At 36.4% G+C, this 72,089-nt stretch overlaps 6 protein-coding genes across 8 annotated transcripts in view; 5 read left to right on the forward strand and 1 right to left on the reverse strand.

The window, feature by feature from the left end:
- Nucleotides 1–119: 119 nt before the first annotated feature.
- Nucleotides 120–7,506, forward strand: LOC113072099 (transmembrane protein 189-like). Its single transcript, XM_026245245.1, has 6 exons — nt 120–492; nt 2,798–2,917; nt 3,177–3,268; nt 4,577–4,721; nt 4,816–5,028; nt 5,286–7,506. The coding sequence occupies exons 1-6, from the start codon at nt 357–359 to the stop codon at nt 5,405–5,407; spliced, it is 828 nt and encodes a 275-aa protein (XP_026101030.1). The 5' UTR covers nt 120–356; the 3' UTR covers nt 5,408–7,506.
- Nucleotides 7,507–9,617: 2,111 nt separating this feature from the next.
- LOC113072100 (solute carrier family 52, riboflavin transporter, member 3-A) lies at nt 9,618–13,545 on the forward strand. Its single transcript, XM_026245246.1, has 4 exons — nt 9,618–9,825; nt 10,429–11,580; nt 12,049–12,172; nt 12,689–13,545. Exons 2-4 carry the CDS (start codon nt 10,565–10,567, stop codon nt 12,899–12,901), a joined length of 1,353 nt encoding a protein of 450 aa, XP_026101031.1. The 5' UTR covers nt 9,618–9,825; nt 10,429–10,564; the 3' UTR covers nt 12,902–13,545.
- A 12,571-nt stretch (nt 13,546–26,116) lies between these two features.
- LOC113072101 (transcriptional repressor scratch 1-like) lies at nt 26,117–32,390 on the forward strand. Its single transcript, XM_026245247.1, has 2 exons — nt 26,117–27,082; nt 30,287–32,390. The coding sequence occupies exons 1-2, from the start codon at nt 26,935–26,937 to the stop codon at nt 31,069–31,071; spliced, it is 933 nt and encodes a 310-aa protein (XP_026101032.1). The 5' UTR covers nt 26,117–26,934; the 3' UTR covers nt 31,072–32,390.
- Nucleotides 32,391–48,958: 16,568 nt separating this feature from the next.
- LOC113072102 (transcription factor 15-like) lies at nt 48,959–50,738 on the forward strand. The gene is made up of 2 exons (XM_026245248.1): nt 48,959–49,701; nt 50,385–50,738. Exons 1-2 carry the CDS (start codon nt 49,210–49,212, stop codon nt 50,448–50,450), a joined length of 558 nt encoding a protein of 185 aa, XP_026101033.1. The 5' UTR covers nt 48,959–49,209; the 3' UTR covers nt 50,451–50,738.
- Nucleotides 50,739–60,120: 9,382 nt separating this feature from the next.
- On the forward strand, nt 60,121–64,397 carry LOC113072103 (uncharacterized). 2 transcript variants are annotated; one of them, XM_026245250.1, is made up of 5 exons: nt 60,133–60,278; nt 61,497–61,642; nt 61,917–62,106; nt 62,254–62,405; nt 63,560–64,397. In XM_026245250.1, exons 1-5 carry the CDS (start codon nt 60,257–60,259, stop codon nt 63,653–63,655), a joined length of 606 nt encoding a protein of 201 aa, XP_026101035.1. In that variant the 5' UTR covers nt 60,133–60,256; the 3' UTR covers nt 63,656–64,397. The 2 variants fall into 2 exon arrangements, with proteins under 2 accessions (XP_026101034.1, XP_026101035.1); XM_026245249.1 differs by lacking the exon at nt 63,560–64,397 and having other exon boundaries at nt 60,121–60,278; nt 62,254–62,597.
- Nucleotides 64,398–70,086: 5,689 nt separating this feature from the next.
- The window catches only part of LOC113072104 (uncharacterized), a 3,869-nt gene continuing 1,866 nt past the window's right edge, over nt 70,087–72,089 (reverse strand). The window contains exons 3-5 of one of the 2 annotated variants that reach the window (XM_026245252.1): nt 71,537–71,756; nt 71,121–71,299; nt 70,087–70,882 (exon numbers count right to left, since the gene is read on the reverse strand). In XM_026245252.1, the coding sequence (XP_026101037.1) occupies nt 70,841–70,882; nt 71,121–71,299; nt 71,537–71,756 (441 nt within the window). In that variant the 3' untranslated portion in view covers nt 70,087–70,840. Of the gene's footprint in view, nt 71,300–71,536; nt 71,757–72,089 lie in introns of both variants that reach the window. The other variant, XM_026245251.1, reaches the window with a different exon arrangement.

A 72,089-nucleotide genomic window follows, 5' to 3' on the forward strand; every position in this document is an offset into this window, starting at 1 on the left:
TTTTAAGACATATTTTCATTTGAATTTTGATTTGAAAATACATGTTATTTGTTCCGTAGATATTGTATTTCGCATCTATAAGGTATAAGTGACATGAGAAAAAAAAATAGAAAAATGCCACAATCAATACAAACCAGAGTCTTACGTCGATTTGTTGCATCCGGGTGGGGCCAACACATTCTTGCTTTCTGATTGATCGGCATGTTTGTTATGGAAATGTGTTCTAATTGCTGATTGGATGAATGCTGCAAAAGGACGAACGCAATTGGTGGAGGGAAGAACGCGGAAAAGGTCTGACAGGCGTGGAGTTCAGGATGCGGAATTAAAACATCCGCTGTGCTCGAACCGGACTGAATATGGCGAGCACCGAGAGCAAAAGTGGGTCCTCAGAAAACTTTCACACATCCGAACCAAGAGGATCGGACCAGCCCGGCGCGAGATGGGGTCCACAGCATGCAGGTGCTCGAGAGCTTGCGGAGTTATATTCGCCAGGTGAGATTTTATACCGGTTTTTTTACGTTTCCCGTCGGCGCCGGTATCCACCCGCCTCTGCCCACACCGGGGACTGAACGGACTGCCAGCCACTGCCAGCCCCGACCAGCACGGTCACGGAGCCGTAACATTCACCCTGTAATCTAGAGCAGTCTTTTGAAAGTATAACGATACATATTCAGTCTGAGGTCTCTGCGGGGGTAAACACGACGCAGTTATTACTGTAGCATGTAAGGAAGGATGGATAGTTATGTTTATGTGGCAACGAGTTTGAAAGCGCTCTCCCCATTAGTTATGCCAATTATCTGATAAGTCGAACATTATTGTCTTGGCAGATTTGACCAAAACAGGTTATTAATCATGCCTTTCATCTATCTCTTATAGTCCCAAGGGACGCAATTTTGTGCCATAAATAGTTCTGGTACATGCAGCTGTCTCATACTGACATGAGATATGAAAGGCATTTCAAAATATAACATTAAAATGACTTACAAACTAGAAGAAATAGTCTTTTTCTACATGCTGCTGTACTTAAAATAATACTGTTTACTGCATATAGCTGGTTTGTCAAGTGTTTTGTCTGATTTGCAAAGCATGAATATTACAGTCAAAGGGATAATTCACCCAAAAATAAAAATAAAATCTATAGTTTACTCACCCTCCACTTGTTCCGAACCTGTGTGAGTTTCTTCTTCTTTTTCGCTCAACAGAAGAAAGAAACCCATACAGGTTTGAAACAACTTATTTACTACAATTTTTGGGTGAACCATTCCTTTAATGTAAACAAAACAAGTAAAGTTAATTTTAAAGGCGCATTCAAATTAGCAAACTGTATATTGTTTGTTGTCAATACTACAGTAATATATGAACCACAGCTAACACAGAAGTCACTTTTAAACAAATTAGCTTTCTGTTGGTCAGTGCAGTGAATTTGTGACCAGCTTGAACCCATTGCGAAATATGCATGGGGACATCTCTCATCTTCACACACACATCCAGTCATGTGGATTCCTTTTGAAACCAAAATGTGATGTTTAATGTGACTGCACTATAAAAGTATTGTCATACCACACACAAACACACAACACAAAGATAACAAACATCCTCTATGTGAAGCAGCAGCAGTTAGTAAACAAACTTAATGCATCCAAGCCAATAGGAATCAGTATAAAGTACAAAACTGGCAAAATTGAATACTGTATAAGATAAATTTATATGTAAACAAAACTATCTGAGAGCACCTATAAGGACATCTCGGGGTGACTCTGTTTTTATCTTAATAGGAATGGCTGATGACACTGGTAAAAGAACAATAATAACAACAAATAATGTATTTTATAGTATTAGCACAACAGGTTCACACAAAACCAATCTGATTTACTGCGGGAGAAGGAACTCCATCAGTACCAGCAGGGAACAGTGGACAAATGATTTCTGTGAACACAAGGACAGAACAGGAGCGGAAACAAAATGTCACAGTGAGAGCAGTGTGAGGGTGTGGTAACTGTGACGAGTTTGAGTTTGTTGGAATTGGTGTGGGTGGGGTGTTGCTGTTCAGTATCAAATGAAGCAGGAACGATGTGGGTTTGTGGGTAGAATTAAATTCAGTGCTTCTCTAACTTCACATCAGCGTCCTCTTTTAGTCTTGTCCTGTTTACAGTCACTATGGTGATTCAGGGGTCAGGGTGTTTTCTGACTCTCAGTATTTCGGTATCAGATTAACTCTGAATGAATCAGACACCTTGGAACAAAGATTGTGTCAGCTGTGGTAAATATTGTTCTTTGGTCACTTCAGATATTTTCTGCAAAGTGGTTCTGCACTGAATTGAGGGCAAAGGTGAATGTGCCCTCGGCACATAATTGTAGCTGTGAAATGAAACAATGTGACATTGAGAGCATTGTTTTCAAATAAGCTCATAGCATGTATCCGTCTCATCCTGTCAAAAACATTTAATCAAATAATAGATGCTTCTATACAGTATGATGATAATGCTAGATTGGAATATTAACTGCCAGTATAGTTACTCACTTTATGCAGCTGTATTGTTGATTTATATTTAGCCACTTGTTTTCTTTGAGGACCATGGGAGATTTAGTTTTCTATAAGAAAATTGGGTTTATTTGGTTGGTCGGCAGAAGCGTAATGGTTAAGGGTTGAGGTTGCTAACACACTTCAGTAAAGAATTTATAATAAATTATATAATAAACCATTTTTTATTCAAATTTAGTGCATTTCTTTTACTTTTGTACCCTGTTGACGCAAGGCTGCCATTTACAAGGTCTTGACTCTACCTCTTTCTCACAGGAAAAAGATGTCAGGAATGGATCAGTGTGCTTCTTTGCTTTACCCTGATGGCCTTCAACTTCTGTTACCTGGTAACATACTTCCACCTGGGACATACCTGGTACATCCTCCTGGGCATCGGTTGGTACAACAAACAAACCCACATACATCAGTGTTTATTAAGTCATGGTTAGATGCAATAAAGAAGTTACAAAGTACAACTTGTAAATTCTTAAGATTCAGGAATGCTAAAAGCTGCTAGAATATTTCTCTGTGTTACAAGCAACTACCAAAAATGACTTTTTTTATGGGAACTGAAAGACCTTTTGGTTTATAATAGGATTTAGAGATTGATGTAATGCTCAGATTGCTGTTTGTGTGTGTGTGTGTGTTTGTGTAGTGTCTGGGATCCTGACAGCAGACTTTGCCTCTGGTTTGGTCCACTGGGGTGCTGACACATGGGGTTCAGTGGATCTGCCCATTGTTGGGAAGGTACAGGAGTGAAACTCTTTTACATGTTATTAAGCAGATTAAGAGTAATTTAAGGTAAAAAAAAAAATAATGTTAGCTTGAAATGGAAGTTGCAATAGTCTTTTCTTCCCTATCATGAGGTATATACAAGTGGAACAGCTTCTGTAATGAGAAAAATGTAGGGTGGGTCATGATTTTAACCTCACCCTTTTCCGGGAGTTTGATTGACAGGAGATCTGACCAATCCCAAGCCAAACAGGAGTGTTAGATTAATGTCAGTCGACTATGGTGTATTGACTTCTTTCCGCGGTTGACACAACATAACTCTGATGTTCATTCATATTTATTTCATGCTATAACAAGTAGTAAAGTGGAAGAGATTATCGGTTCACGTGACAATTTAGGCGATTGCCTTCTCATGCCACACATCATCGCACTGGCGAGTGTCTTATCATTACGGTTGGATTCACACACATAATATGTGGACATTAATCTTGAGGAAAAGAAATACAGGGTAGAACAGGATTCTTTAATATCTCATTAGCGCACATAAGGTTACACATTTCACTTTTGCCATAACTTGATTAATAGTCGAACAAGAAATCATGTAATAATATAATTAATATCAGTATGAAGGATATGGCAACTTGGCATCCACTCCTTCACTATGAAGTCTGTCAGCTCAAATTCTCCAGACTGTAAATCTGCCGAAAATCAGGGCACAAATCATATAGCGGTGTTGGCGCAGTGGATAAGACGCATGCCTTTGGTGTGAGAGACCCGGGTTCGAATCCACTGTGTGCCCTGAGCAAGACACTTAACCTCTAGTTGTTCCAGAGGCGTGCAACCTCTGACATATATAGCAATTGTAAGTCGCCTTGGATAAAAGCGTAAGCTAAACGAATAAATGTAAATGTAGTGCATTTCAGGCTTAACCATCCTGTATGGTTTGTTTGTTTGGATACAGCATTATGATTGGTTAGATCGCATGTCAGTCAAACTCCTTCAAAATGTTTTATGTCATGATGAGATTAGATGTCATTGAGATGAGGAGGAGAGGTTGATGTTGTTGATTACAGATTACAAGTGCAAATTAATAAAAAAAAAATAGTGCATGCATAAATCATTTATAATAAATTCTACAACACTGTGTAAAAAAAAAATTGAATTGTAATTTTCATTGGTGGGTTAAAGATTTTTGTTTGTGCATTAAACGACTACACATAAAAGATCTTTTAAAGAAAATATGAATCTCAGAAAAATATTCTCAACTATTAAATTGTACACACATAGTTATTTCTCTTTAAATGAGCTGTTCCTCCATCCCAGGCCTTCATTCGTCCGTTTCGAGAACACCACATCGATCCAACAGCTATAACGCGGCATGATTTCATTGAGACAAATGGTGATAACTGTATGTTGACTATCATCCCTCTGGCTAACATGACCGCAAACTTCTTGATACTCTCACCAGGTAAATTCTCAGATATATTATCTGTCCACCGGAGAGACAAATGATGAACCACATTAACTTCTCATATCATGCTGTTCTCTTTCTTTGTCTTCAGCTGAGATCTATCGGAACTACCCATGGTACTGTTACGTCTTTGCTTTAGCCATTTTTGTTACATTGACAAATCAGATTCACAAGTGGTCGCACACATATTTTGGGCTTCCACGCTGGGTGACGTTTCTTCAGACCTGTCACATCATTTTACCACGGAAACACCACAGAGTTCACCATGTTTCACCTCATGAAACCTACTTCTGCATTACCACAGGTACATGCATACACACACACACACACACAATATGCACGTTTGTGCTCGTATCCTCCTTTTTTCTTGAATGTTACACCCCACAAAATTTTCAGATCCATTACATTTTACAAATGTTTTTGAACATAGTTAATCTAGATATGACATTTTCTTCATTATGGTAACTCAATTATATTTTTATTTTCAATTATATATTTATTGTCAATTTATGTCAATTAAACTGTTATATGTAATTGATCCAGATGTCTCTGTATGTGCAGGCTGGTTGAACTATCCTCTAGAAAAATTGGGATTCTGGAGAAACCTGGAAGATCTGATCCAGAGCCTGACAGGAGAGAAACCCAGATCAGATGACCTCAGATGGGCCCAGAAATCCAAGTAATCTTCCTCTGCCAGAAACCCATCTCCCCTACCTCAGACCTGCTTTTAGGAGAACGGTCTTTCTCTAACAACAAGAGGAATGGCGTGATATCAAAGCCCAAATTAGAAAGCTATCAATTTTCCAAAACATTTAAGAGGAAGGGGGTTGACCGAGTGATTGAAAGCAATATCCAACCTGTTCACTCTAAAGATCCAAACATCTAAATCCTGACTGACAACTTAAGAAACACTTTTTAAAGTGCAAAAAAAAAAAACAAGCAAATTAAAATGCCAATACTTGAACAAAGTGGGCTCTTTTCTGGACACCTCATCCTCCAACTGCTCAAAGCTTTGCTGATTAGCTTGTTTCTGAGGGACTGGCCTGTGCTCTTGGGTTTGGCCTTTGGGACTGATATCTCTTGCTCTCACCTTTCTCTTGTTTGGGGATAAAGTGCAGTAAACAAATGACTTTTGGCTCTTTGATACAGAGGGCTGAAAAAGTGTCTTCATCTGGTTTGCTTGAGTCTGAACGGACAGAGCAGCATCATATGCAGTCTAACTTCAGCACGCCTTAAAAGACGAATCACAGGAAACCTGCTTTGCTTGGCCTCATCCTTACACCTCTTTCATTTTTTCATAATAAATACTTTCCTTTGAAACACATTTGCACATTCAGCGATCAGCTGTTGGCCAAGTATATTAGAAGTATTTCCACACATAGGTTAATATTTAGGTGTAGGTGTTTCAGTCTGAATAAGCCATGAGATCTACATTGGTGTCCTCACTGCTCAACACTGAGATAACAAAACCCATTAGACACTCAGAAAAGGCCTCATATGTATCCATTTTTATTTTGTGTTAACTTCATCAAGCTTGACCAGCTGACTGACACAAACTAACACTTTCACTCCATGGCTTGAGTTTGGGTTTGCGTACATTTGTTACTTAACAGTTTATTTTTTAACGCTAGCATGTTACATCACACAGCTCGTAGTTCTTATTTAATAATAATATGAGATGCTAAAGGCAATTACAGCATGATGAAAATGACCGAATCGACATCTAGCTGTGACTTACAACTGCTTATTTAATGAGCGTTATACACATTTTCTTTTATAAAGCTGCAATGACAACGCATTAGGAAAAAAAATATTTACTTGAATTTATATTTTAATACAGCACTAGTCAAATTATTAATTATTAGAAATCTTAGAAGATCTTTGCTTTAAAAAGTGTTGCTATTCAAGCAGTGTAGTTTAGGCAGTGTTTATCACGTGTGTGTGGTTAACATAGTAACAGTCGTTTTATAAGATTAAAGAACTGGAAGAAGAAATCTAAATATTTTATATGAAATGTTACGTAATTGTGATCGTTTTTGTTGTTGCCATTAATTTTCCTGAATCGGTTGAATTATTTTTCTAGCAGAATAATAACTTTTACACCCCGTTTGATTATCAGTGAAAATATTTCAGATCTTCAGCACTTTAAATACTCAGAAACGGTAAATGTCAACCTAATCAAGTCATAGCTTATAGGTTTTATGCTTGTGTTAATATTCATGCCAAAACCTTGTTAGCGTCAGCAGCAATGTGTCAGTTGTTGTGTTTCAATAGGCCAGTATGGTGATCGAGTACATGTTTAGATACCTCCGCTCTACAGAAGATCAGAGAATGTGTTTTAGGGTGAAAACTCATTTGTCCAGAATTGTAAAACTGTTACAATGGAGTCAGTCAGAACTGTAAAAAAGCATATATGAGGCGTTTTAAGCTGATTCATGTGTTACATCTTATTTTCCTCCTTTTCCGAATTCAGGAAGATTTGTGTAGTGGAATATTGTGGTATTTTGATTATTCTGATACTAGATGCCAAACTTATTTTTTTGCTCAGCTAATAGATCTATTGTGGTGTGTTCGATCCGTGTTTATTTGAAGAGGACACTCCAGTGGCGATTTCTACTGTACAGGGAACTGGAGCTTGAACCAATTTGATTTAGTAAAATGTTACATTTGTCATTGGACTCCACTTGTATTGTTGGTTTCCATTCAGTTTTTATAATGACATTTTTCTTTGCACAAACAGTGTGGACTATCATATCATATTACATAGCTCTATTTTTTTATTTTATATTTTAATATTCTGATCGTGAAGGACCCCACCAGCTGTAACATTTCGTATCTTATTTTCTGATGCAGTCAAGATTCTGTTTTTGTCTGGTTAAGCTTGTTGTTTTGCAGCGCTAATTATCATATAAACCCACAGAAATGTAGGATTTCGCTTAAGAAATGATACTAATTTGGTTTGAAAAGGAGATTGATATTGTGCTAACCAAGTGATTGTATTATCAAACTCGCAAAATCAGAGAGTTAAAAACATTTTTAAGGCTCCTTGCTTTCCATGTACAGTGCAGGAGTATGTGGAACCAATCACATTGTACTTGCACAAAAAATTGTATTTTCCTTTAGATAACATGGCAAAGCCAGTCCCATATTCACAGGGCTCATTTGATTGATGACCTTTGAAATTCACACTTGTTACTGAATGTTTGTTCTTACTGATTTATCAGGAGAAGCCTTTAAAACGCCATCTCGACTGATTTTGCAATTCACCTCAAAGTCTCACACTCAGTACATTTTTGTAGGTCAGCTACTTGCTGAAAACTGAAAATAACGCCTTAATGCCTTTTTGTTGTTTTGTGTTTTGAAAAACCTTTGTCATTACATTCATATTTATAATGAAATTAATAAAGAACTGGAAATATGTGTTGCCTGATTTGTGTTTTTTTATTCTGTTCATGTTAATTCTGGAGTGAGCTACTCATCAAACACAGGGCTGGGGAGAGAACAAGTTCAAGGGATTTTAGCAAATATTATACTAGGACATTTCCATCAAACTTTGACTTGACCCTCAAAGCTAAATGTTTGAATCCAACAACTCACTCATATTTTGGGTAATAATCATTGTAAGGTGATTTATTAGAATGATGCCATTTATTTGGAAAACTGTGAACTCGTGAGGCATTCCTTTTGTTCTTTTTCTTTTACCTTTCACCTTCATTCCAAAGTTCAATCTCTCTCTCTCTCTCTCTCTCTCTCTCTCTCTCTCTCTCTCTCTCTCTCTCTCTCTCTCTCTCTCTCTCTCTCTCTCTCTCTCTCTCTCTCTCTCTCTCTCTCTCTCTCTCACTCACACACACACACACACACACACACATACATACACACACCTGTTATAATCCTTGTTATGACTTCCCATTGTTACTGAACCAAAAGAGAAATAAATAGAGGTGGTTAACACAAGAACAGACTGCAACACTTCACAGTGATACATCAGATTACAGATTTAGATTTATATACAAATAATAAATAATAAATATAAATAATTTATAGAATAAATATAAATAATTTATAGAAATGGAACCACTTTGTGTAAGATTTTTTTGTGCGAGTTCAATAACAAATCCAATGGCTGTATGTGGGCACTGTTAAGATTTTCAGTATTGAAAAATGAAGGAAAATATCTAAAAATCCTTATCCTTAAAATATCTAAAAATTATATTAGATTATACACAATTTCCAATTCCTCAAATGTTTTTTAATGGTTTTATTAATGTTTTTAAAATAAGTTTCTTATGCTCACTACCGCTGCATTTATTTGATTCAAATATTTAATGAAACCAGTAATACAGGGAAAATTCAAATAACATTTTATTCCTGTGATGGTGATTTGTGCTCAAGAAACTTTTCTTATCATTTTTAATGCTGAAAACACTTGCTGCTTAATATTTTAATGGAATAGCCTTCTCTCTGTCAGAGATTTTCCAATCTGGCATCACATCATTGACCTTTGATATCTGATAAAGTGATTTATATTCAGATTCAGAATCATACTTATGCTCTCATGGGTTCTGTCTACACTGACTGATGCCTTTATTTAATGTGTTAATAGTTAGAACAAATCTTAAGCATTTAAGGTCAAAGTACACGCAGCAAAAGAGTTGAGAATATTCTGTTCACAATTAAATTATCATTATACATCTCAGAGGCACAAAGGGCCTACAAGTCAAAAGTTTACTGTTCACCGAACACTGTGGATGGACACTTTACATATGGATGTCAATGCTATCGTTTGACAAGAGTTTCACAGAAAAACTGGAGAAGCTAAAATGGCTTTTTTTTCAGCCTGTCATGTGACCAGAGAGTAATGTACCTTATTAGAGCAGAATGACCTTTATGAGAGAGGCAGACCCACCCACACTCATACGCTGAGGTTAAAAATCACATATCACTGTGCACATCTTTAGACGGAGTTAAGAAGTTAACCGGTAACAAGGGGACACCGGAGCAGTGAATGACAGTCTTTTCAATGACTTAACTGTGTGTTAGTACCCACTCTCTGTGGAGGAGGAAGAGTGTGTTCAGTCCGGCTCATTGCCTCAGCAGTAATGTGAGTATCAGATATGTTTATTGCTGCTTCAGCGAGGAAGTACATAAATCAATCTTTTGTCTTGAGTTACTGGCGTCCGGTTTTTGCTGAATAATGCTGACTGAATATTCTATTGCTATGTTGGATGTTAGTTATAATGTTACATATGTGCAAATCCTGTTGCCTTTGACTAAAGGCTATTCTTTTTAAATTGTAGTCTTTGATTTTATAGAAACAAGATCACACTTGGATCCACCAAACAGAATAAACAAGAATTACAATTTTATAATTTAAATTTAAAATGTTTACGGATTGTAAAAAAATATTATAAAATGACATACAAACACACAATTATTAAAATATTTTAATAAAGCAGTTTACATTTTATTGTTGTAATGACTGTTTGTGATCTTTTTATTGCTATGTTGCACTTGTACTTTGTATTGTGTGAAACGTTATATAATTTGATTGATTTAATACAATTTATATATAAATTGTCTTGATATGTCACACTTCTATCTATCTATCTATCTATCTATCTATCTATCTATCTATCTAAAATATATTCTAGACCTTGAAGAATTCTTTTTCATCTACATGTTTCTTTTCTGTTTCTCACTGAAGGTAATCTGATGTCTTCACAAATTCAAGAAGAGAAGACATCAAAACACCATATACAACACCGAAGTGCCACACAGTGGAAAGGAGTTGTCTGACATCAGATATTTCCTCAACTATCCAATCCAACATCTTGTTCAGTATGCCTCTGTACATCCATGCCTTGGCATGTGCTTTCGGTCTGGGCTCCTGGGTGTCCATCAATGGCTTGTGGGTGGAGCTTCCTCTGATCGTCAATGTTCTGCCGGAGGCCTGGGATTTACCCTCGTACCTCACAGTCATCATTCAGTTTGCTAACTTAGGTCCTCTGCTGGTGACCCTGGCACACAAATTCTGTCCCGGGCGACTACGTGAACATCTGGTCATCTATGTGGTCTTGTCAATTGGTGTTGTAGCTTGTGTCCTGCTTGCTGTGTTTTGGAAGAACACCACCGTGATCCTCGGGCAACCGCATAGCACAGCATTTTTCATTCTCACGTTTTTTCTCGCTCTAGTTGACTGCACCTCATCCGTCACCTTCCTGCCGTTCATGATGCAACTTCCAGCCAAATACATCACCACATACTTCATTGGAGAAGGTCTGAGCGGTCTGGTCCCAGGGCTGGTGGCGCTGGCGCAAGGAGTCGGGATGGCGAAATGTGTCAATGTGTCGCACGTTTTGGATAACCTCACTGAGCCCGAACCTTCAACCTTCATCATGGAGACACAGTACCTCCCTCCTAATTTCTCAACTGAGATCTTCTTCTCCTTCTTGGCCATAATGACAGCAATAAGCTTGGGTTCCTTCATCATATTAAACCGCATGCCTCGTACATTTGAACTTTCCACTGAAAATCTCGTCCCGGACTCAGATGCTGTCGCAACAGTCTGCAGGGGTTTGGAAGGCCCTATGGACCCCAATCCAAAGACAAACAATCCAGAAGAAGAGGAAAAACTGAGAAACGGAGTTCTGCTTCCTAAACCGCTGCACTCCGGTTATCAGCTAGCATTTATCTATTTAATGGTTCTGTGGGTGAACGGTGCAACAAACGGACTGCTGCCCTCAGTGCAGACGTTCTCCTGCATGCCTTATGGAAATATGGCCTATCACCTGTCAGCTGCTCTCTCGGCGGTAGCCAATCCAGTGGCCTGCATCATTGCCATGTTTTTCCCTAAACGGTATCTCTGTTTTAATTACTATCTAACAATCTAACATTTATTTACCATTTTATTACAATTTTGCATTTAATTTGTGTTCTATTAAGTAGATAAACTGTGTTTTATAGATATATTCCAGGTTAAATACAACTATATATGACATCTGAGGCCTGCCGTCAATTGCCATAAAAATTGAATCACTCAGTGTTTCAAAATACAAGCTAGATCATACTACTTTGAAAGTATAAACATAGCTACTTTTAATAATATAAATATGAATACTGTTGGTTAAATACAAAAAATAATGTAAACTCGCCTAATGTAAATGAAACACATTCGAACTGCACTCAGAGTTTCATTTCATTTTTGTTTCAACTGTGGGGCGAGTCTACATTATTTTCTGTATCAATATTTACTTTAAAGCACATTTCAATGGTCATAATTGCCGTTGCATAATTGACTAACAGTGAGAATATAATTCTCTTTCAGTTCATTAGTATTTCTGGGCATCCTGTGTCTGCTGGGCTCTGTTTTTGGAGGCTACAATATGGCCATGGCTGCCATGAGTCCCTGCCCCTTACTCCAAGATACACCCTTAGGGGACGCTATTATAGTGAGTTACTTTTATGTGTAATCAGCCCATTTCTACAATATTCTGTTTAAATGTTTGCTTTGGATGACACTACTCTTGATTATATTCAGCACTCTCAGAAAAACTAAAAAGGAACAAAAGTCGTCACTGGAGCGGTACCTTTTCAAAAGGGACACTTTTGTACCTTTTAGGTACTAATATGTACACTTTAGGAATGTATCTTCAAGGTAACAATCCGGACTCTTTAGGTACAAAGGTGAGCCTTTTGAAAAGATACCACTCCAGTGACAGGTTTTGTAGCTTTTTTCTGAGAGTAAGAAATAAAACTTAAAAGATTAATGTAAATGGTTCAGAAAAGGTTTTGTTTTTTTCAGGTTACACATAAAACAAATGTAAAACAGTCGTAGCTAATGCAGGGTAAATGAAGGGAACATTATGATCCTTTGTTTTCCATAACTTTAAATATTTGATTCTAATCTGACAAGCACTGACCACCCATTAATCTCTGTTTTTGTGTGTGTTTTGAACTGATTTCAGGTTTTGTCCTGGGTGTTCTTCACTGGTCTGCTGTCCTATGTGAAGGTGATGGTGGGTGTGATTCTGAGGGACCGGAGTCACAGTGCCCTCGTTTGGTGTGGAGCAGCAGTTCAGGCAGGCTCTTTGTTAGGCTCCATCATTATGTTTCCCCTGATTAACATCTATCACCTCTTCCAATCGGGAGACGTTTGCAACACCGTATGCCCATTATAATACGTGTCTAAGAAGACTATTTGGGGAATGAACTTTTACACTCTGAGCTAATGATGGTGACCTAACGTTTAACGAACATTTGGCACTTCCTTAGATCTGCTTTCATGCTCTTCTCTTTTATTTTCACATTAACTTAACTTTTGTGCATTTATTTTTTATTTTTATAATTGTGGATTATTATTTATGATGTTGTGAGTTCCTGATATCTGGAAACATCCACAAGTGGTTTGTGGATTACCAGTATATTTCCTTCCAATATTAAAGCAAAATCTGATGGTTAAATCATTCAATAATTTTTCATTGTAAATGCTATTATAGAGTTAAATGAATGTTCTCTGTTGAATGAATGTTCAAGTGAAGCACTATCAGTTCTGTGGTGTGTTGTCAGTTACCACAGATAATAATTTTGGCTCGCCTCTCAATCTGTATCTCAATCAGTCTACAGACTTGTGTGGGTGTATTGTTCTCTTTGTAAACAGTCGTCTTCTGTTCCTTGCTTATATTATGTGAAAGCTTCATGGTTTAATGGCTTTGTATGGTCATTATAGGAGTTTTTTGATAAAACGTGTTAAACATTTTTTTTTTACTTTTTTTTTTTTTACTTGAAAGGCTTGTTGCCATACTTTCAACACTTTTTTTTTTTTTTTTTTTTTTTTTACATGTATTATAATGCATTCTTGATCCATAGACTACTACTGTAAATGCATTGCTGTACACGATATGTTTGTTTTATTGAGGTGAGAGATTTTTGTGATAATCAGAACATGTCAGTCACGACACTCTGTCATCACTAGATGGGGCTGATTTGCTGCATATTTTATGAAGACAGAAAGCCTGGGGTTTTAGGGGGAACTACTGCAGTATGGTGTTACTGACAGCATCTCCACAACTTCAATTTAAAATGAATAAATACATAAATAAATCAAGCCATGTGCTGGTGACGTTGTGTTTGACACCAAAGCTCTGAAGCTTCACACATTTTATATTACAATATTGAATCAGAGCTCCATTCATTTTGCCAAAAGCATGTGATCTATGACATTGAAAGAGTTGGTTTTCCACACTGTTTGGTAAGTGCTTTTCATTATTTTGACCACCAGATGGCTACAACATTCACAATGTTAAAAAAACTTTTGAGTTATCAATCTTTTTACTACAGCTGAGAGAAAAGAATCAGGTGTCAGTTAAAAAAAAAAAAAAAAAAAAAAATTATTCGCTACTACCAAATACTTGCCATTTAGTGGAAACTTTAATTGAGTTTCATGCTGAGCAACTTGCAGAGACGTAACCTTGGATTCAATGTCTTGCTCAAGGGTACAAATTGTGATGGTGATTTCAATAAATCCCCAGTTCTTTTGCTGCACATTCTGGAATCAATCTGGCAACACTTGATCTAACAGCTTAGGTTTTGAATCCTTAGACTTCCTCCACCCACATACATTCTTGAGTCAACCGACTGCTATCAATAAGGAGAAATACACAAAGCATTGTGTGTTAGAGAATTAGACAACCTCTAATCTCGCCTCTTACATGTTCACTGCAAACAAGTATTTTATTTTTGTCTTGTTTTTCTAGTACAAATATCTAAACATTCTTAAATCAAGATTCATTTACAAAATGAGAAGCAAAATGACATAAGCTATGAAGTTATCTTGTGAAAAATGTTGAGAAAAAGATCTTTCAATGGGGAAAAAATAAACAATGCAAAGGAGAAACAAGATTTTTTTTTTCTTACCCTTGGCAGATCTTTTTCTTAATTTTGACAATTTTGTTTCATTTTTCAGAAAAAAATACCTAATATTATTTTTTGTCATTTTATTTCTCAAGTAAATGTAACTTGATTTAAGAATGTTTATGTGTGCTGAAAATAATTTTTTGCACTGTTTGAGTATTTTGGCTAATTTAGTCAAGCTTTCAAATGCCACAATGTGTGCGGTGCTATTTATGCCAACCTAAAACCACTTTTGCCATTGACAATTTTAATACTTAACGTCCTCACAGAGACAAAGTACACAATTCAACAATGCAAATCAGCCCAAGATTACACACGCACCATGAGAAATCAACCAAAACCTGACTTTTGGCTGTGGTAGGTTATAGTCAAATCTCACACTCTGCCGGAGTCCCAAACCTGTGATCAGACTGCCAGAAATGGTTAACTAATGAAGAGAAACAAAAAATGAGCAGTATAACACTCGTCTTGAGGGATTCAAAAGACAGACAAAGAAAGAGACATGGAAAGTAAACGAGTGAGTGGTGTCAGCTGCTGACCCTGATTCTTGGGCACTCGGGAATGCTTGACTGATCCTAACGGGGCGTAAAAAGCCTAAATTACCCCTACGCAAAGCCTAAGGGTCAGAGATCAGGAGATCATGCAGATGCCTCCTCCTCACTGTAGTCAGCACCCTGATTTCCACAAAGAAACATCTGAGGATCATATGGGTGACAGCCTAAATACTGTTTAATATATATATATATATATATATATATATATATATATATATATATATATATATATATATATATATATATATATATATATATATATATATATATAGAGAGAGAGAGAGAGAGAGAGAGAGAGAGAGAGAGAGAGAGAGAGAGAGTATAAAATCTGTGAATCTTTGAATTTCTAAAAAAATAATAAGAAGAAGAATAAATTCTTGATTGTTTTTGATCTAGGTTCTGTGCATATGAAGGAAAACCACTGATTCATACTGTTCAAACACTCACTGTGAGTCACTTTATGAGCTGAAGACGATCATAAACCACTTTCTGTGCTGGTTTATCCACTTAAGGGCCCAATTGTTCAGCTGTAATATATGGGGTAGAAATAGCCGAGTACCAGGATAATTAGCTCAATTTCTTGGATCTATGTCTTTCTGTCTCTCTCTCTCTGTCCCTTTGTGCTACTATGGTATTGACATGCAAAGTGTTTGCTGAGGAGAGTGTATAATTCTCTGGCTGAGTGTCAGATGGTCTTTCACTCTCCCAGCTGGTCCAAGAGCGCAAAGCCACCTGGTTTCCTTCTTTTTGGTCACGTGAGACCTGCAGAGGGTTGAGGGCTCTTTAAAAATCACTGCTGCGAGTTCCATCTGCTCTGGACCGAACTTCAACAACATCAACATGCCCTTAAGTCTCTTAGCCCATTAGGAGAGACTCTGCTCGTGTCTGAACAAAAAAGTGCCACACTGATGTGCTCCAGCTCAGTGAACGAGAGAACATGGATTGGAAGTAATTCACTTTATAGTGGCAGTAAACAGTGGTAGTGGGTTTGCTATTGGTAGTTTAATGATCTGCTTCAGGATTTACATTTTACTTTAAATACTAAGTGAAGTGCAAACATTAATTGTACTCAAATGTTGCTGTCTCTCACAGAGAGAGCATTTATGTGATAAGAAAATACAGTAAGAACAGTTAAATAACTAATTTCTATTTTAATATATTTTAACATGTAATTTATTCCTGATGACGGAACTGAATTTTCAGCAGACGTTACTCACACGGTCATTCAGAAATCAATCTTATATGCTAATTCTTCAGATTCTTCAGAAACATTATTATTAATGTTGACAGTGTTGCTTAACACTGAGAGTGATACATTTTATTCTTTGATGAATAGACTGTTAGACAGAACAGAAAGAACATCACTTATATAGAACCTCAAACTTTTGCTTGCTAGTGTATAGAAAAACAGCAGAAGTGTGATTTCCCAGCTTAACACATGGGACAGACACTGGACCAAATTTTATTTTAGTATTACGCATGTTATTATATACTAAGATTTGGGTGGCGACACAAGTTTCTTTTTCTCTTCCTGTCAGAAGAGAAGTCATTGTAATGATGCAAGACAATACTTTCCCTGCCATCCAATAATTTAAGATAAGTTACAAAATGCATTATTATGAAGAACTGGAACTGTGGCATAAAGGCTTTTTAGTGGTTCTGCATCTGAATCAGCTGTTTGGTCTTCTGCGCTCAGCTGTTTAAGCGTCATGCTATTGTGATCACTGATGGTGTTTTAATAAACTGTGCTCGGTGTCATTCAAACTGTCTGGCAGATGTAAATGTTTTCTCCCCTTTATTGTACCGGAGGGGTTCAGCGAGGGTCAACTAAGACCCCTGGGAACCTTTAGTTGCTGAGGATGTGTGTTGGGACATATGGGGACCGTTTAGGATGTGAAACACAGTGAGGAAGTGAGAGACTGTTAGTCAGTTGTAGTGACTTCATTATTGCTCACTTATGGTTGAAAGTATCTGAGGTCTGTGGCGGTCAGTACATTTTTGAGGTCAGAAAATCTTTGTGTGATGTGCATTGTTTGAGGATGTCCTCAACAGACTTTTCTGGGGGGTTTCAAGATCATCCATTGTAGAAAAAAAGGAGATTTAAAAAATCGGAAGAACTAAATACTGCTTGCAGTTCTGTCAGTTCACCTGTTATGTTCTTCACCACTAGCTGTATTTGTCTCTAAGGAGGATTATAATTAAGAAATTCCCCTCCAGGCTGCCTGAATACTAATTAAAACTGTGTTAGTGGGTGTGGATGACCTTGACGACAGGCACATCTGGAGAAAAACGCACGAACAAAATATTAGCATGAGCATTGCACATTAATGCAACAGAACTTCAGTCACTATAGCTGCATTTAGCCATCATCTCTTGTGAATGTGTTATGAATCCATTCTAGGTTATACAACACATTTGTGAACAACAGATGGTTAATATATTTGGGTAATACAAAAAGCTTGATACTTCTCTCTCTTTTGACCATATTCAATACATATCTTGATGTTTATGTACTTTAATTTAGGGAAATATTTATATAAAAGGTTGTACAGACATTCACTCACATTAACACACATTCAGTATAAAACAACATAGCCACTGATAGTTCGCTTACATGAGGGTATCAGCTTTTTTTTTTTTTTTTTGCAAATTCTCATAATATCTAACCAATTTATAATTTTTTAAAGTGAAACAAATCAACTAATATGACAAAACATCTCACAGTTTCTCAGATCCATTGCTTCTGTTTGTGCTGTTGTTATTCATTAAAGAAAATGTTAGGGTTTCAGTAATGTATAAATAATAATAATAATAATGAATTAATGCTCTTTTCCAAGGATCTATTTAAAACAAATGCTGTTCTGAACTTTCTGTTCATCAAAGTATACTGGAAAAAGTAAAAAGCATTAGCTTCCACAACAATATTAAGCAGCACAACTGTTTTCAACATTGATAATTATGAATGTTACTTAAGCAGCAAATCAGCATATTAGAATGATTTCTGAAGGATCACGTCACACTAAAGACTGCTGAACATTCAGCTTTGGCATTTCAAGAAGCAATTATATTTTAAATGATATTCCAAATATTAAACTGTAACAGTATTTCACAGTATTACGTTTTTTACTACATTTTCGATCAAATAAATTAAATAAGCCTCTGTGAGCACAAGATACTTTTTTCAAAAGGGTGGTGTACTGTGAAATAGTACTGGTTCTGTTGCTGATGTTTACAGCAAACTGATGTGGAAACTTGATGGGATGTGGAAACTTAATAGCACTAAATAGAGAGTTTCACTGATACTTTTGCAACCTAGCTATCTCTGTTGTCCCTGTGAAGGAAACCATTACTAGTAAGCACTTCTGTGTTAATACAGCTAATGCATTTTTGCAGGGCACATAAACAGCCAAATACAGGACTGTGAACGAAGGGAGAAGAATGAACAACTACGGCCACAGACCCTCAGACCCTGAAAAACTCGTACAGACACTTACATTCACAGGATCATCTCTGGCATCAATAAAACTGTAACTTCTCAGTCTTCGCCTATTCTTTCAACCCTGTATATATACATCTCTGTCTTCCTTTATCTTTTTTCCTCTAACCCTTCATCTCTCGTTGCATTCCTTCATCTCTTCCTTCATTCTTCTTCTCCTTCCATTTCATCCCGCTGATTTATGATTTTTACCCATGTCTGGAAAGGACACTAGCAGCTTTCACATAATGAAAGGATGGAGAGAGTGTCCATTTGGACCAGAGCCAGCAGAACACTATGAGCTCATCACCATGGTAACCTTCAAAGAGATCCTCACCTTTCACGAGTCACTTCTGCTGTCAATGAGTTTTATGATGTTCATCTCTCTCTCTCTCACACACACTTTATCTGCACTGTCACGGTACAAGGTAATTTGCACGAAATCAACAAGCTGCCATGAAAGCCCTGACCCCTGAACCATAACATGTGACTGTAGACCAGACTGGTGTAGAAACGTTAGTTCCCTTCATTAAAGGTGAAGTGTATCGTTTCTGTTTTTCTAAAATTACCATTGTAAACAGGTGTCCAGGGCATACAGAGCCGTCTTCTTTTCAGGTTTAAGCCACACTTAAAAATAAATGAATGCCACTGCATTAGATAACAAAAATTAAATTAAGGGACATTTATTTGAAATTAAAAATAAATAAATAAAATATATGCTGTTCATTTTTTTATAACAAAATTATCTATAGAACACAAAAGCTCCCAAATCAATTAAGCAATAAATAAACAAGCAAATAAAAAATATATTGCTCAAAATAAAGTCACAAGGTACAGTATTATAAAACCATAAGGATCCTGATACATCTCTAATGAACTGAACTCTTAATAAATTGAGAGTTATATTATGGATTTTAAGAGTTGAAAAATAAAATAAGTACTCAATTAAAGATTTAATTGAAGTTTGAGTTTGATTTGTCATCAATGAATCAAGTCAAGTCTGCTTTATTGTCAATTTTTCCACAAGTACAGTACATATAGAACATTTAAATTGTGTTACTTTCAGACCCTTGGTGCATACAGGTAATACTAACAGTAGAATAATAAATACAGATAAAATTTAAAGCACAACTATACAAATATACAAATAGGTCATATAAAAAGAAAGATTAGTAAAGCAGCACAAGGCACATCATGATGATCGATGCATACCAACTTGCATTAAAAAGTGATCAAATGTAAATTTCTGTCAATATCACACACTTCCAGTCATAGGTGAATAAGATGTAAAACAAGGACAATTTAGTTCTTCCAAATACATATTGTTATGATCAACTGCACACATTCTTAAATATCTTTTGTGCCCAGCAGGAGAAAGAAATTCATACTGGTTTGGAACTTGAGGGTGAACTATCCCTTTAATACTTTCTCACTTTTCTTATATTGTATTGCAAGGTCAATAAAGAAAAAGAAGAGAATGCATACACCTCACTACTCTGACAACAGAGAGATTTTCACATTCAGGCCAACATGTGCCTCTCGGCTCGATCTCTACATCTCTTCCGGACTGAACTACTGCTGTTTATTCTACCTCACTGCTCTTTTGTCATGCCATAACACCCAAACTCCTCACCTGGAGCTGAAGGGTGACAGCACATCATGCTCTCCCACAGGCTTGTGGCCCTTGGGCCTAAACTTTGCATCAGTCATGTTTCTGCTGCTCTGGCTGCAGCTTTCACATGTTGCACAAGTCCAGCAGTGTTGTGCAACACAGTCAGATCTGACAAAAGCTGTCATACTCTGCAAGGTCACCCTGAGCCCAAACAGCCGATATTTCAGCTTATGCGCTGAAAAACAATCCAAGTTGTGCAGAAAGACAAACCTTTGAATAAACATGATTAAAGATGCTAAATATTTTTACTCTGAGTGCTGGAAGGCAATCATGTTCATACATATTTATAAAGCTACATTTCCATTTTCATTTCAGAAAAAGAAACGGAGTGACCTTAACTAGATAAGGAGGGAAACTGAGCAGAATACACTAAATGAGAATGTGTTTCTTTGTGTGTGTGTGAGAGAGAGAGAGAGACCGATCTGTGTTTTATGTGGTAATGATTTCATTGTAGCATGCGATAGTTACAGTGCTTCCAAGGACAAAACCACAAATCATAAATGTCATTCCAACTTCATTTACCGATATTTTCATTTTTGGATGTGCTATGTTTTTTTTATTTAAGTATTGAGTATTTGATATATATTTAATATATTATATATAAATGGTCAGGGCTTTCTGGATTAAGGTTACGGGCCAGCTGCGATTGGTCTACTTTTCACAATCACTTCAGCTTTAATGTAACTGCCTAAGGCCTAAATGCCTCCTTATACAAAGAAATCACACATATGAAAACATTTACAAAGGTTGACCTTAATGTTTCAACAGAGAAAGAGAAAAAGTGGTTTTGAAACTGTATGGAGCAGAAACGAGGCACTGACCTTTCTCTTTCGCTTTTGAATACTTTTTGACAAATTTGAATTAATGGCTCCGCACAGGTTGTTATTCTTTCTCTGTCAATGACAACACATGGAACATGGACATATGACTATGTGCTCCTGGGTGGTGCGTTAATTTATCCCATGACTGACCAAATCAGTGATGTTTCCAGGGTCATAAACGGGGTTCATTTGAGCATCCACACATGTTCCATTCCCTCAGTCACAAATGTCCAAATTCGGTGAGAATACTGATGAAAAAGCTTGAAAGCACCTATTATAACCCATAAAATGACTAAAGGAACATTCATAAATTCCCCACAGCAGCTTATGGACACACTTCAGGCTTACAGGAAGTGTCCTTCAAAGACAATATAATTGTCTCTTTCCTTTTACAAGTGCTCAAAGGCCAAATAAATGTTCGAGATTATTTACAGCCACAACAACATTATAGCAGGCAGCTGAGTTTTTTTTTTACATTGCCATCATGTGTGCCCATCACTTTAGCACTGGATTAAATAGTTTTAATTTACACACACGCACACAAACGCACCAAGCTTTCAACATCAGGCAATATGTGTGGTGTTTCTCATCCCCTAAACCCCCTGTCTCCCTCACTTTCCTCCTCCCTTTGTTAGGTTCCAGCAGATGGATTTGGGAACAAAGAGTCCCCCTCCTTTGCCACCCTACCCCCATCACACACTCAAACACAACACACACTCATCACATATTCTGCAGGATGCATCAATTCAGACCGATTTACTAGATAACAGCACCACTCTCGTCTGCACACTTATACCATCTTTCACTTGTTGTCTTCCCTCTATTTCGCTCTTTAAGTGTATATGTGTACTGTATGTGTGTGTGTGTGTGTGTGTGTTTTGGGTAGCAGGTGTATAGATCTCTAGGTTCAGTGGGTCAGTCTCCAATAAAATCAAGAAGAGTGAAGTCAATTTGCTCATTGACAAGCTGCAAATCAACACCAGAACAAAAGTGAAGGGATTGGAACCAGCACACCAGGTCTCTAGTCTGATCTCAGTGTTTGTCATCTTATCTTGAACACTCAATGCAGAAATCAGAACATACTGTTGTTTCTTATTTTCTGTGATTGATTACATCATTTCTGATTATTATTTTGGGCACTGAATAATACTCCACACATTGCACTACTTGTTTATTTATTTATTTGTTTATATTACTAATTATTAGTTGAAACTGACTGTACAGTGTCAAACCATGATATAAAACGGAATTAAAGGCAATTAATTGAAATAGTCAATTTTACTAATACTTTTGATCAATTTACTGCTGAATAACAGTATTGTTAATCAAAAACAAAAGTTTACCTGGGAGAACTCAGACACTCAATCTTATGCTTCTGACTGCTCAAAGTTACATGAAAGAATATTCTGCACTACTTTTTTTTGTAAGTAGTTGATACAATGGCTAACATTGAAAAACAAAATATTGTGTAAGTGTACAGCTATGAAAGCGGAAGGAAATGTGACGAAATGGAGTGTCTAGTGTGTGGGAAGTGCTAGAGTGTTGTCTAAACGGGTTATTCAGGGTTTGGGATTTGCATGGATCGTATTTAACTAAGAGACCCATTAGATGTGCCATCAAGAGCTTCTGTAATACACAAAGGCACCTGCGTCCAACACCCCATCATTTAACTCCCTCCCACCCGAGTCCTGTTAAAATATTGAGCAGGTACTTAAGTGTAATTTGGTTGAGTGCAGGCATTGCTCAAGGGTCCTTCATTCTCTGAAGACGTTTTGAGGAGGAATTAACACCATTAATTATGTATGCACTTATTTCGATGTCTCAGATAAAACACGAAAAGAGCCGAATCAGCTGCATTTTTGTTGTTTACCAGGATGTCGGAAAATTTGAATGGTAGTTGTTAGCTTACTTTGTGAATGACATTTTATTTCCATAATTAAATTCACTGAGGTTACAAGAAATAATAGCTAGGAATTTGCAAGAAATTAATCTTTCATTTTTTTTGTCTATAGTATATATTTATATAGTATACATAGTATTTTACTATCACAGCTACAAGCATAAACTGACAAAAAATTCCCTACACTTATGTTGTTGAAAAAAAGTCTAAATGATACCAACCAGTCAATAAATCAATCTCAGAATTACTTTAATTCCTCCAAAAACCTGTAGCTTTGCACTGAAACCCAAGAGCGTTTCAGTTTCAACCGGTTAGGTGATGGGCATGATGCTGTCAAAGAACTTTGACTTAAAGTGCTCTACGAATGAGAAAAATGTAAATCAATTTTACTTGCTTTTGTTGACCAGATGCAGCCTAAGAGCAGAAACTAAACTGTGTTAGTACTTACTCTGACAGAGAAAATAAAGAAGGATAGATGGAGGACAAGGTTTAGAAAAAAAAGAGCAACAGAGGTAGAAAGAGGGAACTTGAATCTTGAGAGAGAAAGGAGGGTAATTATGTGGAAATGAGCAGTCTCCCAGCATGCTTCTCTCCCTCAGCGATGCAGACAGGAGCCATTTGTCATCTGGCCCGAAATGGCATCTCTGGAGCCTGTTTTAGAGACTGAGGGATTGAGGGACGCTTTCTTTCTCTAATATCCTCAGCGAGTCTTGGATTTATATACTCCCTCTCTCTATCTTTAAACCCCTGTGCTCGTATCTCTCAGCCCCAGAGAGGCTCTACTAACCACCACGACTGAGTGAAACAGAGAGGAAGTGATGTGATTAGAGGGAGAGTGCTTCCACAGGTGTCAATTCTTCTTCAACAGTGACCTCTCCTCCACACAAAGATCAATTCTTTTTTGTCATACCATTGAATTATAACAACTCACACTCCTCTAACACTTTTGCATTCTGTATTTCAGAATATTTGAGTTTAATGTTCATATTTGTAACAGCAAGCATACTGCATATTGTTTTCAGTTGGCACAAATAAAAATATGAGGTTCAGTGGGTTGTGTTATATCTTTGCGGTCACTTTCACTTTTTTATATTTATTTCTAAAGACATTATCAGTATTAGCAGGCTGAATGATTGACACTTGGATATTGTATTTCCTCTCTCACAGCCTTATTTTCATTCATATCAAATTAAATATGATGTTTAACCTGATTAAGTTCAATAACGAGATGCTAAAGATTGAAAAGTTTGGATTTAAATTTGGACCATGGTTAAGACGCAGAGAAAGCAGGAGAAGCAAACACAGCGACGCTAGTTTTGGGTCTACATTTTAGCCTGCACTTTACTTTTTATGCATAAGATGATGAAAGACCAAAGAAAGAGCTTTCAGAAAGTCTCGACCTCTTATTGCTAAATGGGAAAAAATATTGCAATTATGCACAGAAAAATAAAATGAAAACCTAACCAGTTTATCATTTTGAAAAATTCAGAGGAACCTTGCTGTTTTATGAATTACAGAGTCACGAAACAATAAAAATGCAGGATATAAAGAATGAACATGAGAGGGAGTGAGGCAGTAATGAGGAGGAGGAAAGAGAAGGAGGAAAGAGGAGAAGAGCATCTCCCACCGTGGGTTTTGGGTTTCTCCTTTGAGCAAGGGAAGAAGAACCTTCCGGATAAATGAAACCACAACGGAGGCAAGGAGAATCAGACACCCGTGTTTGTTTGAGAAACAGGAAGCATTCCAGAAAGAGTGATGGAGGAAGAAACAGGGATAGAGTGCGATAAAGAGTGTGATGGAGCAAGAGAGAAAGAAAACGGATCCACATCTGAGGATAAAATAGATGGAGATAGTGAGTAAATCCCCCCAAACAATAATCACTGGATGAAACCCAAAGCCTTTCATAGCACGCAGCAGGCAGACCTGATCTGGCCCTCCGGCCCACGGGCGCTGAGGTGGGGGTGTGGAGGGGACTGCACGTCCTGGGGCACTGACCAGATGCTCAAATGAAAGATTGGGATTTGTTCTTTTTGTGTGAACAAGGTTTGGAGTCACATATACAACCTGTAACATTTCACTTGTTGATGATTTCAGTGACTTTGCCAGATTATTGAGATTATTGCAACAAATGGATCGTTATAAAAATGTATATATGTATAAATATATACTGTATAAATATATACAAATAAATGTTAATAAATATGAAAAATAATTTAAAAAATATGATATATAAAAATGTATTTTTAATGATCGGCTGTAATAAATGTAAATATAAAGTAGATCACGACTAAACATTTTTTTTACACAGTTAAAAGAATTTGTAAAATATATTATATAATATTAATATATGAATGCATATGCATATACAAAATATTATGAGTAAAGATTATAAATAATATTCTTACAATCTGAAACAAAATCCGAAAAACGCTAAATATTACTTTAAATATATTGAACATGTGTGTATAATTATTATTTTAGACTACTGCTCAGAGGCAGAGCGAGAGTGGTGTGTGGTGTATTCAGACACTTCATTAAGTGAATGGGGGGCCGGTTTGAGAGACACCCACTTGCTTTACATGTGAGCACAAAGACATGCAGCGTGCAGGCGGATGCCGACATCATCCTGTCCTATGAAGCTCCATTGATAGTAACTGTGGCCTGCACTTATTGTTGTGCACACTGAGAATGTACTGGAGATTTGCTTAAAAATCGCACTGGTTCATAAAGTCTCACGTTATCGTTTATTACTGTTCAAGAATTTGCACACAGTTAAAAAAACTGCTATTATTAACTAAAACTGAAGTGCTAGATTTAAAATGATTAAAACTAAAACTGAAATAAAAATTAAAGCTATATAGATTAAAAAGAAAACTAATAAAAGTGACAAAAATTACAAAAATAAAAGCTAGCATCGAGTTAAATGTATAACAATGGTGCTCGTAACAGCAAGGTACAACCCATAAACAGGCACTGAATGCTGCTTTCTGCCAAATGCATATAAACGTAAACACACAGGAAGAGTAAGAATTGTAGTTGACACTGCAGATTAACAGAGGAAAAGTACAGCTTGCCAGCATTTGATGTGATTGTCAGTGAAACAGACGGGACAGGAGACGTGTAACAAAACTGAACAGAATGTACACTTGTTGTTGTATCGACTCATTTTAAGATTGTGTGATATTTCAGGCCTTTCCTTCTCTTTCTCTCTCTCACAGAATGGGGGTGTTCGGGAGGGAGGGAGGGAGGGAGGGGAGGGAGCGTATCAGAGGGGGGTCTGTCTGTCTGCGTGTGTGAAGGCACAGACGGTTCAGTAGTAATGTGATGTGTGTCCCGAGGGATGTTTGATGGATTAATGCTGAGCAGCTCCATTGCGATGTACCACCTGATCTCACTCCCACCGTCTGCCTCTATAAAACCTGCCTGACTGCTGATCTCAGCTAGTCTCTCAGTCTCTCCTCTCTCTGTCTGTCTCTCTTTCTTCCTCTCTCTCTCTCTCTTCTCTATCTCTTCCTGCTCTCAGCCGCCTCTGCTGCAGGCCAGGAGCTATCCAGTGCTGAACAAGTGAATTTTTTCTTTTTTCCAGCAGCGTAAGCGGTTGTGTGTGTGTACAGTAGCAGGCACACACGCACACACACACACACAGTATTGTACCACCAGACATCTCTCTCTCCTCCTGCGTGCTCTTCATTTTTCCTTCATCTAGACATTGTTAATTTTTTTTAATTTCTGGAACGTGGATCTTTTTTTTTTTTTTTACAAACGGATTTCATTCGGGACGATTTTTTCACCAGGGTTTTTGTGTGTGTGCATGTGTGTCCGTCTGCGGCCGATGTGAAGGATTTCTGGTGCGTCTGTGTGCGTGCGACCGTGTGAACCATGCCTCGCTCGTTTCTGGTGAAGAAAATCAAACTGGATGATTTCTCCTCGTCTCCTGTGTCAGCATCTAATCATCATCACCATCATCATCTCGATGACTCCTTCACACGCTCTCGCTCCAGCCTGGGCGTCCGGCTTTGTGAAAATGGTGAGTGAGATGACTAAATATATTTTTATATACAGATACAGTAGTAACACTTCATGTGCTCGCTGTTCCCAAATGGTTACCCAACAAAAAATATCTGCAAACCATATTTCAATGTGTTTTGAACATTGTGCGTAGAATCCAACAGATGTTACATAAAGCTTCCCGTTCTGTCGGGAACTAATCCGTAAAACCCTTCATCCTTTCACCCCCAGCCCCGTCCTCCATTGTACCCCCCAGACTTTTGTTTGTTTTGTTTTTTTGACTCATGCTGACACAAATCAGGTCACGCAGTGAGATCAGCTTATGCGAATAAAGCCGTACGAAGTAAGCTTGATACCAGTTTGTTGTGTGTAACAGCTAATGCTAATGCTTTGTGGAGCTGATGTGTTTGTCCTTAGCTGATACTGCCCTTGAGTTTCGGTCCAAAACCCTCCCCCCTCCCAACAGCACTCTCTCTTTCTCGCTCTCCTCCCCCCATCCTCGTTTTCTGCCTCATCTCACTATTTCTCTTTTTCACTCTCCTGCTTCCGGGTACATGAATCTAAGTGGTGGAGGGGGAGGTAGAGTTTCAGCCATCATTGACGCCACTGGAGACATCCGAGGACTGTACTGTACAGCTCGAAGGAGAACGAGGGAGATGAAAAGAAAAGAGGCAGTGCTGAGTTTTGTCACATGATGCAGCAGCACGCACACTCACAATAGGGCAAATAGCATCACACACACACAGAGTAAAGCCCAGCATCCCTGTGCGGACATGATGGGACAGGCTGAGCTAAACTGAGCTATTCTAGAGAGACTAAAGGGAGTCCAGAGAGCTCTGTGTCCTCACAGACAGATTTTGGCAGCAGATGTGTGGCTCTCTCTGCCCTGCTATGGTGTTTTTCACAGATAAGTGAGATCAGACATGTGGGATATCTTCCCACCTGTTACAAAAAAAAAAAAAAAAAACACAACAGACTTGTTTTTTGGGTCATTGAAAGATTACATGCTGCTCCTTTTAAAATGACATTTATGCTGTTATTAAATTGTATTTGATTGTATTTTCACATGCAATAACAAAATCTTAAACGCACACTATTTATTTTATGCATATTAATAATTTTCATTAATTATCAAACAACTCCATCCTTCCTGTCAGCCAATAATGTAACCCTAAAAATATTCCACATCAAAAACATTTTCACAAATTTCACAGTTAGAACTGTTGTTGACTCTATAAAATCATTATGTGAATTAATATGACTATATAATAATTATATTTCTAAACTAGATTGTTTCTTATATTATTTCTATATTTTCAATCATATTATTATTTATATGTTATTATTTGCATTCACAATATAATTTTATTCTATTGAGTAATTCTATTCATGTCTATTATTTCACACTTGCTTCTGTATAATCATTAAAAACATTGATACTGGTTTTATATTGTAATATTGTAATACTGAATTAATAAACATTCAATATTATTAGTTGCATTGTTATATTATGGTTATAATCATAATATTCACACTATTTATTTAAACAGTGCCAGCCTTTCTTTCTTTCTTGGCTAATACCACAGTTTTATTTTTGTAGCATAACAATACCTGTAGTCAGCTGTTCTGACAGAAAATATGATTATGAAAACCCCCTAAGCCGTGGACAATGCAGTCATATATCCCAAACAACATCCTCTCAGTCTCTCTACTGATCCTGTTGATCTTTTTCCTAGCCAGCTGTATCCTTATTGCTCACTGCTGTCTTCAGTCTCACTGTATAACTAGCTCCAACAGATACTGCACTGCATTAAATGCTGTTTGGGTTTCCCTTTTAGCACACAGATTTAATTATAAACATTTTGTTGAAGACATGGCACCTTGGAAGGTGTATTATGTCGGTGAAATTCCAATGGCAATAAACGCGTCTGAACCCTACAGCTGCCAGAAATCCTTTTAGCAGCTCCTCACGATGCATTAAGACTCACTCTTCATGGTCAGAGGGCTTCATAATCAGTTTAGAGAATTTAGGAGGGAATTTATATGCTTCAGCAGACAGAAAGGGTATAAGAAGCCCTCTATTAGGAAATACATTTGTAATACAATTTAATGTTTGGAAGAATTTCAGTGTTTTGAAATCTGGGAAAAAGCTTCGGTTCTCTTCTGACAGAAGTGAAAGTGTTTTGAAAAGTCCAGATTTCCTTAAAACAGTTTAAATACATCCGTAATGTCAACCTCTCTTTACTTCCACTTTTAACAGATTATGTTGTGCGTAATGGACGAATCGACACAAAACCCTTGGATAATCTTATCAAAGCAAAAGAGAGTCTGAGTGGCTTCTTCATCTTAAGGAGAGAAAGAGAGACACTTATGCTTCCACCACAGTTAACCTGCTTAATTAGCCATTAACCATGTCAAAACCCTTTGGGTCTCTCTCTCTCTCACACACACACACACACACACACACACACACACACACTTACATAAATGAGGTATGCAGCAGTTCTCTAACAGCCACCAGGAACTGTGGAAGTCCATTTGCAGCTCATAGTTAGAAATAAAAAAGTTTAAAATCAGAAATAAAGTCACAATTTTGAGATATAAAGCCACACTATGAAATATAAAGTCTCACTTAAGATATAAAGTCACCAATGTGAGCTATGAGTTCATATTGTGAAACTACAATTAATACTGGTTTCCAATATTATTTTACAATGTAAAACAAAGATTTCCATCTACCAACAAATACTTTCAATGTATTTGTTATGGTGTGCAAAAGGAAAAAACAGGGGTTTACACTTTTAGAAATAAAGGTTCCAAAAGAGGAACCTTTGCAGCATAGAATGCCATAGAACCACCAATTTGGGTTCCTGAAAGAACCTTTCAGTGATCGGTTCTTAAAATAACTATTTTTTTTCCCTATGTTTGAAGACCATTTGAATAATCTAAAGACACTTTTGTGATAACCTTTTGTGGAATGAAATACAACGTTTCCATGTATTTTAAAGGTTCTTAATTGGAAACAAAGATGCCAATAAAGAACCTTTATTTTCAAGAGTGTATTTGTCATTGCACTTCTACTTTTATTTTGTTGTGTTTGATATTGTCATTGTGTCTGTAGTGTAATTTGTCTGCATCTTTAATCACTTTACACCTGGAATTTAGTGTACAAGTGAAAGGTCAGTGAGTTAATAACCTATTCATGTTCTCTGTCCTGCTGCAGGCTACATCCAGGATTACATCAGCTCTTCTGAATACACAGAGGAGAAGCAGGCCGACACGAAGCTGAGCTCGGATCCGTTGTACTCCCCAGTCAGCAGCGGAGGAGGGGAGTACTGCCAACCAGACCTGGAGCACCCGGACAGCCCTCAGTCCGGCCTCACGGCCCGCGAGTACTTCAGCAGCGAGAGCGAATCTCTCAGTGAGGGATACACCATGGATGCATTCTTCATATCTGACGGCCGATCAAGGAGAAAGGGAGAGGTCACGGAAGCAAGGAAAGCCGAAACAGAGGAGAAAGAAGTGGCTTCGGTGAACAACGGAGGTCCCCGACACACCTGCAACGAATGCGGAAAGACCTACGCCACTTCATCCAACCTGAGCCGACACAAGCAGACCCACCGCAGCCTTGACAGCAAGATGGCACGCAAGTGTCCCACCTGCAACAAGGTTTACGTGTCCATGCCGGCGCTGGCCATGCACATCCTCACTCACGACCTCAAGCACAAATGTCACGTGTGCAGCAAAGCCTTCAGTCGGCCCTGGCTTCTTCAGGGGCACATGCGATCGCATACGGGAGAAAAACCCTTTGCCTGCGCCCACTGTGGGAAAGCCTTCGCCGACCGATCCAACCTACGAGCGCACATGCAGACACATTCGGCCTTCAAACACTACAGCTGCAAGCGCTGCAATAAGACCTTCGCGCTGAAGTCCTACCTGAACAAGCACTACGAGTCCGCCTGCTTCAGAGGCTCCGGAGACGAGGATGAGTCTGGCTCCGAGAATTAGCAAAAAGAAGAAATGAAGATGAGTTAATGCTCTCAAAAATCCCCCCCACAGACTCCCTACACATACCCCACTTTCCCTTTTTTAGAAAGCAATATTTTGACCAAGAAAAAAACCAAACCAACCCAATAATAAGAAGACAATAACGAATAGATGCTGGATTTTTTTCTTTGGTAAAAAAAAAAAAAAGACCCTCTCATATAGACACGTACAATTATGAGGCCAGGCATGCAAATTTTTATGAACATAATACTGTTAATAACGATAGTAATAATATTTAGATTCCTGATGTTTTATAGCAAATCATGAAAAAAGACATAAAAAAAAAATTACAGCAACAGGTTTGTGCTTTTTTGAGAAATGAAATCGATTTGTATTTTTATGCTGCTCTTTTATTTTGAATTCTTTTGCAACTGCCAACACAAACTTTTTATGAAAATGTGAATAATGACAGTATTTGCAAAAAAAAAAGAAAAAAAAAGAAAAAAGATTGTAGACCTCTGAAAAGGTACAAACTTTTGTTACACTTTTGGTATTTTATTTATAATTGTTATTTTTATATTCAAAGTTTCCTGCAGTTTCTTGGTTCCATTATTTATTGGTTTATTTATTTATTTATTGTGCCAATCATGCCCTGTAACTATGTGAGCAGAGGAACCGTCGCTCTGTTTACCATACGGAGGAAACAGCACTCAAGACTAAACATTTCAATGATCTCCAAACATTTGAAACACTCATGATACGGACGACAGGGACTTTCAACAACATCTTTAGCAGATCTCTGGTCGCTCCTCTGCTGGGCTTCCTCAAACTAAAACAGACTGCATGTGCTCCAGAATCCTGGAGCCCCGCCCCTTGTCTTCCTGCTCCTTGATTACCTCACCCAGAGGCAGGTATGACCTCTAACCTCTGCTCTGTACACGCTCTCAAAGCCCATCACACAAACCTCATTTCTACAATGCCAGTATTGTTGAGTATTTATGCATTTATTTATGCACTATTTTCATTTTCTTATTTATTTCATGTGTATTTATTTATTTATGTACCTATCTATCTATTTATTTATTTATCCTCTGTGGATACTGAACTGCCGTTGACCTTTTAAGATGCTGCTCTTTAATGAAAATCTTTATATGCATGATTCAGCTGTAGAGGGATTTTATTCTTTTTCGAGAGGGACGGTATGCAGTGTTTGAAAGCAGATGAATTCAGGTGATGATGCTTTGTTTAATGGGCAATAATTCTTCTTAGGTACAGCAACTTGTATAATCACAGCTGTCCTGTTAGCAGTCAATGTAGGGCAATAAACAAAAACCTCCTTACTATCTCAAAGGTCATTCTCACCATTTCGTTGTATCTAGAACTCCATTTCTTGCTAAGACCATCCAGAATGTCTATATATGGTGTGTATGTGTGACTCCACCCACATTTGTGACATCACAATTCATCTCATTGCCAGATGCCAAACAATTTAGTAATCCAGAAATCTTTTACATCTTAACACCAAATAAAAAAGCATACACAAATATTTATAAATCCCCAAAAGTTCAAATTGAACTCAACAGATGCCTGCTTAACACGCTTGTTTTTTTGTACTTACAAATTAAAATGCCATTTTAATACGAAAATCAGCAGCAATAAACCTTTTTCTAACAGAACTTTTACTATTATTATCACAATCTTATTTCTCAGCAATAGTTTTGAATGCAACGATAAAAAGTCTAACCCACAGCATGACATATTTCATGAATTTGTCTTTAGCTGTCCAAATAAATCCCATCATAAGCAGCGGCCGCCAGTCGATGACATGAAAATGACGTGAAATAGGAGTCCCAAATCCTAGACCCAGAAATAATGAATCTCTCCCCCGCCGAATGGCCAATCAGGATGGATTATTCAGTGTTTGGGAGAAAGGAGTGCTGGATTCAGAACAGAGATGAAACAAAATAGAGGCTTAATGGCAGCATTGATGGGAATAGCTGAGCATATGGTGCCAATGTGCTGCCGCCTATACAATAAAGATCTGAAGGATATTCGGAGATGAAAGGATGAGAAGTGCAATCAGAAAATGACAGTGTAAATCAGCTGCCTCTTTGCTGTCTCTCATCTGACATTTTTTAATAAAAATAAATTTAGCTCCATCTTGAGAAATGAAACCTTGCATAGGACAAAATGCATCTGCATATATGATGCAGCTCGTGTCAAAGTGAATAGAAGCGGTGTCCACTCCACCAAAAAGGGTTAACAGGTGTTGGTGGACAGACAGTAGTCTAAGAGCATAATTGAGTCTGAGTTTGACCTTGTGAGGAAGGTCGAGCAGCACCGGCCAAAGGCTCTGTCAGCGTTTTGCATATTGTAAAAAGGACGGCACAATCTCAGTAATGGGCCAAAACCTGCGGGGAATAGATAATGAGTTTCTCCTCCCACTTTTCTTCTGCTCTTCGCCTCTTTTCCACCCATTCCTGACCTCGTACACTGGCACGCTGTGTCTCACCGTGTCCAAGCAGCTCATTGCTGATGGACATCAGTCAGAAATATAACAACAACTGTTCAAATAAAAATGCACCGTCTGGAATTGATTTTCAAGAATATTTTTACTTAAAAAATAATAATAATACTTAATCACTGATAGAATGATCACAATTTAAAATGTTGACATGAAATGTTAAGACATTTAGAATTTTACAAAAGATTTCTATTTCAAATAAAAACCATTCTATTCATCAAAGAATCCTGATGAAATGTATCACCATTTCCACAATAATATTAAGCAGCAATATTAACTGTTTTCAACATTCATAATAAGCGACACTGAAGACTGGTGTAAAGAATGCTTAAAATTCAGCTTTGCAATCATAAATCAAGTTTTACATTTTTAATGTAATAATATTTCACAATAAAACATTTTTACAGTATTACTGATCAAATAACTGCTGCCTTGGTTAGCATAAAAGACTTTAAAAATGATACAAAGTTTACTTTTTAATGGTAGCGTGCAAGAAAAATACACAAATGTTATCTAACAGATAGATTATGTAGAAATCTTTGTCCTTTCATTTTAAATATTTGGAGTACATTTTTTTTGGCAAACCCTAATTCATTTCTGACCCTAATGGACATTCATTCTGCTTTTACTTCTAAATCATCCTTACATATTTTTGACACACCCACAGCTGTGTAGAATCAACAGACTATCTGTTATGAATATTCATCTGGATATTTTCCATTGTAATAAGGCTTGGATTCAGAGTCAATTTTACTTATGCAAAGCTTGATGTATCTTAGATGAGCTCTTTTAAAGACTATCCCAAAGGACTACTACCATCTCTTTGTTTTCAAAAATATCATCACAAATGTTCAGAAATGTGAGATAACTGAAGAGACTGAGAAATGAAAGCTTTTTTCCCTGTTTTTCCTGAAACAAGTGTAAATATGTGTGTATATAGATCTCAGCAATAATGAGACACCGCATGCGAGCCGATCCCGTTGCTTTTACCTTTTCTGAGCCGTTTAACCCTGGACAGGCTGAACAGGATCAGGGACTTCATTAGCTCATTACCTGCTGTAGCTACCAGCAATATTAACAATGCTAAGCATTCTCTATCTGTTCACCAGGATCTACCCTTATTTCTTTGTCTCTGATCCCTCTTTTTCTCTCCTGTTCTTTTTTTCTCCTTTTGTGGAAGTGCCCAGCCTGGCTGAACAATAATATGAAGTGCCAAAAAAATAAAGAGTTATTTCCATGACAAAAGCCTTCAGCATATGGTAGGCAACTCACAGCCCTCCATATGGTCCTTGAGAGATTTCAGATTGTCTCTCTTCTTTTCCCTTGCCTTCTTTCTCTATCTTCCTGCCTCCCTGTGTAAAAACGTAAAGATTTTTCCACTTCTGATATTACATTTTGCCTGTTATGAAGGGTAAAGCCAATAGTGATGTTTATGAACAATAAAATCAATAGCACAAGCAGTCTATTGCTTTTTTATTGACTAAATGTTTTGCTTTCTCTCAAATACAAAACATGGAACGGATGCTGAAACGCTGAATGTGCATGCAGATGCTTTTAGAGATCCCACTCATGGACCCCTGACCTCTGCATTAGTAGAACTGTATGTCCCGGCTTATAGTCTGTACTTCTTACTGTAGGCCAGCACATAGATCAATTCTGAACACAAATGCAAGACTAGAGTCACAAATCAGAATGTGAGCAACATCTTCCTGTGTTCAGCAATGGGGCTGCTGATCTGGGATCAGCTTTGCCTTCAAGCATCAGTGCTATAACTATCACCGGAAGAACATCTAAACTGTAATCAAGTCAGCAGCTAAAGTCACTCTGAAACCTGGTGTACACGCATCTGTCCTGGTGCTCTTAAGCCAGTCCAAGCCATTAAATGTAAATGAAATATTGATTTTATGTTACGCACTGGCCTTACCAAGATGCAGCACTCAGACCTGAATGTGACTGATAACTGATGCTGAGGGAAAGAGACTGTCAGCAGGACAGAGGAGGACTGATGTCCAAGAAACCGGAAACACCATTTGACCATTATGTCCTTAACTGTCCTACAAGATTCAGGATTCTTAATTGTCATACAAGAACAATGAAATTAGGGCAGTCCTTCTGGTGCAGTCACACATGAATGCAAGCTACAGTGTTTACAGTGTTCATTTCGCTTGAGTTTCTGCCCGAGCGATTTATTTAATAGATGACATTGCTATATTCATTAAATGTTGCTTCTAAAAATGTAAATACAGGATAAGTTGGCACTTGGTTTACTACTTTCATGTACAGGCAGAACCATAACTTTCATAAACACTAATGGATAAAAATATATATATATATATATTCTGAATAGTGGGTGATCAAATATATAAATTCAAACCCTGAGCCACAGTTCAGACAAGTACTGGTTATGGCTGTATAATTTTTATGACCGTATTTCTTATGTAGAGATGAAATTTTATTGGCGTAAACAAAGCCATACTGTTTATAGAATTGGTTTTATAACATTCAATTCATCTTGAGTTAGGTTAAAGGCTTTATTTCTGTCTTAAGAAGTCCTGCAACTTAAAAGAATACAATTAAATAACGTCAGTAGAAACTAGAATCCATATAGTAGATTTGAATTGAATAAGACTTCATTACATTTAAAGTCAGAGACCTATATTTTGCACATATTACCATGGTTTCCTTATGAAAGAATATAACATTGCTCCAGGTTTAGTAGTGAATACCACTGCGAATAAAGAGGTCAGTGTAGCTGAAGTCTCAGTGTGGTGATGCTGACATTAGATTTCATAAGAATTAATTATTAAACAACATCATCTGCAATATTGAGCATGTAACCCTAAACCACTCAACTTCCAGTGAAGAGGCCTGATAACACACTGTCCTGAGCTTTACCCTTTACCGGCATATGATGCTGAGGTTTCATTTGCTATCATTAATCCTAAAACAAGAAACTAGTACAGTGTAAAAAGAAAATCCCAGTGTTCAAGTGCCTTCATAAGATGAAATCCATGTGGTGTCAACAATATTTGCAAAACTGTGTCTGCATGCGCTCTGGGCATGGATGCATTTAGTAAGTTACAGTAGTTACTAATTAAACTTTAAAAGATAAGAGCTCCCCTGACTCACCCTCATGTTGATGTTGAAACTGACCAACAGAATGATACTGCAGTGTTTCTCAATCCTGCTCCCAGAGGCCTCTCAACACTTCTCATTTTACAAGTGTTATTTCAAACAACTTTCAAATAACAATTTTTTTTTTTTGTAAAGTGCGCCATCAAAGGGTTAGGGTTACTGTAATGCTGTGCATGTACCATATAAATGTGAAGGTGTATGATAGTACCACAGCATCACTATCTAAAGCCATCACATGATATCACCACATTATTTTTGTTAAGGACTGCTAATTATATGTGCTGCATATTTGGATGTCAGTACCTTCTTGGTATGTCCAAACTTCATTGATTTGTGTCTGATATCAAAAGGATTCTGACGCTTGCCCGCCATCTGCTGGTTATTTTATCTCACTTCGGTCAGATCATAATTTGTGTGCAGAATACCCTACAATCGACAGTAACAGTATTAGTCTCTACTGAAGGTTCTTGTCAACATTTATTTGCGATAACAAGATTGTCAAGTTACCAACAATTTGGTGGCATGAGATAACCTTATGTAAAACAATTAATTTATTAAACTCTGCCCGTGTAATTATTTACTGCAAGCTCACATTCAGATCTATCTTCAACCAGTCAGAAACTGAAGAATAAAACCAAGTCTATGCCCTACAAGTAGTTTTATTTTTCAATAATCTGTTTAGTCTGCAATACAGAAGAAAATATTTGCTTCAATATCTGCTTCCATTTAACTGTGATTTTTTTTTTTTAATGTAAATGTTATTTCCTTTAAACCACTATGTATACACCTTATGGTGCTCATAGTACAATTAAAGACATTTCACAAAATTTTGTGAACCCACCATATGGCTTTGCAGCTATTGAGCTGAACTCTAGACAGAGTGGACAGTTTGTCTTCTCAAAGCACAAAGTGAATAATCATCTCCTGCTAGCAGTGCCTCATTATCCAGACTTTCTCCCCTTTGCTGCTTCTTCTTCTGTGTGTGCCAGCTTCACTGCTCTTGATGTTTTCTGTTGTTTGTGTGAAAATCCATCTGTCTGTTACAGTCTGCTGGCAGTGGGTCCAAACGTCCCTTCTGCTCCTGTCAGAAGAATCAGTTCACAGCATTTAGAGATCCAAATGTTCATTTTCCTTTCGATTAATGATCCAGAGTGAGATACAGAGAGAGCCTTCCTCCAAAAAAAATCTCAGCTACAGCAGACAGATCTCATTCTTTATCATGCCAAATGTCCAGTGTACTGCAGAGACAAATTTGCCGTAGATTTTCTTGGCATATGGCAACAGTAACGTTTGTCAGGCCAGCTTTTACCAAATGATTGATCATTTTTGGGAAGGCTTTTTTGGCAAGCTTAGAAATAATATCAGAAACAACAGAACAACGATACAGACATCAGACACTAGGTAAGAGGTATGAAAATATGTTTTTGTTGTTGTTACTTGAAATACCTTTACATTGCTGATACAAATAGAGAAATCTGGATTTGAATTAGGCTATGTAAAAAAAAAAAAAAAAAAAAAAAAAAGAAACAGAGTAAAATCAGGTCTCACATGCTATGTGCAAAGTGCTAATGTCCAGTATATCCAATATGCATTGTGCCAGTTATGCAGTAGCTAACGTTTTGTCGTAACTAAAACTAATTTTGTAAGGAGTTTGTGTATGTTTGACGATGGAGAGCTCATTCTCTAACATTTATTTTTAACTGTATCTATATCATATTTAAGCAATACTACACGAGCAAGAGTGTTGCAGTAATCACTGCCGTGTTATTAAATTACGAAATTGATTTTATACAACAACTTCAATAAATAATAAGCGATTTAGGTTACATTTTAGACACAATATCGCGATTACTTTGTCCTGTAAATAATTATTATACATTGGACGGTTTTTTTCGGTGAACGACATCAAAATTACCGCGAGGGTGACAGGAGACGAGACGACTCTTGTATGGCTCTCGCGATTTTTCGATCGGTCTGCGCAGCGCCCCGAACCACTGTTTCGAAACAAATGATTCGCAAAGCTTCCGAAGTGTTTTCCAGAAAACCTCCGGAAATACATAACATCCCAATGGATGTGATCATACGACCCATTCCGCCTGTTCCAGAGGAGCAGAAGTTCCAAAGCAGGTAACAATTAATTTAGACTATTGACTTCATTTAACTTTTAAATTTGCTCATTCAGTGAGCTCATTGCATATCTTAAGTTCTGTGTTGTTTTTACGTAAAATTAGATACATATCGAACCTGTAATTGCGTCCAGATAATACGTAAAATATACTATAAATACGTAAAGTCACATACGTATTGGACAGTTTTAATTTAATTTAGTACATTCTAAATATGTACGTTTTGATTGTGAGATCAGGGTGATATATATATATATATATATATATATATATATATATATATATATATATATATATATATATATATATATATATATATTATTATTATTATAGATCAGTGGATCCAAAACACATAAGGGACGTTTCTTATGACACTGATAAAGAATGTAAACTTTTTATTCTGAAAATGGCACTTGGATGTTCCTTAAGAATAGCTAAAATTAAGGAAATATTCACACAAATGTATAATCTGATAGCAAAATTAATTTCAGGTCAGTTCCTCTGGATGTAGGCTATCCTTTAAAGGTGTTTCATTCTTATGAATCAGAGCTTTGAATCATCCAAAACAACTGTAACCTGACACAATTTATGTTCTTTTTGCTCGACATCATTTTAACTTGGCCACTGTGAAGATTAAACGGATATCTCTCCATCTGTCAGTTCATAGTCTGACCACGAGATGGCAGCATTACCATACTGATTGATTAAAGCAGACATTCCCAACAATTCTCGTCAGCCGAAATCTTTTAGTTTGACTTAAAAAAAAAATGTAATTACCCAATTAGATATTATGTTGATATTGAATAAAACAACACATTTACTCTGTTATTGGTTAACATGAGGTAGATTAAAAAAAAACAAAAAACTTTTATTATTTTTATTATTTTTTTTTTACTATTGTTTTTATTGTTCTTATTTTAAGATTATATATGTTAATTTAACTTTTTTTGAAATTCTTTTATTTTATTAGGTTTTAGCTTTTCATCAACTCATGGTCTCCTGTAGTTCACTTTGAGAAGTCTGTGAGTTTGAATAGAGTATGAGATTTCGTCCATTGATATTTGTAGACCAACCTGAAATGCTAATTCATTTCTATGGTTATTATGGGGGGGGGGGGCATGGACAGTTGAAAGGTTGTTATTTTATTATATTTAATAAATGCATTCCATTTGATAAAATAAAAAAAAACAAATAAAATAAAAAGCAATAATAATAGTTGCTGCAATGGTAAAACACACACACACACACACACACACACACACACACACACGCACACACTGAAAAACAATGATTTGTATTGTATGTTTCCATTTGATGCTCAGGCTTCTCTGACCTTTGATGATTTTTTTCATTAGGTCTCTTTCAAATTTCTATGCAAAACCACTTCATAAGCAGCCACAAGATGACCACAGGAGTGTGCTGGTCTGGAGACTATTGGACTTGGTTTCACATGTGCTCTGAACCACAAGCTTGAGTCTCTGAGCACAGTCAGATTCATAAAGAATCACGTTTCCAGATCTGCTTTGCATGTTAAAAGCTATACATCTTCATCATCACATTATAATAATCACAGCAAACAATGTGCTTTGTGTATTTTTAGATAAGCTAAATGCACAGGATTTTTATAAATTATTATTTGTGCCAGTGGAGGGGCATGAGAAATGTAGGACATTCTTTTCAGCTCATCCATAACGGCAGGACATGTCGGGGGTCATGTGTCATGAGAACTGGCCAGGGTTCTTCTCCTCAGCAGGCTGGAGTGAAGGAAAAGAATGAATACAGCAGCTCAGTTTTATTACACTGCTATATATAGATGGATTGAGGCTCACAGTTAGACTGATATAGAGGAAATAGAGTGAAACATGCTCTTACAGACATTTCTGCTCTCAGCCGTTGAGGAGATCAGAGGACAAGCACCTCAGATTTCTTCCTTGTAATGGCATTTCACTTCCCTTTGACCTCTGACTTTGGCTTAATATCCATAGCCAAAGGCCTCTCATATTCTACAAGAACGATGACTGAAGCTTTTGAAACCCAGCTCCTCTGACAGCTTAAATTGCAGGTGGCTCAGATAATAATAATACAATAAAAATGATGACACTTTTTTTTTTGTATTTGTTATAATTTTATCAGAACTTTATTGGGTATTTCTGAACTTTGCAACAGTTTGCAGATATGACTTCAATAGACCAATAAAATCCCTTGCAAATGCCAGCAGCTCCAAGGTTTTAAAGGGGATTTTTAAATTAAAAAAACATCATAATTTAGATGAAATAGGCCATATTCTGTCCTGTTTTGACCGCCCTCATCGGAATGCTCAATTTGAATAGGTGTAGCAGATTGTAGCCTTGGAAGTAAATGCCCACTGCAATTGTCACGATCATTACATGGAGTGCCCATGAACTTTTGTAGAGGGCACTCCAATCAGGACTATTCCACATTTACCACCAGATGTCACTCAGACTCTAGCACCTCTTATCTGTTGCACCACACCCTAACTACATTTCCCATTAGTCTCTGCATCACAATCACCCTGCCACACCTGCACATCATTCCTCAGTCAATCTCCTTGCCACACCTGCACCTCATTTACACACACATATAAGCAGCACACTCACTCTCACTCACGGCAAAGTCTTGATTTGCTGTGTTTGTCATTTCCGAGCGGTTTCCTTGTGTTTTCCTCTCTGTACCTGACCTTTGGATTGTTTATACGACTCTGATTCTCTGCTGCCTGCCCCGGACATCTGCCTGTTCCTGTTTTCGATTCTGGTTATCCCTATAAACCTGACGCTGTTGCTGATCATTGCCTGTCTGACCATTCTCATTAAAAGTTCTGCACATGGATCCGAACCTCTCTGTCTCATCATTACAGCAATGATTGGCTAACAGTTTTGTGTGTTTTATAGCTTCATGTGATTTATTGTTTGGTTTCTACATAGACCTGTGTTTGCCTCTTTCGTTATTTACAGTACATGCAGGAATCGGTGGGCGGGCCTAAACAGGCAGCGTTGTAGAAGCAGGCGTTGATCGTCTTCTGTGGAGGCGGTGTTTAGCCACACTATTATGTTATAAAGTGGCACATTCAACAACCTGTCATTTTGGTCAAATGGCTTCAATATAAGCTGTTTTTAGACTAATGAGAAAGTTCTGAGTTCTGAAACTTACAGGATGTTTTAAAAATACTATGACCTTTTATATGTCAAATGTTAAAGTGCAGCCAAACACTCAGGGAAAAAAGGTATAGGCTTGTTGTATTGCTTGGACAAACACACTTAAAATATTCTTCAAGGTACACAAAAGCAAGAAAGTCATACAACGACATAAGCGTGAGTACATAATAACTGAGTTTTCATTTTTGGGTGAACTGGCCCTTTAAGAAATGTGGTCTTACCTTGGGATCTTCGTAGCAGTTTAGCTGGACACCAGCAGCTGCTGACTGCAGGAATCATGTCTTTACAGCCGCGTCCTTTGATCGTGGAAGAAGGTATAGGCCTGTTATACGCGATTACTACCTTGAAGATCTCTGCTGGAAGATAACAGTTTCTCTATTGGCGATATATGAGTCCCTGGGGTGCTGGCCCTGATCTTGGCCTCCCTTTGGGACCCCTCAGGAAGTGAAGAGGGGGCCCCGGGGCTAGGCGGAACAAACCTGCCGGACTGTAAATTTCTGGCAAAAGAATGGTCGCGTGTGAGAAGACTTCCTGTGGCTTCAACACGGTCCGGAAGAAAGTATCCTTAGAAGTCTCCTGACTCCTCTGATTGAGGAGACACAAAGAAAGAGAGACAGACACACACCCAGTTTGGGAAGTGTGGGCTGCACCTGCTGCTTTTAGCGGAAATAAAGGAAGCTACATCTACACCTACATCCCAAAAATTCTTCTTCCTAACTAGGAGGAGAGAGACAAGGAAGAACAGATGGTGGGAGAAGAAACGGATCCAGGTACTTGAGGCAACATTAACACATAAGTATGTGTTTGGAAATCTCATGAATATTTCAGCCTCACGAGCACCTGCCATGAACCGGCGTAATTCTACTACTCTGCTTCTGACAGGCATGACAAATCATCCCTCTTGGACAAATCCAGTCTGCCTGAGGATCATGAGGATCTTCTTGTTAAGGTTATAAATGATATGTTGTAGAAATTGTTATATTTATGCACGCATGACCATATATATATTACTGCTTTGCACACTCTTGGCATTCTCTTGATGAGCTTCAAGAGGAAGTCACCTGAAATGGTCTTCCAACAGTCTTGAAGGAGTTCCCCGAGAGATGCTTAGCACTTGTTGGCCTTTTGCCTTCTGTCTGCGGTCCAGCTCACCCCTAAATCATCTCGATTGGGTTCAGGTCCGGTGACTTTGGAGGCCAGGTCATCTGGCGCAGCACCATCACTCTCCTTCTTGATCAAATAGCCCTTGATGCCTTCAGTGTGACATTTTTCATAGTCACGAAAATAAAGAAAACTCTTTGAATGAGAAGGTGTGTCCAAACTTTTGGTCTGTACTGTATATACACATATAAATGTTGCTGAAAATGTAATTGGCTTGTAACAAACTGTGATATTATATATTATAATTATTTATCTAATAATTTACAAATTCATTAATTGTTTGGACTGAGGCAGATCTGAATGTAATCTTGGAGTTGATTGTAAGGAAGTCTGTTGTTTAATCAGAAGATTAAGTTATAAATGTTTTTATAAAAATTACAAGGTCAAAAGAAATTTTAAAATTAAATACATACGTGAATGAATCGTACACAATAAGACAGTAAGTTCAATAACAGAAAATTAATTATACCAGTTACCAGTCTACAATAAATGTATACCAGTCATTTATTATTGAATCACAATCTAGGTATGATTTTTTTTTTTATCTACATTTTTTTCCATATCCTTATGGCACAGTTTGTTGTTGTAGTTGTTGTTTTGTATTGGCCCCAAGAGTTAATTTTTAATTTTTATTTTTTATTTTTTGTTAACAAAGGATTGAAATCATGAAATACAAGCAGAATGAATTGTTCTGATGTAAATTTCCCATTGAATTGATTGTATCAAATTACTCGGGAACTTTTTTCAACAGTTTATATAGAACAATTTATATAATAAAACCATTCACATCAATAGTTATTTTCTAATTGGCAAATATAGTGAAATCTGCTAACAACATGCTCAGCCTTTTATTTCAGAGCTCTGAGCAGTTGAGCTTTCGGTTTCATTTTCCAGAACCAGCTTGATTCAGCGTTTACAGATGTGCAGTTTGTACAATTTAAAAGAAAATAAAGATTTTACATCCTTGAATATATGTTTGAATACTTTAACATCAGACACCAGAACACTGATGTAGACTTGCGTTCTCTGTTTGAAAGTGTCTGTTAAGTGTGTGTTGGTGCTCCTGCTGTATGGTCTTTTTTCGTATGTCAGAGTCCAAGAGTTATGGAGCAATAAGACATGAATAGACTTCCTTTTCCTTTACAGCTTTTGGCAGGATCCTACCATTGACCCTTACCTGAAGGGGTCAGTCAACATTTCCCTGAATAGCGTCTGATTTCACACTGTGGCTCTGTGCGCTGTATGAATCCCCTGCTGATGCTGCAGTGCAGGAGGGCTTACATGATGATAAAATAATGACATATACTTGCACACTCACATTGGGAAATTTACCAAACCATTTCAGCATTTTTGTGGAGTTACATACAAATGAATAATGGACTTCTCATCCCCTCTGGATGGATGTACATTAGCCTTGCAAATACTGTGAAGCATTAGCTGTCCTGAAAACACATTTTCCTCTTCTCTTTCTAACACACACCTCCATCACATGTGGCCACAATATGAGTTATTAGACACTGACCCTATAGTCATACAGCTGATGTACTGCACAACAATACAGCATTATATACAATGATAAACTCCGTAATGTCCACTCATCCTTATGTGCACTACATCTTCAGTACGCATGCTATGAACATATTTATGGCTTAGAATAATGTCCAAATGTAATAAGTCCAAATGTATTTCTCTCTTTTTTGGGGGTAAACTCATTTTTAATACTACATTTCTGTTGTAATGTAACCATAAAACCACTGAAAATGATTAGAGCAGATTTATAGCTCAAATTAAACATAATTTATAGCAAGTTTTAAAAGATGTATTAAAGGAATAGTTCACCTCAAAATGAAAATGTACCCTCTCACAAGCCATCCAAGATTGCTTCTTTAACAGAACAGATTTGGGGAAATTCAGCATTACGTCACTTGCTCACCAGTAGATCCTCTGCAGTGAATTGGTACCAGTGGAATGAGAGTAACAGCTGATAAAACCATCACCACACAATAATCCACAAGTAATCAACACAATCCCATAAGTGCAGAGCTGCAAGTTTGTAATAAACATTAAGACATTTTTAACTTCAAACCATTGTTTATGGCTAAAATCGGAGTCCTTTATCCACAATATTGCTTTCTCCAGTAAAAAACACTCTCTCATCTGAATCTCATTTGAATAAAGAGAGAAGTATGCACTGATCAAGCACCATTTTCCACCAAATTCAGCACAAAATAAATAAATATTTCAGACCATGGAATTTTTATTTTTATTTTTGCTGGAGGAAGTTGAATTGAATTCTAAAGGTTTATGAATAAATGAAAGGCTAATGATGGATTTGTTTTTCACGTCAAAAGACATTAATTAATGAACTGGAGTTATATCAATTACTTACAAATTATTGTTTTTATAAGCTCATTTTAACGGCACCCATTTCATTGGCAAGCAAGTGATGTAAAGATACATTTCTTTATATCTGCTTTGATTTAAAAAAAAATTGAATGGCCTGATGGTGAGTCATTGTTTAGCAAATTTTCTTTTTTGGATAAACTACCCCTTAATGCTTTTATAAAATTCTTAGCTACAAATTTCTGCCTTTAAATGCTCCAAAAATTGGCCCCATTTACTTATTTTATTTTATGTTGAACAAACAAGACATTAGTGTAATTTACTTTTGTGGTAATCACCATTACACCAAGTGCTGTTGATTGAGCTTAACTTGAACCTCAAATATTCCTTTAACACAATACCACAGATTGCAGGTTACATTATAGAGGGGAAGTTCTTATAGCGTAGTCTACCCCCTTTTCCCATATCCCCCCCACACACCTGCTCTTCTCACTCAAATGTATGAACCATAAAGCCTACACAGTCCCTCTCTCCTTCCTTCTAAGCAAGTCTCTCTTTTTCTCTCTGACATGACTTTATTGGCCCTGTAAATCTGTGTATTTACCTGCAGTCTTAGCCCACTGACTTCATCCAACTCATATGAGAACACTGAGTCTGTCATTGCAGGATAAATACAAACCTAGCAAAGAAGTGGTGGAACATTACATTTGTTAACATAAATTAATGCAGTTACCTAATAATTTAAATTGGAACATTTAAACATTTAAATTGGAGACTGTTTGGATCAGCATAGCTTCACTGATTATTGCCCACCAGGCTTGTAAAAACAGCATGCAGGTGTTTTGAAAATGTCGTAGGTGTCGTAGATGTTGGGAGGGGGTTGTTGGTGCAGCTGAGGGGACAGAAAGTCCTGGGTTTAAGTGACACTGGCATGTTTGTGAAAGCTGCTCCAAGTGACGTATTACGGGCCATGGTAGCAAAGAGAAAATAAATGAGACAGCGAAAGAGGGTCTGGAAACCATTTGCCACTGTCTCACTCTCTATTTCTTAGATCATTCTTAACATCTGCCTCATGTTTATTTACCCAACACCCGCTTCTGGCTATAAACAAACCATCACTGCGTGAGCTCAGCCGCAGCAGAAGCTGATAGACTCCAGCAGAACCTCTGCCCCTTGGCCACAAACCAAACAGTTGAGAGTTCAACAAACAAAATTATATGAATTTAATATTGTTATCCTGCAAATGGCATAACAGTTAAAGCTGGAGTAAAACTGTGACCCAGGACCATAAAACAAGCTGAGTAAATAAGCTTTAAATTGATGCATGGTTTGTTGGGGTACTACAATATTTGGCTGAGATACAACTATTTGAACATCTGGAATCTGAGGGTGCAAAAAATCTAAATATTGAGAAAATGGCCTTTAAAGTTGTCCAAATGAAGTTCTTAGCAATGCATGTTACTAATCAGAAAATACGTTTTGATATATTTACAGAAGAAATTGTACAAAATATGTTCACAGAACATGATCTTTACTTAATATCCTAATGATTTTTGGCGTAAAAGAAAATTTATAATTTTGACCCATGCAATGTATTTTTGGCTATTGCTACAAATATACCCCAGCTACTTAAGACTGGTTTTGTGGTGCAGGGTCACAGCTGTGCTTTTAGCTGTTGTTAGGTGACATGTCAAAACAAGGAGAGTTTCTGAAAATCAGTTGAAAATGCCCAGAAATATAAATTTTCATAAAAAGTCACATTTTGAATAAACCATGTAGTTATACATATTGAGGACCAAATGAGGATGAGCACATTGCTTGAGCACATAAGCTGAGGTCAAAGATGAGAGGTCACAGGTTTGTGAGTTTGGTCACTTAAGCCCATATGGTTGATTTAAGGTCTTGCATTCCTTTGCACCGAAACAGAGAGCATTATCATGAAGCAGTGAGACAAGTTATGCATATATGACAAGGCCAGTCATAAATTACGACAGGAAGGAAAGTGAAAACCTAAATGTGTGAGTGTGAAGCAGAGGAATCAAATGTAGGAAATAAGAATGAAAGCCAACACATCTGACTGTCTATATATGGCTATTAAAAAAAAACTGACCAAAAAATTAACATTGGAAGTATGAGAGAAGAAGCAGAAAAAAAGAAGAAAAATAAGGTGCAAAAGAAAAAGGTCGAGACAGAGACCCCTACTGTTCTTTACTGCGGCCTCGTGCTCTTTGAGCCACTGAATGAAAACAAAACGCAGCGGGTCTTAAAATCTCACTTCACAAAACCAGTAATGCCCAATGTGATTCGAGTAAAAGGGTCGTATTTGAAAATAAATAATAGCTATAATCTCTACTGCACTTCGACTTGAAAACCTTGATTCACCAATAAATAAATTATTTTATTTATCCAATTTTTTTTCCAATAAGCCACTTAGGAAAGTGACGGAAAGTGCTTCTGTAAATAAACACTAGCATTACAGTGCGTTTGCGTTCATCGCCCGGTGTTGTTTCAAACGCATCGCTGTCAAATGGCCTCGCAATAAAAGCAGTAAATTCAGAGGATGATCACCGGTCGAGAGTTACTCGCAGGTGCAGCTTCTCTTTTTCCAGTGAAGGGTCATATTACTGCACGAGCTCTTTTATTTAAAAAGTCACATTTTCTTCGTTTCCACATTGCATAATAATAATTGCCTTCTAAATTTAAATAGACGTTTTTATTTTTAACAGTACATCGGACAGAGACAAAAGTTGCCAAAATAAAAATCGAATTATATATATTTTTAAATGATTAAAAACGGAAAGGGAAATGATCTTGAACAAAAAAACAACAACAACTGAAATGTCAAAAACAATAATATAACACCAGGAATAATGAACTGATTTAATGAAATCAATAATATAAGATTTTATAATACTATAAATTATAAATATTATATAAATATTATAAATTATAAATCTATAAAACATAAAACACCCTAAGCCTTACATTACTGTGGCAGTACCATACAGTGCAGAAGGCAATATTATTGAACTGAAGCTCATCGCACTGTATTTAAGGTACCTTTTTGTAACCTTTAGTTACAGAGACTTTAGGAACTAATGTGTGCCTTATGGTACCAATATAGACGCTTTAAAAAGATGCGAACCAAAGACAGCTTTTGAACCCTTTTTTCTGAGAATGCATGTTTTAAGAATAGCACAGCCATGTATGGTAGCCCTATAGCTGTCCAAAAACATACGTTTTGGTACTTTCATCTAGATGCAACTTTTTGTTCTTGCTTTATTTTATCCATGAATGTTTTGCCATTTGTTAGCTAAAATATCAAGTAGCCTATTAAAAATAAGTATTTTGTGCTCAAATATGATTTAACTAGTCTGTGAGACTGTAGCTTTGGTTATTTGCATATCAGTGACTGCTCCTCCCTGATCCTATAAGACCGCGCGCGCTACTCCTGCTTTAGCTGCGCGCGCATGGAATGACTACAAGGACGCACATCAAGAGGATATTTAGCATGTGATGAGATTGATCAACTTCTGAAAGACATCAGAGAAACACACATCAGGGTTTGGTGATGCAGTGTTTGCGTGGCTAGTGCTTGACAACAAGCCATCGTTTCATTTTGGATACTCTGGATACTTCCCTCTTCGATTGCATCGAGCTCTTCTCACTCAGATCGGAGGCCAAATCATTTTTAGTGATGGCATTTGCCATGCTGCGGCCCATGGCGACTCATCTAGCGTACTCGGATGTTGTTATGATGTCTGAGGATGATGAAAACCGCAGCGAGAGCGACGGCAGCTCGGAGCAGAGCTACGGCTGCTGTCCCAGTGCGGAGAAGCGGCGGCGGATGTCGCGCAACTCCACGGTGAGCAGTGTGGTCATAGTAAAGCAACGGAACGCAGCGAACGCGCGGGAACGCGACAGGACACAGAGTGTCAACACTGCTTTCACGGCGTTACGGACTCTTATTCCCACCGAGCCGGTGGACAGAAAGCTGTCAAAGATTGAGACTCTGCGCTTAGCCTCCAGTTACATTTCACATCTGGCCAATGTGCTCCTGATCGGGGACGGTCACGGAGGAGAGGACGCACAGCCGTGCGTGAGCGCGGTTTATAGCGCGCAGGAGGACGGCGGAGGAAAGCAGCCGCGCACCATATGTACTTTCTGCCTCAGCAGCCAGAGAAAAGGGGTAAGAGAATTCAAATGGATGGACACGCGAGAATAATATAAAATAGTAGCCTAATAATTAACACTTATCTTTAAAATAGTTACCATTTACAAATGGCAAATGGACAGGATGTTCAGATCCACGCACCTCATAAAGTGTGAAGGACCCTGGATGTCGCTAATACGGACAGATAAAGAGGGCAATTTTGAGAATAAATCACACATAAATGAGATTTGAGAGCTTAAAACGAAAGAAAAAAACACACATTTAAGTTACAAAGATAATAGAAGCCTTTATGTTATTAGTGGTAATTATGCCCATAAAATATTCAGTAACAACTTTTTTTAACTTTAATATTCGATCCCCTCTAATAGGCGATTGATAATGTATTTGGACACTTCTTTTTGTGCCAGACGATAATTAAAAAGTGTCACATTTCCTAACTATATTAATTTCCTCAAATAGTTTACTCTTTCCTTGTCAATAGTCTTTATCAAAGCGTAAGCTGTAGGCGAGTATTTGTTTGCCAACATTCAGAAGGCATGACTAAAATCTCGAATAAAGCAAATTAAATAAAAGTACAGATCAAAGCAAAAATAAATACATAAAAAATACATAGCTTAAATAAAAAAAAAAATACAGGTCATATATTTGTAATACATTAAATTAATAACCTTTTATTTTGTCTGTTTGTACTTTCGCAGATAAAGGACGGGACTGACTGCGTCCGTATGCGGGGAATCACTTCATTGCGCGTGACACGCCGGTAGCAGCAGCAACACAGCGCGTGAGATGAAACCGCAACTCAGGGAGCGCGAGAGGTGAGCAAGACTCCTCGCGACGGAGATTTTCCGAAGACTCGCCATTCAATCAAGAGTTGATTCTGAGTTTTCGTACTTTTTCTCTGTGTGCTTTGTATAGAGATATAAACCTTTAAAATGCAGTGCATGAGATATATATTTTTTTCGTTTTCTTTTTAATTAAAGAGAATTGATACATTTTATACATAAATTGTGAAAGCCATGGTGAAATAAAATATATATTTTTCAAATTTCAAATGTCCTCTGTCAGTTATGCGTGGATGGCAAATGAAAAAAAAGCACTTTTGTGGATGTTTTAGTTAGATTTTTTTTCTTAAAAAATGTTTAATTCTATTTCAGACAGGAACCACTTTGGCAAGTTTACTTGAGTTTATTGAACACAATTTATCTTTGGCGGTATGGTTCCTTATGGGGGTTCTTGCTCCCAGAATAACTGAACATACAAGAGCTTTAACATTAACCCCCCGGAACCATGAATTTAGAAATACATAATAATTAAGACTTTTAATAAATTCTTTAAAGCAAACGGTGATAATCATGTAGATGTGGCAGTGGTACGTCTATACTGTGAAACAAAACAATAGACAGAAGGTGTGCAGTAATGTGCTCATGCATATAATGGGGAGGGAGTGAGGGTTGCGAGTCGTTGAGCATACTTACCGAGCAGTAGTGGCAAGTATATATAAGTCCCGTGTCTAATAGGAGAGATGTGATTGGAGCGATTTGACAGCTGACCGCATCAGCTGTTCACAGCCTTGCCTCCGTGGCCTGACTGAACTAACGCTGCGCTCGATTTCTTCAACAAATCTGTTAACCAAAAGTTTTCATTAGCTGTAGAAAAACTGAATGATGATGGTGAGACAAAATTCAGTTCTTGGTTGGACGTTAAACTTTTATATATATAGCTTAGCTGCATGATTTAGCTTCTGTAATGTGAAAGAAATAATATAGCAATTTTCCTAATTTATTTTCATATTACTTTATTTAAAAACTAATTTTAAACGTTGTCTTTTTTTGAAACGGCCCAAATTGCTCTTATAGACATGGTTCTCTTCTGGGTTTGTATCCCTTTCCTTGAGGACTATCCAAACATGGCCTGGAAAATACAACCAATAGCTTGGAAGAACAGTTCAGAGCTCAGGGGATTTAGGGCAGAGCTTCAAATCAATAATTCAAATGAAAGTAAACATCAATTCATATTCATATAAAACGTAACTGTTGATCTCTTTACATAATTGTTAAGTTGGTTAGTAATCTAGAACAGAATCTAAATGCTTTCCATTGATTTTTTATTCTTTAATACACATCTGTCTCCATGTGTTTTTGAAATCTGGGATGTATTAGTTACGGTAAATACTACCCTTCGGTCAGCACGGGGACCTGCCGCAGCTGTGCATCTGTGAGCTGCATAAATCACCACCGAGGTCAGCTTGGAAGGTGGGGTGGGGTAAAATAGAGCAAGAGAAAGAGTAAGAAGTGCATTTGATAAAGAGAAAGCAGGGTCGAAGGTCTGGGCAAAGATTAAGCATCCAAGCTCTCGGATGCTTGGATAAAGGTCATAGGTTACTGTACATACAAGCTGAGTGGGTGGTTTAAAATTGGAGTCAAAAAATGGATCCGTAAAATTGTCAATATCCCAATATATTCTGTGAAATTTATTTAGTTAATAATAATAAATAAAAAAAACAAACCCTGGGTGAACTGGTTGGGAAAGTAAAACCCTAGGAGACAGCAAATATGATCTCTGATCTGATCTCTCATCTTTGGTTTTAAAGTAGTTGTTTCATCCCACATGAAGCGATCAGACCGGAGACAGAGACATTCATACCACCAGAGTTAAACAGAATGATTCTCATATGAAAGAGTCCATGATTGTGTTTTTTTGTTGTTTTGTATTGGTCTCTTCAACAACAAGAATAGATTTAGACCCCTGGCTGCTAGGGGTCAGTCTCAGATTTATCTGAGAAATTATGATGATTGAATTAATGACTGAGATTTAATACATTGAAATATGTTAGACATTATATATATGTATATATATATATATATATATATATATATATATATATTGTAATATAAAAAATAATCTAAAAAGTTATCTGAATATATATTGATGAATTATATATTATTTAGTCTAATCGCAACCCAGGTTTATCTGAGAAATCATGATGATTGAATTAATGACTGAGATTTAATACTTTATATATTAAATATATTATAATATAAAAAATCATCTAAAAAGTTATCTGAATATAAAATTATGAATTATATATTATTTAGTCTAATAGCAACCCAGGTTTATCTGAGAAATCATGATGGTTGAATTAATGAAAAAAAGCTGTATTATAAAATATAATAATACATACAAAAGTTTCCTGAATATATAATGTTCAAATATTTATTATGTAGTCTAATCAAAGCCCCAAATTTATCTTCGAAAGTAATGGCATAAATGATTGGGATTTAACATATTGAGATCTAATTGTATGTCATTATAATATACATTAGAAATTATTCCAGAACCTGTTGACATTAAATCTTTTTTTTAGGTCATTTATGTAATTCAATTAGATTGTTTAATCACACACTGTAAAGATTTCATGTCAGATTGTGCAATTTCTCATATTTCTGGGGGGCTATGATATCACAAGTGTTTTAAAAGCATTTGTTTTTTAAATAAATGTATTTTTTGCTTTTTCATTATTCTTTTAGTTATTGATCATCCCCTCCCCTTTAAAATAATCCCTGAGAAATATTAACTGGAATGTCATATTTAACCCCATACTTCTATATTATGAACATCTAATTTGTAAAGAAAATATATCTATATTAAATTAGAGACACATTTTTACAAGTGCACTCAGAATTTTGAACCTCTCTGTACATGTTTTAATGAATTGGTTCGGCAGTGTGCAGTGATAGTACTTCAGTGTTTTGGCAGCTGGTTGTGTTTGAATTCCCATCATATGATGCTGATCCACAGTGTTTAAATTGTGATTGATGTTTCCCAGCCGTCTATACTGCAGTCTAATCTTCCTCTCACTGCTGTGATTTCATCATTTCACAGCAGATTTTATAGGCTTAACTATGATATTTGGAAATTCATAAATCGGGTTTGATTTGGTCTCTTTGGGTCTTTCACTTGGCTTTTTAGAAGCATTTCATAACAAAATCCAACAACGTCCTTCCTCTCAGACCCCAAACCTTGACACTCGTATACTCATGACTAAGTGGTTGACTAGTGATACTTGTCCCAGAAGGAAACTCTCTCCTCTGAGTTTAGTTTGGCAGAGTCTACATATGGATCAAGGCACACACACACACACACACACACACACACACACACACACACACACACACACGTATACACACAAGTATTGAAAGACTTAGAGCAGGTCAGTAAATGGTCGTGGAAGACCTGAGGATGACTCCCTGGTGCTTGTGTGTACATGGAAACTTCATTGCCATTTATGAATAGACAAGAACTGCCTTTTTCCGGTGTGTGCATTTCTGGCTCATATGTCCGATGTGAGATGGCTCCCCAAGGTTTTTGGTCTGTAGGAAGTTGTCACGGGCACACAGGAAAGCAAAACATGCATGTCCGACCCCACTGTGACTGTCTCACCGTGCCTCACACACACACACCCCTTTCTGCTGTTCAGCTCCATCAGCTCAGCAGATGGATGATTCCCAGACACCATAACTCACTGACAGGACTGTATCCGGCCTGCAAAGAGAACTTCATGGAAATTATATTCATATTGAAATAAAAACATTATGTATCTCTAATGAATTCTACTTTGGGACCCGGAGTGTAAAACATTCACTTACTTCAGAAAACCTATTAATGGATTAGAGTCCAGAGAAATAAAGAACCACACACAAGCTACGAGAAAATTTAATACAGTGTAAAGTCAGGTAAATATATTTATTAAATTACTTTTGATATATTACTTGCACAACAAAGATTTTTTTGAGATGATAATAGAGAGAAAAGCTAAACATCTAGCTTTGTACCACTGTATCATGAAAGTAAACTTTAGTAGACAGTTTTAAACATGCATTTCAAGATTTCAGAAAAAAAAAACAACAATTATGTAATGTGCACTTTGAAATTGCTGGTAAATTTCACCAACAATTACAAAGAAAAGGCACATAGCACATTACATTAAGCATGATTTTTTTTTTGCATGAATACTCTAATATGTTTTGAAAAAACAAAACAAAAACAACTGGCACTAATTTTGTGGTCAAAGATTTTCAGATATTAATAAAATTTTAAATGCTTCACTGCTTATCTTTGTTCGATGAATATAAATAAAAAGATGTAAGATTCCCAAGGTTTAGTTGTCCTTTCCCTTATCTGTTTAAATATTTTTTTGAAACTTTTTTAAACATACAAAAAATATTTTGAATTACACAAAAGTTTGTGTCTAAATTATTATTATTTTTTTAGATTGGCTGCATTTTAATCTACTTTAGAATAATTTAATAGAGTTGGACAAAAATAAATTCCCATCACATAATTGACACACACACACACACACGTTTGTTTTTGTGAAAAGTGGGTACATCCTATATTCTATATATATCATCCTATATATATATATATATCGCCCTACACCAACCGTACACCTAACCCTAACCCTCACAGGACACTTTTGCATTTTTACTTTCTCAAAAAAAAAAAAAAATTCACTCTGTATGGTTTATAAATGTTTTGAAATATAGGGACATGGATTATGTCCTCATAAGTCACCCTCTCCTTGTAATACCTGTGTCATTATACAGAGTTGTGTCCTATACATATATATATGTATATATATATATATATAGAGGCAATTCAGTCACCATGCATTTTATGCTTAAACTTGGTCCCTCCCTCTCTCTCTCTCTCTCTCTCTCCCTCTCAGTGCCACTTTTATTTTTAAAATAAAATTGAAAAGCAGTCTGTCCTTTTTTCTTTTTCTTCCTTATATATGTATGTTTATATTCATCACTGGTTTCACTTTACGTATAAGTTACTGTTTCAAACTGTTTCTGTTAATTTATGTGTTCTGTTCAATTAAGAGAAGAGAAGGAAGGGGGAAGCATCACTAATACGCACGCTTGCTGCCTCACATTCCAAGTCTCTCATTCACACATACTTATTGTTTTCGTTCAGTGTTCAGGAGTCTGGAAACGGAATTCCCTGAATTGGGAATTGCTGGACAATGTAAATGCCCCACAGTTATCAGCGTGGAATGCCTTCAAGCAGAAGATGTGACACTCCCAGACATTAATTGACTTGGGTGAGGGGTCAGTTTCGGTATCGTGCTAGCGATGCTTCCGAATGAAAACAATCAAACAATAAGACACCCACACAGCAGGAGGCGTGCAGAGGGAGACAGGTCATCATAATTATCATCATCACCATCATCAAGCATCATCAAAGTATTTTTTATAAGGTTAATAACAAAACTGGGTCAATGGATGCAGCTCTCAGCCAAAACACAGCACAGACACACACACACACACACACACACACACGCACACGCACACGCACACACACACACACACACGTCCAGGGTGATGGTATCAATGCCAGAATAATGTCATGAAACTTTAAGACTTTCAACATGCACATACAGTATCAGCAAAACCTATTACTTCAAAATCATAGTCATGCAATTTAAAATCTATGAATAGAAAAATCCAAAATTATGTTTTATTCCTCATTCACATATAATATGTATCTGATAAAGAAAATTTGTTACTGTCAAACTGAATAGAAATATATACAGTATTATCATTTTTTATTATGTGTTTGTGTGTGTGTGTGTTTGTGTGTCTCAGTGTGTATGAGTGCATTTTTGTTTTGTGTTTTCGCATGGGAAAATCTCCCAGCTGTGGAGGCTTTGAGAGTCTGCTGTGTATTGATGGAACATTTGGGGCGTTCCTCTATTTGTGCGTATGTGTGTGTGTGTGTGTGTGTGTGCAGAGGTAACGATCATCTAGAGGAAATCCTCAATCAGATGCCAGAAAGTGTGTTCTGAACAAGCTCACTGACAGAAACATGCCTTCACACACACACACAGACACACACACACATACACACACACAGCTGTGTCTGCTAATAACCTCAGGGAACTACTGCCGACTGCACAAAACACATACCCTGATAAATACACATGCACATCGATGACTGGAAAGACAAAATTAATAATATAAGCCAATATCTCCATGACTACCAAAACATTTGAAAGAAACCTGCAAACAAATGTTGTAAACAATAGTGGTAGGCTAGTAATGCATTTGAGGTTTTTGGAGTTTACTAATACTGAATAGTGGAATAAGATCGTTAAACAGTTTTATAACAATTTTGTGTTCATGATTTTGTGGGTGGGGCTAAAAAGGGGGTTCGATGATGCACTGGAGCCCCTGAGCCATGGCCCCTCCTCTAACACTATATAACTAGAGCACTTAGTTCACCTGCTCAGTCGTGAGTTGTCAGTACAGTTAGTAACACACTAGGAGCATCCATTCAGGCTGAAGTGGTATTTGACACTTAAGAGGTGGTAGCTTTCCCGCAAGTAGGCGATGTTCCAGCACGCCCCCAGCATTTGAGAACAGAGGACACAGCCCATTTTTTCAAGATTTTGATCACTTAATTGATTTACTTGGCAGATTTTTTCATCATTCAAATTTGAGTGGTTAATAACAGGCTACATTTTTCTTCTGTGTTGTGACAAACTCAGAACACATATTAAATATTGTCTTTAGAGGGACTTTAATTAATTCTTGTTTATCTCATTCAGTCTCTTCTGTCTTTCCATACATTTACATGTACATAGACATATCTCTTAGAAAAAAAGATACAAAATTGTCACTAATGGTACCCTTTCAAAAGGTACTAATATATACCTTTAAAATACTTATATGTATTTTAAGGCAGTGTTATGCACCATTTAGGGGTAAATAAGATATTAAGAAGTACCTTTTAGCTTTTCTACCTTAGGGTACTGACACTGTGACAGTTATTTTTTATTTTAGTCAACTCAAATCTCACTGGTATCCAGATGCCAAATTCATCAAAAACAGTATCTTGTAAAAGAGTATTTCTTTTCCCTTTTCAAATTTCCACAGTCAAAGCAGTTAAAACAAGAAAATGTTCTGTACTATACTATATTTTTTTTTGTACTATACAATATCCAAAGAATATGCTATTCATGATGGACTCATAAATGTAATTGTAATTTGTAACCAACATTATATATGGCAATAATGTACAGTACTGTAATGAAATTATAACTTTTTGTAATTGATCAAAGGGCACAGGGTGTTTTACGTTCTGTGTGGTGAAGAATTGTATGAGTTGCCATCATTTTACGTAAAAAGAAAAACTTTAAGCACTACAAAACACGTAACAAAAGTAACATGCTAACTAAAACAACAGCAGAAACAGCAAAATAAAACAAAAAATAGCAAATGTATTCATGATGCAGGGCATTCTGGTAATTTATTTATTATTCATTATTCATTATTGCTAAATTAGTAGAATGAAAGACTTTGATGTTCTTGTGACTATATATACAGTATATTCAACTTCGACAGACAAACAATGTTGCTCAAAACTCTCTAAATCTTGATTATAACTGCTCATGGACACATATGATGTGTTTGTCAATATTCATTGTGTGCATACAGTATGCAGTACAGTAACTAGTCACTGTAATTTTGTACAACATTTAACAAGCGGATGCTAAAACTATGGGTTTATAAAGGCCGAGCTACAAACTAGAATCTTTGTATAGATTCCAGTATGTATTGGTTTCTGCATGAAGCAGAGTCTCCCCTACTTTCTCACTTCCCCCTGCTGTCCTCTCATTTATTGTGTCCGTCCTGAAGTCACCCAGGCATTGTTTAATCCAGATGGCCTAATCACAACCTTTTAGCTGTGTCTTCCTCTTCCTATTCATACAGCCTCCTATTAATATCCTGATCCCTCGCTATCCTGTCAGCAAGAAAAACTCGAACAAACACTGGGACAAAAGAAGGAGAGGGAGAGAAGGAGGGAAGAAAACGGAAAAAAGCAGGGGATCCCCAATATGAAGAACAACAGGATGGAGGAGAGCATGTCATACGGTCAATTACGGGCAGGAGGATCTCCGCGGTTGAGGGGTGAGTTCCGGACTGAGGAAAAGCAAGTCCACCGTCAACCACTTTCACAGACGCCATGTTTACTGCCGTGGAAGAGCAGCTTTACGGCTCTGTGATTCAGCCATTTGTGACTGGGACTTAAAGGAAAACAAAGACTTCAAAAGAGCAAGACAAAGTGAGTGAGAGAGGAACAGGAGAAGTTCCACAACAGGAGCATGTGGCTGCTTCATGTCAGTCTTTATGAGAAAAAAAAAAAAAAACTTACATTGCGAATGTGTTTAAATAATACTTTTAAAAGACCACTGATAACATTTGTTCAAAATAATGATGACTGTAACGTTCTGTTTTCATAAACCACAAGTGCAGACTCAGTAAAAAAGCACACCACTGAGTGACGCAAATTAGTTACTTTTTCCATCTCACCTACTATTACAGTAAACGGTGAAAACATTAACTCTGATAAACACTCATTTTTTCCACTTTGCTCTTTTGTGTGCAGCTGTTGACAGTATTTCCTTTATATCACATTATATTTAACAGAAATTTATATCAAAACATGGCGAATCTGCCTTTATTACTTGAGCAATAGTGCGAACATATTTATGAATATCAAGTAAGCAGTTTTCCTGCATTTGATAGTCTCTTTATAGGTTTAAACAAGAACTAACAGTGGTTTACAGTTGTAACGTTAAAAGTTTGTGCAGGGGTCCAAAATATTTGTAGAGATATAAGGTATAATGCATTTCTTGCATATCTTTGTAATATGAATTTTCATATTATATTCAACTTTTATTTAAATAAAAGTGTTTAAGTATACAAATTAAGCATTATGAACAGAACAGAGCAGAACAATTTTACAATTTACAATTTTATGTGAAGTCAAATCAAAATGAAAATGAATATGCGAAGTGAATCAATGAGAGAAAATCAGCTTTTAGATATTAAAAATATTATATGCATATTTATGTGTGTAGATATTTATTTATTTGTATTTATTTGTGTATGTTTTATCATTTAATATTGTTAGAAATGTTCATAACGTTATCTGAATGTGCATTATTTGAATAAGGATAACTAGAATGACGTTGCAATTAACCAATTAATTAATGGCAACTTGTTTTTAATCTAATGTATTATTTATTTGACTTTTAAGTTATTATTTTTGTAATAATAATATAATTAATCACAAAAAACTTTTGCTCTGAAAGTCTAGACCAAAAATATATTACATAGGCAAATTAGAGCTTTTCTTCTCTCTCTCTCTCTCTCTCTCTCTCTCTCTCTCTCGATATACCATAGGCTACCGTTTTATGATTCTGTCATATATTTGAAATACCCATCCTATTATGCTCCAGGGAACAGTCAATAGCATGGAAGTCAATGTTTGACTTTAAAACTATAAAAAAAAAAAAAAAAAAATGATTGACTGAAATCATTTCTCATATGTTGTAGCTTCTGTTTATCACCATTTCACTCACAGTAGAGGGCGGCGTTGAGACGTGTTGAACACGTGTTTTACTGATGGGGTAATTTCCGATGGAGTTTAATAGAGATAATAAACAGCTGTTAACCGTAATCACTGATGGCTGTGATATACCTACTGTAAAGAACTCAGAATGGGAAATCTGAAGATTTCAGGTAAGAAAATATAAGACTTTATTAACAACAACAAAATATCAGACTATGTTAACTTTAAGAACTATTGACTTTTAACTCATCGAAGCCTAAAGGTCAAACTTTCTTCTTTCAGACTTAACTAGGCTACTTTAAAAATACTTTAAAATAAACAATTCTGATATTAGGTTCACAGAAATGTTATCGTATGAGTGCTTCCTGTATGTTTCATTTAGTCTAATAAATGGCTGAAATAGAGACACAAGTGAAAACCGTTTCATTCACTTTAGTCTTCTCTTTTCGTAATTCCTCTGTTCTGATAAATAGAGAAATGAGTTTGAGTTAGGACCCACTCTTTTTCTTCAAATCTATCATTATTTTGTACAAGCTTTCGGGTCTGTGAATGATGTTTCATGGTAATTTAAAGGTTTTAACTTTTAAATATTATATATATACAACTAAATATGTTTTTCTTGTTTGATCTATGCACTGTACCTTAAAACATGTTGTAGGTTATTTATTATATTCATACGTACCTCATTTGACTATGCATTTTTTTTTTTGTTTCCATGTTGTTCCTGTTGACTGTTTAAATTTTTTTTGAGTTGTATTAGGTCAGTGGTATAAACTTAGAAATAGAGTAAGGTTGATAATATAACATAAGTAAATCCTTAAAAGTATTTAACATGTGCTGGGACAACAACTGAAAATTAGAATCATGTAGTCAACAAAATAAGATGCTTACAACATCCTTGTTGTATCGGTAAGGAAGAATGCACTCCGCTTTCAACACCGACTGCAACAAACATTATAGTAAAGTTAAAGGGATAGTTCACTAACAAGTTGCTCCAAACCTGTATGAGTTTTTTCTTCACTTGAATAATTTTAGTCACCAGACAGTTGCCGCTTGCCTTTGACTTTCACATCTGCATGTAAAAACCAAAAACCAAAAATACCAAAACCTGAATTTGTGCTATGATATGAGGCACATGAAAGTAGTGCTGGTTTCAGCCTTGACTGAATGATAAACAGCATTGCTTTGACAGCGAATATTTAAAAATATGTAAACGCTGAATGCCACGTTATAGGGAGCCATTTTATCACCCCAATACTTTCAAATAGAGCATTTTGTTTTTCATTTAAATTATTATTTAAATACATAGAATTATTATTTAAATAGATTTTATGTTATATGCACATTTAGTTTAATGTTTATTTTTCATTATGTGTTTCTCTTTGCAGAATTGCTATTGTTTGCAATAGCAGCATTGCACTGTGGGACATCAGAAGACTTTATTATGGGTAACTGTAATGATACCATCAGACTTCCTTGTGAAGCTACTGACCGAACCAAAATGTACCGTTACATCATGTGGTATAAAACAGAGGTGAGTTACCTTTGTTTTAACTGAATTACTTAAATGACGTTATTGCAATGCTTGTGCAGTTTAACCGTTTTATTTCCTTTGTGTAAAGGATTCTGAAAGTAAAAAAAAAAAAAAAAAAAAACCTGCGTGCAATGTGAAGGTTAGCCAGCAAACCAAGCATTTCCTTAACCTCTGCACCTCAGAGACATACCATTTGTCATTTGACCTGGTCTGCCTGTCCAACCGAAAACATCACAACAAAATCCCCTAACAAATCCATGTCTCTCTTTTCTAGAGTCCTATCATCAAGAGGAAAAACCAAGAATATACATACTATAGTAATGTAACATCTTTTTCTCTGGGACTTGATGAGGCCCTGGTGTTACATAATGTGCAGTCTTCAGACTCTGGAGAATATAAATGCTACCTGGCTGCTGAGGTTGGAGGTCGAAATGACCAATCATCAATTAGATTAAATATCTCAGGTAATTTAGAGCCCAGTCTAGTTCTAGTTTATTCTCCATAAAATCTGCATGCCTATAATTAAACCTCTAATTATATTTTTCATTACATGCAGTATCTCAGAAAACTACGTATCCCATTAAACAAATAATGGTTTTCTTAATTTACAGAATGTTTAAATGTGAGCACAGTTAAACCCATCACGACCATGATCCCTGCTGAATCCTGTCCTGCTGTAGCAGAATTAACTGTTCCCTGGGCTGTCATTGGCTTTTCTCTTATCAGCTTGTCCAAAGTCATCTTTTGCATTATAACTGTGGGGGTGAGTATAATATCAGTTCCAATAAGTCAATCAAAAGGCCCGCAGAGATTTCTGGGAAACAAACTGCACTGCATTTTTCACACAAACATCAAACAAATTAAATTAGTGCTTGGCCACTTGATATTCAGATCTTTTTAGATTACTAATCAAAAATTTGTGGCAATTAAGTTTTTTTTATTATTTATCATAAGTGACAGTAAAGACATACATAAAACATTTCTGTTTCAAATAAATTGCTGGTCTTCCTATTCATCAGAGAATCCTGAAAAAAAAGTATAAAATTTTCCCCAAAGTTATTAACCAGAACAACTGTTTTCAACATTGATTATAATAAGAAATGTTTCTTGAGCAACTTATTAGAATATATTCTGATTCTGAAGGATCATGTGACACTGAAGACTGGAGGAATAAAAGTAACAGTTATAAAATTATATGAAATTTCTTTCTTTGCAATGAAATGGTTACTTTTCTGAAATGTGGCCAACAAATGTGACCACCAGAGGCTGCAGCCTTCAAAATGAGACCCACGTCGTGTCTGTTTTGAGTCCATCTAGTTATGGTAGTCTCCTCCTAAAAGTTGACAAAACTATAATCTAGATATTTTAGGCATTTAATGATTATGCCACGACCCTTCAAAGTGTCTCTGGCCCGATTCTCAATTAAAAAGCGGTGGTCCTGTAAAATGCTTACTGCATATTTAAACACGCACCTTACAGACTGAAAGTTAACATATTTGACCTGTTTTTGCATTGAGCTTCTCCAGAAAGTTTCATAACAGGAAACCGAGATGGTGAGGCTCATAAGCTTCAAACGGACCCCCTCACTTACATATGCCCACCGAACAAAGATTTTGCTGTGTATCTTTCACAGGAAATCTTTTTTTTTTTTTTTCTGCAGAATCCTGTGATGGTGTTGTAGAAAACACAATGTTGCGGCTGTGTGTGCGTGTGCTGTGTGTACGTGTGAGCTTTTACAGTTATTTACCACATGACCGTTTTGCTATAAAGACCGACAATCCTTTTAGATTTCAGAGATGACTGAAATGACAAACCATACGCTGACTGCTAGGAGAATGTGGGAGAACTGCATTTTTTTTTTTTTTCGTGTTTTTCAGTGCTTTTGAAGCCTGGCTGATATAAAATTTCCTTTCACAGGTGTGTGATCGAGTCATTTTTAGAACACTAAGAAGAAAACAGGAAGTAAGGGGAAGCAAGGTCAAGCTGGAAAGCCTGAGAGTCACAAAAAACTAATGGGATCATTTTAGTTTTTTCGCATCCATTAGCCAAGTTAAAACTCTCATACTTTAGAATTGTATGTATTTACTGTCTATAGCAAATGTATGTACTTTATGGATCTTAAGGGTTATAAATACGTTCTAAACATTGTTTATGTATAATAGATTAAGATTTTTATTTATGAATAATGAATAAAGACCATATTTTAACCTATGGATAAATATTAAACAATCAAGATTTTAGGTTAGTTTGATTATTAACTTGATGGATGTATAGGCCTTTTGCTTTTAGTGTTTGAACAAGCTCTATATTCACTCAATGGTTGGGAGATAACTTGGTAGAAATATGTTATGCGTGTAATGATGTAAGCTTATCATTTATCATTTTAAACAGTTCATGGAGATTATGTAGAGGAGCAGATTCATTTTGGTAGCATGGTACATGCATCAAGATGGTTTCAACCAGACAGCTATGCGCCAAAATGCCCATCTTTGTGAGCATACTTGTAAACACAGTCAGATCCTGGCATTTATAAGATCTTTAAGGGATAGTTATATATTAGTAGAAGTAGTGCATTATATGTTTCCCTTAGAAAGTTTGTATATAGTAGCTATAACAAATTTAGGACCTTAATTATGAAAACTATCAAAAGCTTAAGTCATTTCATGCATTTCACGATCAACTTCCTGTTTGAGGCTGCCTCCTGTTTTTGTTTTTTTTGTTCACTCATCAGGTGAAAAAATAAATACTGTACAGGTATTCTGTCTCATTTGATTGCATATCCCGATTACCCTTAATTCACCCTTTGAAATATTTAAATGCTATGGCATATTTGTATAGATGGATATCTGTTTATATGAAATTGTAACACTTTCCCTGTTGTGTTAATTTCAACATTTACTAATACATTTTATGCATATGCACAACTTAATTTATTACGTAGGCTAATAGCAAAATGTTTAAGAAAGAAAGAAATGCATAAATACTAATGTGAAACTAGCTCTATAAATTTCCATGTTCGTGTTTCCGAAACAAAAAAGCTTGTTTGAGTGCGTTTTCATAAAAGCATCAAATGTTGATATAATTTCTTTCCTTCAGTCCAGTTGATTCATCTCTCAGTATCTATAAAGAGCACCACTGGAGTATCACCTTGTACAAAGATGCTGACTGTTCAGTATTACAAATACACGAGCAGCTGTTAGAGTAGCTGACAGCCTGGTGATTCACCTGTCAATAATCACATTCGTTCCAGTCAAAAACAAGAGTTATAAATCCAATACATTTAGTGTATTGGCTTGGATAGGGGAGTGTATTTAAGCTAACCCTTTTCACAGGTTGTAGAGGGTTCTGATGAGCTTACTGGACTTGTTTTGGTGGATCTGCTAAAAAATATTACAACCCTCTATAAATTTGCAAATCATTCCTATGAGGTGGGAGAGGACAACTCTCTTCTGTTCCCTGGTTCTGCTGAAGTATTTGAAGATGCACCTTATGGCCTCCAGATTCAGGAAGGAGAAACTATTCAGCAGGTGAGAACTGATGTTAAAATGCAAAGTGTAATGGTGCCAGCAAATCATCATTTTAAATTCATCATAATCCCATGTGTGGTGACGGCTTGTGCTGTTGTTATCATGTGTCTGGATCTCAAAATGATTAGGAAAACAAAAGAAAAGATAATATTAAAGGGTTAGTTCAGCCAAAAATGAAAATGATGTCATTAATGACGCACCCTAAAGTCGTTCCAAACCTGTAAAACCTCAGTTCATCTTGGAACACAGTTTAAGATATTTTAGATTTAGTCCGAGAGATCTCAGTCCCTCCATTGAAGCTGTGTGTACGGTATACTGTCCATGTCCAGAAAGGTAAGAAAAACATCATCAAAGTAGTCCATGTGACATCAGAGGGTCAGTTAGAATTTGTTGAAACATCGAAAATACCCATTGGTCCAAAAATAACAATAATTGGGACTTTATACAGCATTGTCTTCTCTTCTGGGTCTGTTGTGAGCACGATTGCTGTGACTGTTCACATATGACACTGCTGATGTGTTCTTTGTTATTGGGCGTGCCAGAAAATATGTGAGCAGTGTCATACGTCAGCAGCGTTGTGAATGCACTCACAACAGACCTGGAAGAGAAGACAATGCTGAATAAAGTCGTAATTTTTGTTATTTTTGGACCAAAGCGTATTTTTGATGCTTCAAAAAATTCTAACTGACCCTCTGATGTCACATGGACTACTTTGAAGAAGTTTTTATTACCTTTCTGGACATGGACAGTATACTGTACACTGTTATAAATGTCTGTAAATGTAACAGTTAACTGTAAAATGAACTGTATTTTACTGTAGGACAGATATACAGCATATTAATGTATTTTAAAGTTACATTTTGGCAAAATCCCCTTGTAATTTCTATAGGAATTTTTTTACAGTGTACATTTTCAATGGAGGGACAGAAAGCTCTCGGACTAAATCTAAAAGATCTTAAACTGTGTTCCGAAGATGAACAGAGGTCTTACGGGGTTTGGTGAGTTATTAATAACATCATTTTCATTTTTAGCTGAACTAACCCTTTAAGAAAAACACAAACTGATGAAAACATATAATTTATTTTTTCCCCGTCATATACTGTATAAATTCATTTTGGATTACCATATGACATTTTTAAAATGTTTATAAAAAAATTATGCAAATGTACACATGACATAAATAGCCTACATTCATAAAGCATAACGTTTTTACAAGTTATTGTTTTTTAATTCTTCTGTTACACAATTATTATTATCGGTTTTGTCAACAAACCTTCAGTAAACAAAGTGTCATTATGATTTCAAACATGGAGATAGGCCTACTGCTTTATTTTAACTGCTGAATGCTCACACACAATACAGCCAACTTTCAAGTTCATTTTAATTTGGATGGGACCAAAAGTGATGATATTGGAGTGTGTGAGTTGTTTGCTTTTTATCATCCAGATTTGAATCCTCCTTGCTGATATATTGCTTTAACTATATAGGGATTACTGGTGTCAATTTTGGATATATTTTTATATCCGCGGTTTGTCCATTTTAATTCCACCAGGCGGATATTTTCGCATTGGGGGGTAATCAACCAATCAGTGATGACTAGAACATAATAGGCTGACAGGAATTTCCAAGACAAGCCAATCATAGCACTTTTTCTTTTTTTTACTGTATCTGTCTCTTTAAAGATAAGTGTCGCTAATGTACAGTGCTACTTAAAAATATGAGTAAATACGGTGTCCGAGAGCTAAACATGATGCAAATGAAAAACATATGCAAACAGAAAAAATGGCAGCAAATTCAGAAAACATCTTGATCAATGTGACAGCACATGCACTGCAAATTCTCACAACACAACCAAATACAGAAACTATGCACAAACCACATTGGAAATGTTTAAAGGGGTTGATTTTATTTTGGTGGTGTACCAGAACATGCTCTCATGCTTGGTGGTGCAAAACACATTATTTTTCACATAATTTACATGTTTACAATACCTTTCTCCCCAGCCTGGTACAAACGGCTCGATTAGTTCCGGACTTGATGAAGGCCCATCTTCCAAAAAACTAATTGTGATTAGTTAAATTGTGTTGTGATTGGAGAGCAGTTTAGACAGTGTTTCAGTACTGCCCTGCCCCTTTGCCAAAGCAGCAAGTTTCGACTGATCTGGTATAGTTAAGGATGACGTCAGTATTTTATACAGTCCATGGTATTGCCATATTGTTTGAGCCGGATTCAGACCCCGACAATATTGAACAAGAGGATTGTGCAGAACCTTTGCACGCACAGATATTGCAAGACATATTAGAGTGGTAACGTTATTGTTGTTGTTGTTTTTCTTTTTTTTTTTGGCTAAATAATGTTTTACAAACCCTATTGCAGAAAAGTTGAGACATTGTAAATTGTGAGTAAAAAAGGAATGGAATCATTTACAAATCTCATAAACTTATATTTTATTCACATTAGAATACAAATAACATATCAAATGTTGAAAGTGAGTCATTTTGAAATCTCATGCCAAATATTGGCTCATTTTGGATTTCATGAGAGCTACACATTCCAAAAAAGTTGTGACAGGTAGCAATAAGAGGCCGGAAAAGTTAAATGTACATATAAGGAACAGCTGGAGGATCAATTTGCAACTTATTAGGTCAATTGGCAACATGATTGGGTATAAAAAGAGCCTCTCAGAGTGGCAGTGTCTCTCAGAAGTCAAGATGAGCAGAGAATCACCAATGCTGCGGTGAAAAATAGTGGAGCAATATTAGAAAGGAGTTTCTCAGAGAAAAATTGCAAAGAATTTGAAGTTATCATCATCTACAGTGCATAATATCATCTAAAGATTCAGAGAATCTGGAACAATCTCTGAGCGTAAGGGTCAAGGCCGGAAAACCATACTGGATGCCCGTGATCTTCGGGCCCTTAGACGGCACTGCATAACATACAGGAATGCTACTGTAATGGAATTCACATAATGGGCTCAGGAATACTTCCAGAAATCATTGTCGGTCAACACAATCCACTGTGCCATTCGCTGTTGCCGGCTAAAACTCTATAGGTCAAAAAAGTCATATCTAAACATGATCTAGAAGCGCAGGCATTTTCTCTGACGAATCAAAATTTGAAGTTCTTTTTGGAAAACTGGGACGCCATGTCATCCGGACTAAAGAGGACAAGGACAACCCAAGTTCTTCTAAGTGCTCAGTTCAGAGGCCTGAATCTCTGATGGTACGGGGTTAAATGAGTGCGTGTGCATGGGCAGCTCACACATCTGGAAAGGCACCATCAGTGCTGAAAGATATATCCAAGTTCTAGAACAACATATGCTCCCATCCAGACATAGTCTCTTTCAGGGACGACATTGCATTTTCCAACATGACAATGTCAGACCACATACTGCATCAATTACAACATCATGGCTGTGTAGAAGGATAACCCATAGAAAACTTTGTGCGCATCATAAAGAAGATGCAACAGAAAAGACCTAAGACAGATGAGCAACTAAAAGCCTGTATTAGACAAGAATGGGACAACATTCCTATTCCTAAACTTGAGCAACTGGTCTCATCGGTCCCCAGACGTTTGCAGACTGTTATAAAAAGAAGGGGATGCCACACAGTGGTAAATATGGCCATGTCCCAACTTTTTTGAGATGTGTTGATGCCATAATTTAAAATCAGCTTATTTTTTTCCCTTAAAATGATACATTTTCTCAGTTTAAACCTTTGATATGTCATCTATGTTGTATTTTGAATAAAATATTGAAATGTGAAGCTTCCACATCATTGCATTCTGTTTTTATTCACAATTTGTACAGTGTCCCAACTTCTTTGGAATTGGGTTTGTAGATAGGATGTCAACAACAACTTAATTTACTATGTACATATAAGTGTATATGTGTTATGTTTATTGTTCTTTAATTCTAACATTTAAACATAAATTTAAGTGAAAGTTGAATTTATTTATACCATAGTCCAGTGTGTCATTTACATGCAAACTCATTTTCTGCCAGCAGGAAGCGCTGTTGGGGTGGTAAAGATCGAGGTTTCCCTGGTAACAGCTTCACACAAAGCAGTGATCTACTCACAAACATTACATGCAAGATGAAATGGAAATGACATCCAATTCTCTGAAGACATTTGGTTTCCTTCAGAAATACATTGATATAAAACACCTGCACAAAATTTAAGAGTAAATTCAGCAGATTCCATTGTCCAGTAGGCTATTGTACTGTCAGCAATTTATTATATATATATTTTTTTATAATTATTTGGCTTTGGTGGACAGCTGGTTTGTCATCAGTCTGAAGGTACTGCTTGATTGTTATGATTAATTGTTATTTGCAGCTACACATATACAGCCTGTTAATGTATTTAATTTTACCAAGTTTTATTTCCACTTAAGAGTTAAATAAAATCTGTTCTGTACCTTACGGCTTTATTTTTTGTAATGGTACTTAAAGATTAAATGAAAATGTATTGTACTTAAAAGTTAAATAAAAACTGTAAAAATAAAAACAAAGCCAAAACTTTAATCTAATCTTTAAGTACAGTTTAAGGTTTTTTTTTCTTCTTTTTTTTGCATGTAAGAAGGCCTACTGCATAATTTTTTATTTAACTTTTAAGTAATTTATTATAATTTAATGATTATTTAAGTATTTTATTTACCTGGATTTATGCACAATGCAGTGATAATGTTATTTATAATGTTTAACTATGCATTGTGCCACTGTCATTTTAATGTTGGTCGTTATGGTGGTACTTAGAGAGACATATTTCTGAGCCGGTACTTGGCGAAAAAAGTATGAGAACCACTGATCCGAGCTGTGCGAGACACTTTGTTTTATGGAAGGGCGCTTTTTATTTAACTTCTTTTTGGCTGAAGGAATGCAACACCCGCTGACTGCAATGATAGAACTTGAAAGATCAAAGACAATTTTTTATATAACTCTTACTGGATTCGTCTGAAAGAAGAAAGTCATAACTGGATGCCTCGTGGGTGAGTAAAGAGCAGCCTAATTTCCATTTTTGGGAATTCAACAATTCATGGGCAAAAGCACAGTATACCTATTTTAGGATGACCTCATGTTTAGTTTTTCTGAAAATTTGCACACATGGAGCAAACCAATTTCACACACAACACCTACAAACAAAGAGAATGAAATATTTATAAAAGCTTAAACTAATTTAACATTCTTACTGGCCAATTTAAACCAGTAATATGGATACAAATTTGTTTGATACAATCAATCAATACATATTTGTTTTACAATTTGCTTTAGTAAATATACTACAAATGTACATAAATAATACAAGAATAACACTAGTAAGAAAAATCCATAATGAAGAAAAATTTGTTCTTTTGCAGTGTATTAAATATGGATTATGCATCAGAAAACTTTCAATATGCATAGTTCCTCCAAACATAATTTTAAAGTTTAAGAAAATGTTCTTCCATTTTTTGCCCTTATGACAGGAATGTCATTTTGGAAATAAATATAACAGATATAAAGTATCAGTTCCTCAGAGTATCATGATTCATAGGTAAATTCACAGATTAAGTATTAACATGTTAAATCACTAAACCATCCAATGGTCTTTTACACAAGTTTGCAGAGTTTGCAGAGTATGGTGAGTCAACTGCAAACAAACAAGGTGATGATAAACAGTGGTTGGTCTCAAGTCTGTCTTCTTTTAAGTTTTCTGAGTTTCTTGAAAACCTGAGAACAGATGCAATCACCATTATAGCTTAGAAATAGTTTTTCACAATAACAGCTAGGATCAGACTTGCAGGGTCAATTAATAGTGTTCTCTTTAAGAGCATTTGCATTTAAACTTGTTTACATACTTACTTACCTGTCAGTGTTTAGCTACATCTTAGGCTTTGCTGAACATAATAATTCAAATAAAATGCGCAGAAGAAATGGAGATAAATCCGCTACATTTAGAAATACTTACGCATATGGAAATGGCACTGAGGATGATTTTACTCACACCGAGTCCTACACAACCCCACAGGACAAAAAGCACTGAATAGTCATTCACATGAGGCAATGGGACGCTGATGTTTGACCATGATCCATTAATAAACTTGGTGGAGAATTCAAAGATGACGGGTGAAGGTGTTGACACACAATCTAGGGAGATAATTGGGGCACAATTATCTAACCAGAAATTATCTCAAACAAGTGAATTTTGCACGTAAAAGACTAAAATAACAAAGCAAAGCCATATTGTTTGTCTGCATCTGGAATTGACAGCCATATGTATTTATACACAGGAAACCAGACGAAAATGTACAATACTCTGTATAACATTTTATGCCGAATATGAATTTGTTCATTTTCACAGTTGTTTAATAATGTATGAAATACCTGAGATATTAAGTCTAACCCAATTTGGACAGTTCTTTCCACCAGCTTTGGCTTTAATTAAACACGTGTACACCCCAGAATCAGCTTGAGTAACTTTCCTTAAGACCAAAGCTGCGTTTTTTTCCAGTGACACAGAATCGTTGGGTTTGTCAGTCTGGACGACACTTTCTGACTTTTTGAGGATTTTCATTGTAGATCTGTCACCGCTGTTATTGTTCAACTTTAAAAAAAGGAAAACCAAAGCAAAAAAATAAAACAGTGAGTATATATAATTGCATATTGCAGCACCAATAAGGTCATGAAAATTAATTGTGCCTCAACTTACTTTCCTTTAAATACAAGAGTCTAGTTGTGAAGTTCTCATTCATACGTTTTTTAAAGCACATACTACTAAAATATACTTCTTTTGTGATCACATTCATTAATTAACAAAAATCTTTGAGATTTAATTACAGGATTCATAGACATTCATGCTCTCAAATCACAAAGAATCAAATTTACATTCATTTTAAATGGGACAATGTAAATTAATTGTAATGTAATTGTTAATTAA

Source organism: Carassius auratus, unplaced genomic scaffold (genome assembly GCF_003368295.1).
Source record: "Carassius auratus strain Wakin unplaced genomic scaffold, ASM336829v1 scaf_tig00008539, whole genome shotgun sequence".
NCBI lineage: Eukaryota > Metazoa > Chordata > Actinopteri > Cypriniformes > Cyprinidae > Carassius > Carassius auratus.

Coding starts and splice junctions, on each gene's coding strand:
- LOC113072099 (XM_026245245.1), top strand. CDS start 357: ATGGCGAGCACCGAGAGCAAAAGTGGGTCCTCAGAAAACTTTCACACA. Junction 2,918..3,176: donor GTACATCCTCCTGGGCATCG/GTTGGTACAACA, acceptor GTGTTTGTGTAG/TGTCTGGGATCCTGACAGCA. Junction 4,722..4,815: donor CTTCTTGATACTCTCACCAG/GTAAATTCTCAG, acceptor CTTTGTCTTCAG/CTGAGATCTATCGGAACTAC.
- LOC113072100 (XM_026245246.1), top strand. CDS start 10,565: ATGCCTCTGTACATCCATGCCTTGGCATGTGCTTTCGGTCTGGGCTCC. Junction 11,581..12,048: donor GCCATGTTTTTCCCTAAACG/GTATCTCTGTTT, acceptor ATTCTCTTTCAG/TTCATTAGTATTTCTGGGCA. Junction 12,173..12,688: donor CCTTAGGGGACGCTATTATA/GTGAGTTACTTT, acceptor AACTGATTTCAG/GTTTTGTCCTGGGTGTTCTT.
- LOC113072101 (XM_026245247.1), top strand. CDS start 26,935: ATGCCTCGCTCGTTTCTGGTGAAGAAAATCAAACTGGATGATTTCTCC. Junction 27,083..30,286: donor CGTCCGGCTTTGTGAAAATG/GTGAGTGAGATG, acceptor GTCCTGCTGCAG/GCTACATCCAGGATTACATC.
- LOC113072102 (XM_026245248.1), top strand. CDS start 49,210: ATGGCATTTGCCATGCTGCGGCCCATGGCGACTCATCTAGCGTACTCG. Junction 49,702..50,384: donor TCAGCAGCCAGAGAAAAGGG/GTAAGAGAATTC, acceptor GTACTTTCGCAG/ATAAAGGACGGGACTGACTG.
- LOC113072103 (XM_026245249.1), top strand. CDS start 60,257: ATGGGAAATCTGAAGATTTCAG. Junction 60,279..61,496: donor GGGAAATCTGAAGATTTCAG/GTAAGAAAATAT, acceptor TTCTCTTTGCAG/AATTGCTATTGTTTGCAATA. Junction 61,643..61,916: donor TCATGTGGTATAAAACAGAG/GTGAGTTACCTT, acceptor TCTCTTTTCTAG/AGTCCTATCATCAAGAGGAA.